This window comes from Malurus melanocephalus, unplaced genomic scaffold, assembly GCF_030028575.1.
Source record: "Malurus melanocephalus ecotype Western Australia unplaced genomic scaffold, MMel_1.1 scaffold_452, whole genome shotgun sequence".
In the NCBI taxonomy this organism is placed as follows: Eukaryota; Metazoa; Chordata; class Aves; order Passeriformes; family Maluridae; genus Malurus; species Malurus melanocephalus.
In genome coordinates this window covers 305,108-360,427 of record NW_026623684.1, presented here as the reverse complement: position 1 = coordinate 360,427, position 55,320 = coordinate 305,108, and the positions used below count along the sequence as shown (strand labels likewise).

At 37.4% G+C, this 55,320-nt stretch overlaps 1 protein-coding gene across 1 annotated transcript; it reads left to right on the top strand.

Moving 5' to 3' along the window:
- The first annotated feature begins 12,064 nt into the window (after nt 1-12,064).
- On the top strand, nt 12,065-47,536 carry LOC130581972 (voltage-dependent L-type calcium channel subunit alpha-1D-like). Its single transcript, XM_057380402.1, has 9 exons — nt 12,065-12,095; nt 12,987-13,183; nt 25,711-25,814; nt 35,574-35,743; nt 38,664-38,741; nt 44,209-44,296; nt 45,014-45,040; nt 46,572-46,732; nt 47,307-47,536. The coding sequence occupies exons 1-9, from the start codon at nt 12,065-12,067 to the stop codon at nt 47,534-47,536; spliced, it is 1,086 nt and encodes a 361-aa protein (XP_057236385.1).
- The last annotated feature ends 7,784 nt before the right edge of the window (nt 47,537-55,320 follow it).

The window sequence follows — 55,320 nt, the reverse complement described above, 5'->3', positions numbered from 1 at the left end:
ATGTTCTGGGAAATCTCTACCTACAAAACACTTCCCACACAAAATTTTTTTTTTTTTTTATGTTCTGGGAAATCTCTACCTACAAAACACTTCCCACACAAAAAATTGACTTGTTACCAGTCTTGTAACATCTGAAAGTTTTCCTAGATGAACAATATATGTTAAAAAAAAAAAATCAATAGAGGATTTAATGGTGTCAGTGCTCCTGTTTTCTACTCATGGGTTTCTGTATGGTCAGAGTGAATTTATAAGTATTACAAAATTCTCTTGATTTTTAAATTCTCAGAATTTGAATCTGTTCACTAAGCTATCTGACACCTACTTGTGTTCTCATACCCTGGTTTCTGGCCAAAACCTGCAGTCTTACAAGTAAAGAAAATTGATAGCAAGTATCAAAACATATTTAAAGTTAACACTGTTTTATGACTAGATGCAGATTTAATTCGCTATTGACACCGACTCTATTAAACTGTGTAAGGAAAATGACCAGACCATGTGCCCATATGCACAAATATTCTCTTCTACTTGCTGTGCTGGCCTTGTTTTCCTTAATGTCATCAGTTAGATGGGGGCAGAAAGACACCCAAATAAATTGGTTTTATTCCAGGTATATTTACTTAGTTGCTTAGTTGGCCTGATTAATTTGTGCAATTCTTGGGAATATTGTGCTCAATCTTCCATAGGATTTAGGACTGAGGCTCACATGTCACTGCCTGCTCTCATTCCTACAACCTGCCTTTGACACCTTGCAAGAGTGCAGTCATTGCCAAATGATTGGTTCGTTGTCCCTTTACTGATATTTTTTTATCAGGATGGTCAGTTTGTAGGAGTTCAGTTRTGCTTTAAGTTATTTTCAAAATAARTTTTCAAAATCTCACTGTTTGCCTCATTTCCTCAGAGGAATAAGAAGCAGGAGGGCAGTCTGTGCCTCTGTAAGGGTGTGTAAGGCAGTGTCAATAATGGGTTTAATAATGCACATGCAGAGTGAATGTCTGTCATTTTCCCCAGCTGTTATTCAGCAAAGTTCTGTCCAACAGCAGAACTCTGCCTGAATAATATTGCAAAAACGGAGACAAGTTGCATTTTTTTCTATTTAATGAACAGAAAATGAACAGAAGATACTTTTTGTGTACTAAATAGAACTTTYATGTGAACAAAACAAGCGTGGATCCATGCAGATGTCTGTAATCTGTATGAAAAATTGTCATTTGGATGCAACACCTTTCTCTGTACAAATGCTTATTTACAGAACAGAGGTGTTTACATCTCCATTATTGTGTTACAATGTAAAGTGCAAAATACGTGATTAAGCATATGAGAAGCAATCACACTCAAAGATGAAATGTGGGTCTRCGGTGCATTTAGAGGAAGTGATTGCAGGAAATAATGAAAAAGGTAATCAGTGTTAAACATGCTCTGCTTATTCATCTGCCTTGCTGCCAGAAGCTGTCAGATGAAAGCAAAGCTAAAACTCACTTTGAAGCTTGAGTTGCTATTTCAGTGATATAAGTTATTCAAAAGCTCCTTCAGACTGCGTCGAGAAAAAGGGACTTTAAGAAATTTAATTGCAGTTAATTTTAATTACACCTGAGCATATAGCTGGCATATCCATTTTGTTCCTTTGCTGTGCTCAGTCTTTGAGATGTTCTTATTGCACGTTCTGCTCCTGCAAACACAAATGCYTGCTTGAGATTTGGAGGGTGGAGCTGTTGTTAATTGTGACTAGACCACGGGGTTGTGACTCTTCAGTTCAAAAAAAGGATGAAAAGATTTTGTGTCCTCTTTGAAAACAGTAAAAAATGCTGGGAGTGAGGTTTGTTGCTTGGCAGTGGTGCTGGGAATGTGAAATCCCATTTATTTCATATAAAGTGGTGTAAAACACCTACTTATTTCTACTCCTAAGTGTGGAGTTTGCATTTGCTGTTGACTTTCAAGTATCACCCTTGCCATCAGATGCGCCGGTCCGAAATGCCAGAGCATGTGGATCTGCAGGAATGTGATGGTGTCCTATAAAGCCCCTCAAAAGACTGGAGATATTTCTGGGCCTAATGCCAAATTCCTGACTTGCCCTGGATTTTACATGTRTTCAATGTATTCAGACATAAAAGAGTCTCATGTGCATGAAACGTGCRCTTGAAGTATGGAAACAATGTCTGTTGCTCAGGTCTGTACTAAAGAGGTACAATTATGTGCACATAATTATCTTTTCTAAAGGTGCTGCAAAGCACTATCAAAAAGCAAAACTGTACTTACAAAGACAGTAATGCAGACATACACAGTGGAGAGCAGTGACTGTATCCCCTCCAGTGGGTCAGGACTGGCGAGAATGGTGAAAACATGGTCTGATTGGGTTGATCAGAACACGAATCCTTAAAATGTGTTTTTCAAACTCTCCCTTCTTGTTTGTTGTTAYGCATCTAAAGACACAGTTAATCCAGCAGTTATCACCAAATTGTTGAGTGGTTAAAAATGCTAATTATTCTAAATAGAGAGTAATTTTCATGTCTAATTTTGGAAATACATTACTTTGCTTCTGCTTTTAAAGTTGATGAAATAAAGCCAAGTATGTGGATTTCTTTTTGCCAGGTRTATGGATTCCATTTGTTTCATTTTTTTGTATTGGAAAACTGCTATAACATTGTTTCGCATGTGGCAAATAAATAGGTTTACTTTTCTACTTTTTAATAGTTGTTGTGGGGCAGGTCACAGATAATTTTCAGGGGAATATGTGTATACAAAGTGAAATTCAAAATAATTGTATATTGAAATCCAAAATTCAAATTCATTTTCTGTCTTATAGATGCAGTGTTTTCCCAGTGCCAGAACTTGAAAGGATGGCTGATTGTCAAAAAGATAAAAGATATATGTTGTCAAAACATCAGYCACACAAATTATTAAACAGCGTGTGATTTTTTTTTTTTTTTAGCTGCTAAATCAATAATGTCAAAGTATCTTGTGTTGTGGCTAAACTTGAGAAAGTTGATCAGTCTGGTTAATTTGCTTAAATTCAGTCTCTTTATCTGCTAAGCAGTTTTTACTCTGATGCATGTTTGTTAGTCTGGATGCAAAAATGTATTTCCTCAGTTAAGAAATAATTCCCATCTCTGATGCCAWGGGAATAGAAATTTTAATATAGTAAGACTTAATTACATAGCATAATAGATTAGGGTTTTGCAAATTAATGACTTACTATTTTGAAAGRGTTATCTTGTGAAACATCTTAAGGTGAATGCAGAATTTTGGTGTGTCACCCTATGACATGTAACAGTAGCTTTGCATATTTCTTTCAGAGATTTTGAAAATATGAAGATAATAAATGATGACTAATGTACACCATCTGGCTAGGGTGGGGGAAAAAAGATTTCCTGAGCAACAGGGTTTCTGCTAAGCTGATTTACTTAAAATAAGAAAGCAAATGCTTGCTTTTTTTTCTTTTTTCTTTAGAAATTGAAGTTCTAATTATTCCATATAAACTCATAGGGTAAGGGGTAGCCTTTGTTTTGTGCTCCAGGATCAATATCAAAGGGGAAGTCCATGGATTCTATCAGAAAGGCAGTTTATCTTATCAGTCCTGTTGCATCATATATTCAGCAAAGGATTGCTGAGACTTGAAGATTTYGAGCAGCATTAACAGAAGTGTTAGACAGCCCTGCTGGAATCAGCTGCCTGCAAGGAGAGATGACCTAGCTTTATCAAATCAGTGAACAAACAACTATTAATCTATACAGCCTCAGGATTAGATCCTTCACAACACAGACATATTGTTGTATCTTCTTTAGCTTTACAGCTGTCAGTTTTTCTGTTAATTTTATGATGCAATATGGAACTAAATGCACTAAAAGATGCTAGAAATTATGTGCAAATTCTGCTTTAATCTGTGTAATTCCTTAGAACCAAAACTGCTTTCTTGGTTTCTTTTAATATWATTTTTTGCAAGCATTCAATACGCACTCTTAGATATTTCCTTATTTTCTTYAGTTGTCTTCTTTTTTAGTGTTCCTACTTCAATTTTGGATGAAATTAAGTGTTCATTTAAAGATATCAACTAATTTGAATAWAAGAGGATTTCTCCACTGAAAAGTTTGCAGCTAAATGTGTGCATCGTGTCCTGCTAGAACTGCAATCTTCAGTCTGTATTTTGAATTTATCTCTTACTTTTTTAGTTTTATTTTCACAAACCAACCYGGCCTCCACAGCTCTTTCATTAATACTGAAAATTAAATGTTATTTACTCTWGAGCTGTGGTTGCTTAAGCTCTGGACATACAAGGTGATGTGTGGCCTACAGAGGTATCAGGGTAGCAGAGGCAAAAATTGATATCCATGGTGACTGGCAAGAAATTATCCAAGGGTGAGAAGAGACTGCCAGAGCCTTCCTGAGGGTGAGCAGGACTTGTTAACTTTGCAGTTTGTGTGGGAACATCTGTTGGCTGCCTRCTTATTAAAGAGCCAAACAGTCTGTAAGGAAAGCACAGCCCGTACTTGGAATGTTGTTAACTATAGGGCCAAGGCATTCATGTGCCCTCTGTGGAAGACACGAGTTGTGATTTATAAATAAATAAATAGGTAGAGTGTGTGAGAGCATGAAAAGAGGAAAAATGAAACAGTGAAAATATAGAATTTGTCMGATTTACAATGAGCACATATTTAATTTAGTGCCCACTGTGACTCCCAGGTCCTTTCTCAGCCCATATTGGTGTGGGATTATTTAACCCAAGGTGCAACACTTCCCATTTTTCCTTTCTGAGATTCGTGTGGCTTCTGTTGGTGCAGCTTGTAAGGTTTCTTATGGTCCATCTGCTAAGTGACCCACACTGACCTGAAGCCCACTGGTGGGCTTAAAAATGAGATTGTCCTACATTCCATATGGCTCTAATAGAATATTTGCAATGCTTGTCTAGGAAATAAGAAACACTCCTCCTTCCACAACAGAAATGAAAAATAAGCAGGAACAGACCAATATTATTTTTCAAAGATGGCTGATAAATGATTGGGCAGAGTTGTTCAGATCTGAACTGTTCCATTAAAATGAGCTGCAGGGCTGTGTGACCATTAATTAAGTTACACTGGCACTAGGGCTGGGGTTTAGCCCAGGGAGCAGAGTAGCATTGGAATATTTTTTGGTGGGGAGCAGTGAAGAGCAAAGATGGTTTTTTAGGATGGAACCTGGTACTTTAATGGATGAAGTTAAATTATATGTTTGTCTATAAAACAGGACACAGGCCATAGTGACCCATGAGGTCATTCTGGCTCACAAGGTCCCATCYAGTCCTGGATCCTATGCTCCTTTTAAGTAAAAAAACTATTGAAATTTGACAAATATGAAATGTATATATTTTGTCTTAGTTTTTTACCATGGTTTGTAGGTATCTTCCCCATGGCAAATGACAACTGTAATWTTTTTTCTTCCTTATGTTTTCTTACATTATTTATCTTTCTATAACAAAACTGCAGATTTAGTTGCATGCAGAGAGACAGCTGTGGAATGTGTATGTGGTAGGGTTTGCTTGTATTTGAGCATTTCTGAGTKAGGTTCTCAGGAATGCTGATATTTTGTATTATTGTAATCTCTGTGGTTGGCTCTCTAGCCAGAGAAATCTCATGGATTTGAGTGCACAAGCCATTCACATTTCTTCTGTGAGGCCACTTCACTCATTGCGCAGCAACTGTGCTCATTGATCGGTGATAAATTGAGGGGGAAGTGGAAGGGACAATTTTCAAAGAAGCATTAGGAAGTTTGAGGAGAAGGAGGATCCATCAGTTCCATTGGGCTGGAAGGTCTCACACAAATTGTGAAGTAGCTGARGAGAAACTGCCTTGGATGAAGCTCTGCAGTGTTTGTGAATTGTACTCAAAGGAGGGGGAAAGGGCAGGGGTGTAGGACTGAGCTGAGCAGGAGATGAGATCCAGGAATCCTTCATTTGCGGTAAGGGAGCCTTGCCTGCCATTGTGACCCCAGGGAGCTGCTTGTGCAGGTAAAGACCTGGACAGGAGTTTATTGATAAGCCATTGATAAGCCTGTGCATCTGTTAAGTCACCAGTGTCAGATTTATAAATGGATATATCACATCCTAGACATAACCATCCTAAACGGCCTTTTAGGCAGGAAATTCCCAAATCAAAGATTTGCACGTAAGAACATCAAGATCTTTGTTTAAGTTGCAAATGATTGAGGTTTGGTTTTCTCTTTGGTTGGGTACGAAAGTGCCAAGCTGTGTAACAAATAAGGAATGTGTATTTTTGTGTGGAACAAATGAGGATAATGTATTTTTGTGTGTAACRTTGGTGTTCTATTTGAATAATGGTAGTAGAAGATTGTAATCCTGACTGAGCAGTTCTAGTCATGTAATTACCTCGTATGAGATCGGTGAGCAGCATCATGTATTCCTGAGCAAGTTTAAAAAATGAATCATACTCTTTGTGCCTTTTGTTCTTGGCTGTAATATTTGAGGAGCAACAGAAAACAAAATGTTAAACAAAGTGCTGAAATGATCCTGTCTGAAGGTTAAAAGAACAGAGATGTTWACTGCTCTGTTTTGCTGGTGGTGATTTCTACAATTTACCAAATTGAGTATGCAAATAATATTTTTGGAGGTTCCTTCTTTCTAAGTAGCTAGGAAAAGAGATTCAGTGTATAGCTCTGAAATAAGAATTTTGGTAAAATGCAGAAACTAATAATATTTTATGAAAACATTGAAACAAACCTAATGTTGGAGCTTTGATGATACTAAGTGGTTATAYGGTAACTTAAAATTTCTTCAAGCATAGTAGGGTATTTTAATGAAATTCTGGTGATGTGGAAGGAAGAATAAATCCATACAAGTTTCCATATCAAGATAAGGAACTTGCAAGAAAATGTAAAATTAGATGTTAAATAACTTAAAACTTCTTGAATAAGGAAAGTAAGTGCACCACTGCTTACCCTTCAAGGATATTTCCAGGGCTCTGTTCTACAGTGTTTTCTGGTTATAATGAATGCAGAGAATCMTRTTGACCTGGATGACACTGTTTGCTTAAGCAAAGGTACAGTATGCTTCCATGTTTGCTGGAAAAGCTTTTTTTCCCCTCACAGAATGTGAAAACAAGAAAATCTCATGCAATTATGTAATTATAACCTTGTCAGTACAGTTCTCATTAAGTGTTATGCAATTAAAGCCTGTGCAATAAACTGCTATGAAGGTATTTCCTTAGTCCTGATCAGTACAACATAACCACTTGTTGCAGATTGTAAATACTAAAAAGAGCTGCTACATTGTGTTGTTTTTCATTGTGCTTTTTTTGTGTTCTACAGGAAAAAGTAGAATATGCCTTCCTGATAATTTTTACAGTTGAAACATTTTTGAAGATTATAGCATATGGATTATTATTTCACCCCAATGCATATGTTAGAAATGGATGGAATTTATTGGATTTTGTAATAGTAATAGTAGGGTAAGTAACTTCTATCTTTCATTATACAAATATTTAATTTTCTTTTTTACAGTGATGTATAGGTCTGTTTGGCTGTAACAGCCTATGCTGATTTCTGTTTCTTTGGAGTAAAAGAATGAACGGAGTGAACAATTTTAAGAAAGTCCTAGAATAACTTTGTATATTGTAGCAACCAAGACCTTGGCTTGCAGYGTGCAATTCTAATTTCATTTTAAAATTCCAGCCATATCAAGGGTTGCCTGTAATTGAAAAGGCTCAGAAATTWGAGTGTGAGCTGCTTTTAAGTTGTCACTGCAGTACGGAGAAAGAAAAAGATGAAAAGCAAATGAATTTGTGGTAAAGCCTTGCTAAATTTGGGGAAGTATTACAAATATAAGARTGCCTGATCTGTAACTATTTGATTRTGAGATACTAAATGTTACTGGGAAGRTTGTATTTGGGCCAGTCCCTTGGCATGCAGGCGGTTTTAGTCCAGGTCTAAAATTTGTGTATAAATAGCTCCTTGATCAGGTCAGGTCATTCTCAACAGATTGGCCTCTGTGCCTGAAGGGGAAGCTCGGTGGGCAGGTTGGAGACTGTCACACACCAGCTCTGTTCCCCTGCCAGCAGTCACTTGAATAGACCTCTTCCCTTTTGTCAAGTGACCACAGAGTTACAGTAACCCTGGAGCAGTCTAATTAACATGACCTCTATCTTTGCCTGTGTCCTAAATACATGATAACTAAAAAATTTTCCACTAATTCATAAAACACTCATCATTGGAGGCTAAATGTTAGTTAGGTCAAGTGCTCACACCAAATCTGTTGAAAATAAAAATTAAAAAGGACTATATCTTATAAAATACCTAAAATGTTATACTAAGGTTAAGTCACAATTCAAACCCAATATATAAAAATATATATAAACTCTTGTGCAGGTTGTCATCAGCCTGTCTGTAAGTCAAGGTGGACCTTTCCTAACATGTCACACTGACAAAACTGTGAGCAACATTTTTGTTCTTTCCATAAGAACACAACCTACATTATTAAGCAAGCATGAGTCCCATTTATTTAATTAATACGTAAAAGCCCAGTGAAAAATTGATTTTCATATATAACCCAAGGTGGCTATGGAATMATTTCTGGACCTGATTCTATTTGACTGGCTTCAGTGTGAAATTTCATTAGGTATTCTAATAGCTTTGAAAGAGCTGCCACGATGTCCTGCATTGAATATATTGAAATTTGCCTCATGTGCTTTCTCAGCAGAAGCTGTAGCAGCCCAAATGCATTAATCTTAATCATACCTAAAGAAATCTCTACAAGCAAAAGAGAAACATRTATAGAGACATTTTAAAAATGAAATCTCAATTAAACCTTTAAACTTGGGTAAACTGTAGAGGAATATAAATTTAAATTTCAATAAAGAAGATCAATAGTTTTATACCTCAATGGGTTTTTAGGAATGACAAATGTCCTGGTTTCAGCTGGACAACATAAAATGACAGAGTGTAGACACACTGTGAATGTGTGCTTTCTAATCTTTGTCACTTCTCTCTGTAACCCATCAGAGTATGAATTGCTTTGAGTAGTCTACTTACCTTCACGGTCTCTCATGTAATTTCCATTGATTTCTGTGAAAGAATAAGGTCCTGGTGGAGAAAGGTTTCATAGCATCTTCCTATACCCTTTGATTTTCTGAATGCTCTATGAACTGACAGGCTGAAAGCAGCTTCTCTCAATTCAGGACTTGATTCAGAAGCCTTTTTAATAATGGCTGTTTTTGGAGCATAAATAGTCACTCTTGGAATCACTGAGGTGGTTTGTTTTGCTGCAATTATACTTTTATTAAATTCTAGGGCTGGATCAGCCCCTGATATTCAGTGTCTGGATTTGATGTTCAGTATGTGGGCTGCTGATGTTCCTTGCAGCATCTGTAGAGTCTTTGTGGCTGAGTTTTTCTCTGGAGCAGAAGGAAGCAGAAGGGATGGGTATTCACTGATATGGGTCAATTGCTTTTTGGGGGAGGGTAAAGCCTTCAATAATCCAGTTTAGGCAACCTATTAAATAATATATGGTTTCAAGGCACTATCCARTGTGACAGAGCTGTTAACCAGAGTTGTGAAAACTTTTCAAGACCAAACTAAAGCCCTGCACATTTCAGGCATCCTTTACAAGTGTGAAACATTTCTCAGGATTGCAAAACTCTATTAACTTGATAATCCTTTCAGGAGAAGTGTAGCTCTGCAACTATTGAACTTCAGACTTTGTGCAAAGGATAACAGTTTGTGTGGTCTAGCCACAGTCTAGAAAACCATGCATCTGAAATGGAGCTTCAAACTAAAATAAACCTAAGATTAATTTGTATTTCAAGCACATGCATCACTTTAAACTGCTGCTAAAAGTGGGAAAGAAAAATAAAACTCTTGTCTTGCAAACTGTTCTAATGAATGACTAATTCATTTCTGCAGGGAAAAAGTACAATATAATAAATGAGCCATCTGGGAATATATTTTTTCCTCAGAGGTATTATGTGTAAGAAACAAATCTTTTTGGTGTTATTAAATGTTGAACTCTAATTATTTTTAAAATATTCAGTTTCTGCTGACTGCATATAGAATATTGCACTGCTGTGCCACTTGGAGTTCATATATTCCACCAAAATTAAACCAGATGGTTTTAGTTATTATCTATTTCTTCTTCTAAAGGGAAGATTAATTCTCCAAATGTTAAAGCTAAAATGTTTGAACAAAAGTGGCAATGGCGCTTCATCTGTTTAAAAATAGCAAATTGTGTATATAAGCTGAATGCTAAATTATTGGATACTGTGTGATCCTCATTCTCTAGAGGGATTATAAAGTCTTGCACTTCATAGCTCTTTCTGTCATGATTTAATGTGTAAATATACCTCTCAATTTGACATCTGAACAGCTTTTCAGAATGATCTGCAGTTCAAATAATTTCCAAAGTACTATCTTTGATTGTACGGTAAATGGATAGTGATGACCTTACCTTTCATCTCATTTTCTAGATTATTTAGTGTAATATTGGAACAAYTAACCAAAGAAACAGACGGTGGCAGCCACTCAGGTGGCAAACCTGGTGGCTTTGATGTCAAAGCCCTAAGAGCCTTTCGTGTACTGCGACCTCTCCGGCTTGTATCAGGAGTGCCCAGTAAGCTCTGTTCTCTTTATTTCCATTGCAGTCAGGAATGGAACTTTGTTATTTAACCTTCTTCTTCCAGACACTGTAGAACTGAGATGGGATAAAGCTGAGATTTTGTTATCTGGCTGTGTTTATAAAATGAATTTCAAGAYGAGTGATACCCTATTTCAAGTTGAGCAAGGGATTGTGAATTCAGTCAGTGTATGATCTTCTTACACAGTTCARTAAGCAGACAGGGGAATACACTTCCCTTTTAGAAGCTTTATATAAAAGTAAATTACATGTTAAAATGCAAATACTCCAGAAAATAAAATTCAGATTTTTTTTTTAATTCTAAAACCCTGCATCTGAAAGTGTAGGTGGTCCTAAAATAGTTTATATGTTGGGAAGTGTATGCCAGAGCACATTACATATTCCGTGTTTCCTACTCCCTCCAATGCACATGAATGCCTTCTGTTTATCCCAGTAGAGCTAACAGACAAATTAGAAAACCTAAAAAGTAGAACAATATTGTTTAAAGAAAGCAGTTGAATTTCCTGATATTTCCTGTTTTAATGCTTTATTAATTATTGAAGCTATTTGGGCTATATGATGTTCAAGGCTTAGAGTTCAGCTCTTTCCAAGGCATTCAAAGGAAGAAAGCTAATTAATTCTGTGTTTATTGAATCATGGGCTGTTACATGGAAATGATTGATATTTGGCAAAAGGGCTTCAGTGAGGACCAAAGCAGTTCTATTAAATGTCAGAAAGTCTACCAAGTTAAAAAAGAGGAATATTTTATTCGTATTGGTACTGTGGCAGCTCCATTATTCTGGGATTCACTGATTTTGGTAAAGTCAAAAGTTGGATAAATATGTAATTGAAAAAAGAAAATAGAACAGTTTTGAAAGAGATAAATTATGAAAGAATAAGTATGCTCAGAGTTAAAATGTGTTTTCCAAGTTAATTATATTTTTCTCAGAGCAAAAATACGCTTCTACAGCTGACTGAGTGTACATTTTCTTGGAACTTGCCACAAAGTTGTTTTAGCACAGAACTTTTTAAAGGTCATATAAAATGACCTACAGGCACTCGCTGACTACGTGCCCTTTCTTTGTAAAAATACCCATAGATTCTTGTGACACATTTCAAGCACTGCCTTCTATGATATAACCTTTATTAGCAGAAGAAATAATTGGATAGAGTTCTTGAAAGGATTTTTATGTTACAGGAATATTTTGTTGGTTCTGGGCAGTAGATGTTTTAAAAATCCTGTTTATCTCTGCATCTCTGTATCATTAATTTCTAGTAATGTGTAATTATATAAAATTTGATAGAGCAAGATATAGAAATATGTTCATATCTTGTATCCTCTTTCTTTTTTTTTTAGGTTTACAAGTTGTCCTGAACTCCATTATAAAAGCCATGGTCCCCCTCCTCCATATTGCCCTTTTGGTATTGTTTGTAATCATAATCTATGCTATTATAGGATTGGAACTTTTTATTGGAAAAATGCACAAATCTTGTTTTCTTATTGATTCAGGTAAGTTATTAAATTGTTGATTAAATAAGGGTTTGATGTTTTGTTTCAAATCTGTGGGATTTCAATTTGAAATAGAGCTAGGGGCCAAAGCACTGAAGCAATTATAACCCCAGCTTACACTGGTTCATAATTTTAGGTACAGTGCTTTAAAGAAAAAAAAAATAAAAAAACAACCCAATGCCAAAGTCACAAAAAAAAAAATCAAACTAGTTACAGACAAAGCCATGCTCTGAATAGGTTTTAATTTCTGATATGTGTCATTGAAATATCACAGTGGAAATAATAGGGGTGACTGTGTACAGGGTAGAACTCCATACTGTGGTATTGTGGTAAGGAGTGCAGCTCTGAAATGAATGAAAAAGGAAAACAGTGTTCTTTCAGCCAGGTGAAATAATGAAATGAAAGTGCGTGTTATGGGAGAACTTTGAAGGAGTGAAACCATCTTACTTGGTGCTAAAGGTGCTTTCTTGTCAACTTAAGTAATGAAGAGTAAAAAATGTAGAGGAATTTCTGTGTAGGAATGAGATCAGTTTTCCTTAGTGGTCTGTGTGTTGGTGGGAAGTGCCATGAAGTGAAGTAGCAGAAGTGAAGAGGAAAGAAAGAATCAACATGARGAGCTTCTAAGAAATGGTTTATTATTTCATTATGCTTCTTTCCACGGCTTAATTACTCACGATCTTATATACATTATTTTGATTAACTTATTTTGAGGTCATAAGGTCCAGATCTGAGAGAGACTTAAATCTCCAAAACTCTCATGTGTTGTCTTTGTTAGCTTGAGAGCTGGATTTATCTCACAATAGCACTGATATTTCTTCATGGGAAGGGTTGAAGAAGGTTGATCATGAGAATGTGAGAACTCAGAGTTGTGATTTTCTGGTCCTTTTGCAGATATACTAGTTGAAGAAGATCCAGCACCTTGTGCATTCTCAGGGAATGGCCGTCAGTGTGTCATGAACGGCACCGAATGTAAGGGTGGATGGGTTGGACCCAACGGAGGCATCACCAACTTTGATAACTTTGCATTTGCAATGCTGACTGTGTTCCAGTGCATAACCATGGAAGGRTGGACTGATGTGTTGTACTGGGTAAGTTCAGAAATCACTGAGCTTTGTTGGCTTTTAAACAATTTTCTCTGTTCAAGTGGGGATTCAACCACAGCAGGAAATCTTGGTGAGCTGTGCAGCAGGCAAGCTCAGCTGCATACTGTTTCTGGACTCCTCAGGCTAAAAGGACATTTTAGAAACAAATTTATTCATTGCTTATTTGAGGGGTTTTTTTGCCTATTCCATTTGGATAAATGTAAAACTACATTTGTGTCCTTTGGACTTGCATTTTTTYGTGGGAGCCTACAGATATTAAGTATGTCTTCACTGATTAAGYTTAAGAGCTCTCTTTTTGCAGTATTTGTGCAGAATTTTTCACAGTGTTAACATAAATTAGAACAAAGCAAGCTCTCAACTGACATTGCTTGCCATGGGGACTGAAAATCATTTGTTAACCATTCAGAAACTACAATTTACAAGAGCTGTGGCCCTGACATCATCTCTATGGAAGCAGCAAAAGGTATACCCAAACCTAATTGTGTAAATCCTCACTTTTAAAGGCTCCTTTGGTGTAAAGTTTGGTACTTCCAGAGCCTTACAACATCAACCTTCAGCTGGACACAGACTGGGAAACTGAAGATGTATCTCCAATGAGAATGGAGGAAAATGAACAATAGATTTTTACACAGACAGGCATTCCTCTGCTTAACCCCATTCCACTCTAGGGGATGTGACACTCTTTTTGGGAATCTTGGAGTATCTCAGTATCTGATGTGAGTGATCAGTCTAAGGCCATTCAAGAAGTCCGTGACAGAGCCTCCCATAGGTGCTGAACATCCGTGAGAATATTCTGTACTACTTGTACTCAGCAGTAAGTCTTTGCAGCTATTAGGACCTTATAAAAAACATAATCTTAACCGTTCAAATGTTGGAAAATATGGAAGAAAAGTGAWTACTGGTAAGGATCACTGTTAGCAAGATGTTTAAAAGGGATGAGTTATCTCAAGGGGTATCTTATTGGAGGTTGTGTTGCTGACATCAGCTCACTTTGTAGGTTTGTTCAAGTTTGTCTGGCCAAGTGGGAGTATTTACTGTGGAGTACTGCATGCATTTAAGATGTACTATTACCCAGTGAATGACCACWTGATTTTTTGTGGTCATTTGTTGCAAATCAAGGTGAAATGAGCAGTTAATGAAACATGTAACACCAGAGTGTAGTGTCAGATAAAATCTGTGATACTGAAGCATAAACTATGGAGATGTTTTTAAGAGAATATCACTTAAAAGATAATTAAAATGATAAAATGGCATTCTTCTAGGATTGGAAAACAAACAAAAAAGGCTGATATGAATATCTGCTTYCTCTGTCATCAGTTGCAGAACTGGCTAGAAACAYATAAACCTTCAACACTAATRAGTAACAGTGATATATTGTTTCATRTAGGCTACTGCATGGTTTCTCATGGTAAAGGTTGTCAGTTCCTTGAGGATTGCACTCCAACTCTCCTCAGTTTTCTGGGAGATTGTGGCAATGTAGAGGTAGTATGTGTTTTATGGTTTGTGTTCTGGTGGTGACAATTATTGTAATTGTTCCTGAAAGGGAAGGTGTGCCATGGTCATCTAGAAAAAGATTGCACATTTAATATCTTTTGGGGCAAAAGTATACCCACATTTCAGGAGCTGATAATTCCTCCAACTTTTTTCAGAGAAATCTCATACAAAAACTTTGGAAAGTTGCTGTGTTTAGAATACAATTGTTATGAAATATGTAGAAACACTTTAAGTTGAGTGGCTCAGAATTAAACATTTTTTCCCCCGGGATTTGATGACCTAATTAATCTGCTGCCCTTTAGAAACCTTTRCAGAGTCTCCACTGACAGCACAAAAAAGAAAGTCTTTAAAACAGGCTGCTGAATATTTTCATAATCAGACAAAATGAAATTTGAAAATTATCAGAAAATTATAAGCAATTGGAAACTACATGAGTTGTTTTTGCTTATTTTCTATGAGGAGTTGTCAATGTATTTACAAGTACACGGATGTAATTTTTCATTTTATTACAAATGGTACTGGGATTACTAGATAACAAAGCAGAAATTTATTGACCTTGTGAAATATAATCAAAATCAGATATTCAAGTGGCTTTGGAATCTATCTTAAGTGATGCTTATATAATTAAATAATAGATTCAGATTCTTTCTATCTATAGACCATCAAGTTGCCCATTGTCGAGCAGTAATTACTTGCTGAGGACAAGGGGAATGACAATTTATAGRTTTTAATTTTATCACTGGGTCAAGCTGAGGTAGATTTAGCTAAAAATTGGAAAAGATTTAATTTCATTTGAAAATTGTAAAAGCATTATAAGGATAACAAATTGTAGTGAAAGAATGCTCAGAGAATCCAAGCAAGCCATTTTAGCTCAATGTGCATGGTGTTTGTGGATTTCTTTTTCCTTAGAACTCTGTAAATAATACACGGACTGAATGAGTTTTATACAAAACAAATAAAACCAAAGTCACAAATATCAGAAACCATGTAAAATTCTCATTTTTCATTTGGTCACTGTGTGAACAGTGAAATAAACTTATGTGAGCTTCTCTTGCTAGCAGGTGTAATGTGAGTAGATGAAATCTGCAGTATTTTGCATGGTGTAAAGTGGCATTCAGTCAGCAAGGATGAGAGCTGGAAATGACAACTTCCAACTGCACTCAGTGGCACAGCTCTTTATCACCTGGTTAACGACACTGAACTTGGTTTAACAATTCTCCAAGCACCAAGAAAGCTTTTTCTCTTATGCATATCTATTATAAATTGAGGCCTTGATCCTGCTGCTGCTGGGCACCCTTCAGATGGTGGTGACTCTTGTGGGAATCCCAGTGCTCCCCAGTTTGCATCCCCATCCCATGTGTCCTACAGGGCTTTAGTGTCTGCATTTGGCCTCTCTTCTCTCTCTAACTTACTGTAACTCACTGGATAGCAGCTATCATGTGGTTTATCCACAAAAAATATGACTCCTCAGTCCCAAGGGTGGGAATTTAAGGGTGAGGGGTGTTGTCCTAGTTTCACAAGTGAAGCCTGTGTGCTCCCAAACTGTTTGTTTGTGGCTGCACAAACAAATCTGTATATGCTCTCCATTTGTATCAGGACCGTGTTTATTCCCAGTCATGRTCCTTTCTGTTTTYTTTTTTTTTGGAGCCCTAACTGGGGGCTGATGGTTTTAGTTTTGGATTTTTGGATGCTGGTGCAGCCCTTGTTATCAGCCAAGTGGCACTGTGCGTTATCACTCTGCGTGCCCAAGTGTTTAATGCTCTGGCTCACATTCTGAAGCTGAGAGCAGAGTACTCTTTGTCTCGTTCTCAATTTGTGCTAGCAGGCTCTCAGGAAYTGCAAAACTCCAATCTGCATTTGCATATCTGGCTCCAGATTTTCCCCATGTCTTCGAAACATCTCGATGTATAATCTATTAATGGCAAACACGTATTTTGTAAATTGCTTTTTATTTTTAGCTGCTTCACTTGATACATGGGAGCACGGATAATGAGCAGTGATACTTGCCAGCAAAACCCCCAATTTTCCCATGAGCACCAAAATTATCACATTTAATTCTTGTTTTCACCATAGTGAAGTTATCTTGAGTTACTACACTGGAAGAATCCAAGTGTAGCTTGAATTGACGATGGTCAGAGCCTCTGAGAAACAAAGTGCTTAATGGGATGGGGTGCCAGCACAGCCMATTCAAAGATGGACAAATGAAATTAGTGGCTACTGAATTTTACTAGGTCAATTTTATGGACAGATGCTGCATTACTAACTCTGGTATTTACAGTTCCTCAGTTCTCTAACACCTGTCTAGCAYGGCTCAGTCTGATCTGGAGATTTCTGAGACTGAAGCACTCGAGCTAAAATTGCTGAATAATAACACACTGATATCTAACATGGTTTTGCCTATTAAAACACCTCACTGATATGTTAACAAGATATTCTCTAAAGGATTCTCTAAAGGTTTAAAATACTTGGTTCATTACTTGAAATGTCTAGGCAATCTAAAATATACCTAAAACTCCTCTAAGGTTTAAGGAAAGGGATGTCAGTTTTTTTAAATATATCCTTTACTGATATGTCAGCTTTTAAAAACTGTTACTACCTTTTGCTAACACCATATATTRTCATCAAAGAAATACTTCATTCATAATTCCTCTGCTTTTATAACAAAAAAGGTGCACTTAGGAACCTGTCTCCTGTTACAGAAATTAAGCTTTGTATTCCCCAATATAGTCCTTGAAGCATCTTAGCATATCTGAAAAAAATCCACCATTTTTTGTAACACAGACTGTTTAGGCTGCACTGCACTCTTGTGTATGTCTAAATGCACTTTTACATAAGTGTCTGTACAGCCAGCATTAATGTCAGTCAGATCAGGCCAGGAGCTCCTGACACTTTTTAGAATTCTTCTATTTATGGATCTTTAAGGACAGAATCAGGCATAGTCTACTTGAAACCAGCTGTATGCAGCCAAGGATATTTCCTAAACACAAACAAATGTTTTACAAATACATGTCATACAAGGAAACCCCTCAGCTCATACAGGAAATCTATTATTAGGCTATAAACAAAAAGCTGCAAAATATTTTGAAGTGTTATCAAAACTGTCATCAGAGGACTGACAAGGAGTTGCCTAAAAATACCTTTCAAAAATGTGTCCAGGAGTCAAATAAGCAACAATATTCTAGAACTTTGAAGTGAAGGGTTTAATAATCTAATGGGTGGTTTAAGAGGTAATATTAGTCCTATTCCACCTGCAGAAAGGGAAGGCAAACTCCTGCATCCAAACAATATTTGTCAGCAATGAATTTCGGTTTACTGTCTGAGAGAAGTCAAAAAATGCYTGGCAGCTTTTTTCCATTTGTATACCAGTTGCAAATACTTCGCAGTTAAAAATTGTGTGGAAAAATGGTAGAAAAATCTTAGAGAAAATGCTTATTTCTGCCTTTTATTCTCATGCACCTACGGAAAGCCTGGTGCTGTCCTGTTAGCATTGCTCAGCAGCTCACAGGTCATCTGAGGGAGGCTCTGGAGTGAAACAAGTCAGCTCATCCCCAAAGGCATCCATGTGCTGCATGCACACAGCTCCCAGCCCTYGATGACTACACAGGCAGAAAGTTAACACATGACGTACAGCTGGAGAAAGAGTGATAGAAATTTTGGATGACAGCATTAATATACTGCATAAATCTCCCTAAAGAGCCAGGGAGTGCAGGCAGAATTTGTTTTCAATCAGAGCRTTAACTACTTGAATCCTGTTYCATGTTAAAATCAATCTTAACCTTCCTGCCTTTTAAGTAATGATTTGGGCTAATTACCTTTTTATGTTCTCTGGTTATTAAAAGTTCCAAATCATCCAATTTTGGTTTGCAAAGAGACAGGACTTAATTTCAGAGACAGAGAAAATGGAATGATCAAATTCAGACAGGCAAGCAGAGCTACCAAGCCAAGGAATATACAGATTAAAAGTTCAAATTAGGATCAAAAGGGATTATATATATATTTTATATATATATATATATATATATATATATACATATATATATATTCATAATATATGGTAAAGTATAATTTTTTTCTAATAAGCATCTTATCATCAAAGACCCCACACAAGGAGGATTTTAAACTAACTCACAGGGAAATATCTTTTCCATGAGGTGAACTTGATTGACTTTGACAAGGTATCTGGTATCTCAGCCTCAGCTGACTGCTGACCTGTACTGCAGTCAAAGCGTGGAACTAATTTCTTGTCACAGATCATTGCAAATAATAAGAAGAACTTATTATTTCTCCCCAGACATTTTAAATAAAACTGGGTAGAAACTGGATTGGAAATAAAGGCGAAACTTGAGGTTGTGCTAAGAACTCCCCTGGCCCATCAGCTGGAGTTTCCTCCAAAAGCTTTGCCCCAAGAAGCAAACAATTATTTCACAACAACCCTAGTTCCCAGTCTGTCCCAGGATAACAGTTTAATAGGTAAATTTAAATCTTCCATGGATATTGGGGCTTTGCTCTTTCTTACCTCATAAACTAAGGTAACAATTTTATATCATCTAATTGAACAGTAAATACTATTATACTAGCATTTTTTTTTTAATCTAGCATGTGGGAAATATTAAATACATCCAATTGTTAAATAATTTATTGTACATATATAAGTGGCATTGGAGATTCAAAAAGAAACAGGTGTTTAGTACAGTGTGGATGCTATAACTGTTCGTTTTCATACACCTTAGCTAGCTATTTAAAAAATGAACTCATTGTTCATCACTTTAGTTACTTCATTGTTTTTTGAGCCCGTAGATTTAACAAACCAAATCTATGCACAGGTTAAATAAATTTATTTTGTGAAATTAGTTTGGGCAATATACAGAAATAGGTAGAAGCACCAACAAATTGTTAATCTGAAATTAACATGCTGCAATCCATGAAAGGAGTCCAACCCTCGGATTTTGTTACACCTCTCTGCATTAGTGTTTTGTGGAGGTAGAACTCTGCATTTTATTGTGGTTCTGTCCATCTGCTCTGCAGATTCAAGCAGGGATAGACAGTTAGCTGAAAAAGAAAAAACCAATTCCTTAGCAGTCACGTTTGACATCTTGGCTTTCCTTGGAACAATTACTTGATTTCCGCCCAGCCCCTCCTCCTGGTTAAAGACAGTAAGCTGATTAATGGAATGGCACTAACAGGAATTAGCTRAAATAGCATTAGATACAATACAAAGTTACTGAATGAAAAAGAAAGAYCTGCATCTAAACTCATTTCCAAACAATCACAGTAAAAATTTATAAACAATCATGTTTTGAAGAGAAAATGCTTTATCTGAGTACTGAAATTTTATACTTAATTTGCTAAATGAGGATAAAACCAATAGAAGGAGGAAAATGAGGTCTGTTCAGGTTGATCAAAGCAAATTCATTAAGCTGAAGCAGTGTCTTCCAAGTTAAGGTTTAACTTGAGAGGATCACATCTCTGATTGTACAATTGTGTGTGCAATTGTACAGTACAGTTTACACACAGGAGATAGAGGCCAAATTTCAGGGTGATTAAGCAATTATCAACTCTCTGGTTCTTGTGACACTTTTACACTTCTCTATGGGATCTCTTTAGACCTATCTTGATAGCTGAGCCATGGAATTCTCATTTTCCAGTTGTTGGTGAGCTGAAATGCTTAACAAAGACTGATCTCAGCACACACCCCACCAGTGCCTCTCCAGTCTGGGTCTGAGCAAAGTTGAGCCTGTCCAGCCAGGAGAGTGTCAGGCAAATCTGTGCTCTGACTCCACAATCCAGATATGATCAAATATAAAATTCCATGCCTTTATAAACCARCTTGAGGCTGCTGTGCTTCAAGCACAGCCTGTTTTAAGTCAGCTTTAACTTAACTCCACTTCAGCCAAGAATATCTCAGGACAGAACCTTTGAAGCCAGGCAGCTTTGAAGAGCTCTCTGGTGTTCTCTACACTGAGTGGAATAAATAGCCTGACCTGGGGTTTTGTGAACCTCCCTTGTAGGCTTCGAAGAACACAGGGTTAGTCCCACTTCACAAAATACTGATGTCAGAGGGATTTTTACACCTGTCAAGAGACTGAGTTTGTCAGTCTGAGCAATGCAGAGGATGATGAGGCRGAATATGGGTAGCACTAAGTAAAACTACCAGTTGTGTGTCTGTTGGAATGTTATGAAAAGAGGAAGGTAAGGTTAAAACCTATGGAAACTAAGAAACTTTACAAAATTAAGAGGGTTTGAAACATCATGGAAAGATAAAATAGATTAATGCATCAGCACTTTTTATCTGTAATGGTATGAATGCAGAATTAGAGGTTTTGTTCTATTATCAGTCCCARTTAGATCTTACATTAATTTCAAATTTGGTTGACAAGAATTTTCAACAAAAGAATACCAGGTGTACAGAAAAGTAAGACCTTGATTTACATGCAATTGCATACGAGGATTTTACTCACAGTTACCACAGATAGGGATAAATTACCACAGATAGGGATAAATTACCACAGATAGGCATAAATTACCACAGATAGGCATAAATTACCACAGATAGGGAGATTTTAATGGTTTCTAATTGATGCTTTAGATTGAAGTTTGCCATCTGCTGCTGTGTAACACAAAGGGTTACATCTGCTGCAAACTGTTTCCCCGTTTTACTTCAGTCTTGGTCTCTGATCCTTTATGTTGTGTTGTAATAACAGTTGAGTTCATCTGCAGCACAGCTCACAAGATAATTCACCCAAATGCCACTTGAGRCAGTTTCAGACTGTACCAAGTTCATCCAATCAGCTAAGATAATTCTTCAACACTGCAGACTCACCAACATATAAGCTGTAAATATAAAGAGCCAAACAATTAATGCATAGTACACATCAATTATTATGGTGAAACAGAATTAGGAGATTTGAAAAATACTTTGTCCTTTGTATCACCCATTATCTCGTCTGCTCTCTGGTTGATGTGATGGACAAACTACTGAGAACTGAAATTGAAAAAGGAAGACCCAAACTTTAAAAAGACAAAGGGTGAGAAGGGTGGTGCTTGGTGGTGCCCTTGCCATAGGAGTTATGAAGGCTAAAAGCCTCATGGTCTCTAAAAGAGACAGAACAAGTCGATTGAGAGCCCCTAAATGTGACACATCTTCTGGTACAGTGTACCCCTGAGCCACAGGGCAGGGGATTATTGCAAGACATTTTGCTGAGCATTTTAGAGGTGAAATCTCCTTGAATTCCTGGTGTTGCTTTAGTGCATCTGGAATCTGTGACTTTAACTCCTTATTCTGCACTTTGGGTGAGTCAGCATTAATCCCTTCAAATGAATATATCTTGGTTTTGAGGATGGAGATTTTTCTGTTCTCATATATTAAAACCAATCTCTGTCTCAGTTTTTAATCAGAAGGCAAATCGATTCCTTTAATCTTTCTTTAATTGGAAGTTATAGAAAATGCCATTTGACATGCATGGAATGAGCAGCAAACTTTTCCAAAAGGAAAGGACTTCTTTTTGTACTTTGATCTCTGGTATTAATGCAATCTGAAATATTGCTTCATGAATAGAAATTACAATGCATTACTTGATTAGAGTTTAATTGTATCTTTAATTAAATGGTAAARTTGTTGAGCAGAGCAGTTTCAGGCTGCTCTTTTTAGGAAATCAGTCTTAGATTAGTGCCAAGGTGTTCTACCAGGATCAGGTGTTCCTGAGTTGTGGAATGCTTTTGAAATAGTTCAGTCTTTGTCCAAACTGAAGCTTTCTCCTGGCACAGGTTAGCTGTGCTTCACAAGGCATTAGTGCTAGGTAGATTAACCTGAAACATTGGCTTAAAATCCACCTAATAATGGAGATTTTTTTATATATGTTGCATGTTATAAAGTGAATGCAAATCACAGTTGCTCATACTAATAGAGCCTTTATACAGAGCATGAGAATTTCAGCTTTACTCCTGGGTTACTRAGTTAGCAGAATGCCTGGCTGCTTGAAAAAGCTCTCTTGGTGAGCAAAAGCAGAATATGGAGTTGTATTGCAGTGATTCCCAGAGCTCTGTTTTTTAAGCTCTGCTCTAAATAAAATTGCAAATATTAATCTCTCAGGTTTTTCAAAATGGTACATAGCAGGAAAACATTGGCACCGATACCAGATGAATTTATTTCTTTGCTCWGGCCTCTGATGAGTTGCAAGCAGCTGTCTGTTAATAGTATAATTGTTAGATGCAGAATATATTCAGATGTATTTGGAATTTAATGAAAACATTTGCTCTGATCAGTTATTGCTAGAAAAATACTTGGCCTGTGTGGTATGACTCAGGTCTATGAAGCAAACCCAATTCTAAAGTAATGAAATAATTACAAATATAATTTTAAAAATTGAGTAAATATTATTCTTAAAACATAAGGCTATGTGCCTATGCTTGAAAGAAGATTCAAAGGGCAATGTACTCTGGGACAAGGCAGAAATTCAGTCTGGGCAAGGGGATGTTCTGCTCATTAGCTTGGCTGACTCAGTGCTAGGGGACTCACTTTGACAGAATGGGTGTGGAGGATAAAACCCAAAACATCGCAGTCACTGTCCTTGACAGAGCCCCCTGATGTGCCAAGGATTGCTGAAAGCATTTCCACAAGACTGGGTAGGTTGGTATAAGTGCAACATTGTGAAAGACTGTTCTCTGTATGAATATTGAATGAGAATTGAATGATGAAAGCTTGGGATCRTTTGAAAGTGAAGGTAATGATCCCAGTTTTACTGAATAGCTATACCCTTTTCCATTCTAAGCTCTCCAAAATAGTTTTATTGAAAGAGGAGGAAAAAAATCTAAATCAAATATATATTTTCAAGTTTTCTTTCTTTTTTTGTAGCAAATATAAGTAATTTTAAGTTACTTTTCAGTWCTTCAGTTCAATCAAAAAAAGCTGATACATAGTTAAAAAAGATGATACATAGTTTTTTGTTTTTGTTTTTATGTTGTTTTTTTTTTTAATATGCATGAAGAAGCTGTGTAAAATGATCTGTTTTGGTTACTTAGGAGGTTTGTTTACTTTAGTAAATATAAATGATGTTATTGCAGATCACCACTGAAGGCAAATGCCTATGGCCTGAGCCTTTAAGCAAAGACTTAGTGCTTCTGTCTAACCATCCACAGGGTCCCTGTGCAGAAAGTGAAATAATGATATATAATTAAAAGACAGAGGAAAAAATAAAAGAAGTAATTTTGTAAAATGTTTGTTCCCATGTTTAGTAGGTCTGTTCTAATAGAGATGTTAAGGGGAGGAGTCAAACCTGACTGGCAATGGAGCTCAAAGCCTAAGCACAAATTTCACATACAACAAACACAGCGGTGTTCACAGAAGACAAAACAGATTTGCAGCTAGGTTGTTCTACAATACCATGTGTAATTTCATTGTCTGCTGAATTTTCATGGCTATAAAATATCCTAAAAATAATCAAATGCAAACTTGTCAGTATAAACAAAAAAGCCAAAATAATTCCTCCTCAAGAAGCCTAATGTCAGAATTCTTTTTGGGACTTATCAAAATGTCTTTTTGCACCTGAATCCCATACACAAAGCCAAATTTCCCTGTTTTAAAATATCTGTTTTTCTGAATAGGCCATTTTAGATCTCCATGGTGTGTTTCACAAGTCCATCCTTTGATAGGTATATTGAGCTGGCTAAGAATAGGAAGTGAAAGAGTTCTTTATGRAAAACCTTGTGTGAGTCTATAAAAAGCATATTGAAAGTTATCAGTTATCTCAACCTCACTTTAAAAAAATGAATCAGCACAACTTTTTAAATTTCATTCAGCCTTGATCTAGATATAATTCATATTTGGAAGTTTTCCTGGAATGCTTCCATTGTGTTTCAAAAATTTGTTTTCAGTTTTTCATTTTCTTAATATTGTGTTCATGTTTTCACACAGATTCACTCTTATTTATTTCTTTTTTAACTGATTTAAAATGTCTGACTGCAATCGACTGGTTTATTTCAGGAAAAAGCTGTTGGAATTCCATGTTACAAAAAGTATTTTTGCTTGTACAGTTGAAATACACATTGCTGTATATTTTCTCAAATAAAATGATCATTCATGTAGATAGGATACATGTGAACTAAAAATCCTAATATTTCATTATATTTTCTGATCATCATCCTCATTGGAGATCTGAATTTTAATTCATGTTCTTACTGTTAAAGAGCAAAGCTGTTGCAGTGCTCCATTTATGTTTGATAATATTTCTGATCCAAATGCTAAGTTCACTCAGCATTTTGTTTTAGGGTGTGTGTTAGAAAAGCAAAGTGAATGTGGCCAGTGCCTTCTTGCTCTCATTGTTCTTTGATTACTGAAGGAATGCATAGAATGTTATCTAACCTGAATGATCAAATTCTCCTTTCTCTGACTCTTCATTGCTGTTATTATAGTGATCTGCTCTATAAGATCATCTTATTTCTTGCAGATGAATGATGCAATGGGATTTGAATTGCCATGGGTGTATTTTGTCAGTCTCGTCATCTTTGGGTCATTTTTCGTACTAAATCTTGTTCTTGGTGTATTGAGCGGGTAAGCATACACCTTTTTCATCATGAAGGCAGAGTCCTGAATTCAGTTGCCATGAACACACAGGTTATCTCATACAGGTGAGACTTCAGTTGGGATGACATCTTTTAATAAACCTCTACTGCTTCCTTCTCTAATTAGAATACAAAAAGTTTTCTCGTAACTCTCATATAAATAACATACAAACAYCAAAATTGGAGTTTAGACATATCAGTACATACTCTTCATGTCCTTTTGGCAAAATTATAAAAACAAGACTAACAATTCTCAAGGACTTAGAAGTCATTTYAATAAATCCTCTAAAGCATCACATCTACAACAAAATCTGGGTAAGTAAATTTAAACAACTGTTCATTCATTTTTTCTAAGATAGGCCACAAACTTTGTGTCGCACCTACGTGATCTGGCAGCTGCAAAAAGGACTCTGCTGTTTAATGAATGGCTGAACCATAACTTATTTCCTTGCGTTTTACAGGTAAATGATGCAATAGGATGTGAGTGGCCATGGATCTATTTTGTTAGTCTTATCATCCTTGGCTCATTTTTCGTACTTAACCTGGTTCTTGGTGTACTTAGTGGGTAAGCAGTTGAGTTAACATTGTGTATGCTACTGCTACTTGTAAGATGGCCTCTGCATTTACTCCAGCTGCTCAGCAATGGCTTTTTTGCATGCACTTGAGATTCTAATGTCATCCTGCCAGTGTTTGCTCTTTGGACTGAACTGTGTGATTTGAGTGCCTGTATCTGTCTTGACATCACGTTCACCATGCTTGCTAAAAGTACTCATTAAATGARCCACTAATCTCCTTATTCTATAATATTCCTGCAGGGAAAAAAGATTTTGTGCACAGAGATGGGTGGTGTGCCTGTACAAATATTCTCCCCTGTTGTTATGTACAAGTGTCTTTTTCTGAAAGACCAACTTTTGCYTTTCTTTGAATAGTCAGAGTAATTGGAGTCTTATTTATGTTTACCAGTCACATATTTTGCTCAAAATATTGAAAAATATTTTTAGTAAGTGCTTCAAAGTCTGCCTCACAAAGTGTGGCTGTGCTGCYCTGGCACAGAATTCCTGGAGAGCTGTGAAATGCTGTGACAACCTGCACCAGGAACTGATGTATTCATCAATAATTGTCAATTTAATATAGTTGTCACAGCTTTTTGTTGGTTTATKCACTCCAGGCTCCAGCCAAGAACTAAAGTCATGTCAGTTCTAGATGTGTATAATGTGCTTTAAAACTGTAGTTTATGGCAAGAGTTTACCCAGTTTTCACAAGAAGAACCCCTTCAGGTTATAACCCTATTTCCTTTGCCATTTCCTGGTTTCTAACACACTTGAGCTTGGGAAACTCCAGTTTATGGCAAATATATTTTTTGATGAATAAATAAAAGATCCAGCTAGCATTTGAATGCTGGAAAGAAAATTATTATGATTGTATGTATTAGTTTTTAGTTATACAGCAAACGATATTGTTCTGGCAGTTTCAGGCCAGTTGTGCCTTCTTTGTCAGCCAACAGAAACATTTCTGCATGGAAAGCTGCAGTTGATGGTGTCCTCAGGATGCTGATAGTGTGTGCAGCCCTATTTGTGGTTTTGCCACACTGTATCCATTGTATCTGAAAGAGATGATAATGCATTATTATATTCCTGGAAGTCAGATAAGCAAACAAAATTTCCAGGTGTTGATGTAACTGTGTTACAAGGGCATTTTTATCTGCTGAGTGATTTTTACAATGTGCTTTTTTAAATCTTTGGTTATTTATCCATGATGGGTTACTGTTGCACACGGGGAACTGGGGAAAGCACAGTTCTACCTCACTTCAGACTTGCTCTACAAAGCAGATGTTTATAACCAAAATATCAGTGCTAAAACCACACTGCTGATGTTTAGATTTAATCTCTTCCTTCCAAGACCTATCCTGTAAAGACAAATGTGTAAATTTTTGCAAAACAAGGGCCTAGCCTTCAGCCAGGCTGGAAAATGAAATAAGAAAGAGAAGGATAGATAAATGAGGGTAGTTCCAGAGTAATTTATTTTTTCTTTTGATGCTGTTACCTAATGTTGCTGTGCGACTGGACTTTCCCCTGCAGTCATTAGAGGATTAGGCTCTCACAGTTCCTTCTCTGGCCCTTAAGAATGCTGTAAAAACCAATTAGTTTTCTTCCTGTCCTGTGAAGGTGTCTGGTAACAGATAATGAATTTTCCTATTTCTCCTCCCATGACTCAAATTGTTATTGGTTTTAGATTTTCCTGTTCTTAAAAAATATTGTAGGGAAAGTGATGCCAAATTTGGTGTTTTGTTGCACATGTTAATTTCTTTTCCTGAAGTCATGGAAATTGAGATACCCCCCATGAATCAGCTTAGCATTTGATTTAATACATTTAAAATGCTATGTGAGGTTTGCAACATTAGACACATATATTTGTTGCAACAGGGAGTAGTTTTTTAGGTGCCATTTGAATTTAGGGAGGAACTGTCCCCTTGYCCTTGGGTTCCTTTCTGCAGACAAGAAATCTCCACCAATTTGCAGTTGTTGTGTGACCCACAGAGCTCTAATGCTCCTCACAGCCCTCACTGGCTTCCCTTGGATTTCCTGTGCACAGAAATGGCAGTGACAAATGGGATGTGAAATTTCCTTSAATTCATTTAGCCATTAATTGGTAAATTTATTTTTCTGCCAKAGTGTCAGCCAGGGTCAATTGAGTGCTCAGGGTGCTTGATGAATTGTCTGAATCCATGTTTGCCCTAAATACATGAAAGAGCCTTCCTAAAACTCCCATTTTTGTTTTCTTTCTAAAGAAAATGACACTAGAGTATTGAAACAAGTGATTTATAAATATCACCAAGGACTGACATTGAAAGTGGAAAGAGAAAGTCAAAGGGAATGCTCCTAAAAGATACCTATTATAGCAAACTGAGTTTGGTGCAGAAGTGAAGAGAATGTCCTGGAATACTTGTTTGAAACTCTGACAAACAAGGGCCTGGGTGAAATACTGTTGCTCTGTTTTTTTGTGATCAGCATATGACAGTTTCATATGAATGATTTTCCCCATACTTTCTGTTTAGACCTACTAGTCTAGTCTAAATTTTGGATAAAAATTGGTGTACTAGTGGATAAAATTGATGTACTAGTAAAATCCAATGGATATTTTTGTTTCTTAGTCAAAAGATATTTTTCATTCTGAGCCTAGCATTGAATATGTAGCACATAAATTCTTTTGTTTTTGTTTAAAAGTTATTAGCTTTTATGTTTTATACTCTKCAAACCATAACATGAAGCTTAGTTTATGATAAATCTACAGATARATTTTGCTAAACCAATCAAATGTCAAGAATGCAAAAATTATGGCAACTTATTGAAAAGCATGGCTTTGCATACAGATTTTGAAGGYGGAATCTGAATGCCTAATACCTTTCCTGTATGAAAGTGATACTTCCTGTAGCTCAGGCTATGCTGTGTACATTGAAATCTGTTTGCTGTTTTGATCTGTTTGTGGTTTTAAAATATTCAGTTATTCTCTTTGCACTCCTTTGTTACTGTGTGACCATCTGCCCCTTTGTGTTTCTGTAATGCCTCTTGTGCACTGCATGTTTGRTGTCTTTAGATACTGTAAAATGGATGAGAATGATGATTTGGCAGATCTTTTGTTTCMCATCTAGCTCTTTTCTGAAGGTGAGTATTTCCCAGTGATCCATGTCAGTCTTGCCTGCAGTAGGTGACAKTCTTAAAAGTAGAGTTCATATTTTTAATATCAGTGGTGTAAATGAATAGAAACAATGTGTGTATGGAATCTGCATGTGGTAAATATTGTAATTKCTGCATGGAAGCTGGCTGTGGTGATTTTTTCCCAAGTATTCTAATGAATAACAAGGATGGGGAGAATTCATAGGCTTGAGTTAATTCAGTTTTTCCAAAATACTCTAATTTTTACTCTGTAYTGGATGCCAGAAGTATTCATGTTGKTCTAAAAGTGAATTTTCTGAAGGGATGGAATATTAGACACAGAAATTGGGAGCTCAGGACAGACCTCCTCCAAATATTTCAGTGTAAAAACCCGAGCACATCATAGCTATTGGAGCAAGAGAGTGAACTGAAATGGAAAGTTAAGTTAGAAATTATAAGGTAAAGGTTATTTGGAAGTTAATAAGTGAAGATCAGGATAGGGATGCTCATCCATCCTGAAAGTGTTAAACTTTAAAAAAAAAAAAAAAAAGTTAAAATAGATGTGTCAGTAATTCAGCATGTATTAAACTGGTTTGCTAAGAACAGAGGAAATAATAAATTATAAAGCTTCATAACTTATTTATCAAGAGGCATGGCTTTTAATGATGCATGATAATCTATTCCTGAAGATAGTCCTTATCATTAGGGGATGGGTTCTGCTGACAGCATTTTCTGCTCAAGGCACTGGTGTTTCTTTGGGTAGCCATGGGAACAAATAAAACCTTTCAAACACACTTTAATAAATCCATAAATTGAATTTATTGCCTTGCAAAAGGACACCAAAACAYAAGCTTTGACATGTCCTTACATCTTCCTACATGTGATCTTGCAGGTTACTAAGTGAATGTTAATTTTTTCAGTTTCTTTCCCCCAGTAATATTTGCAATGTATGAACATAATGATTTTAAAAGCTAAGGGTGTGTGCTCATCCACCCTAATCTCACAGCAATATCTGTCAATTAATGTCATATRAAATATGTTGGTGCAGATAAGCTCMTACACCTAAGAACTGTTTTCTACAGTATATATGGAAAAAATTGTAGAGAATGGTGTTTGAATAATGATGCACCAAATAGAAAAYGGCAGCAAACTGTCACCCATAGCCTTTCTGCAAAAGGAAAATGAACTGCTTTTGACAGTGTTCATTTTCACAGCAGCAGGAAGGCCTAGTGAAAAATAAAAAATAAAAATTATTGCTGAAAATTTAACTCCTTCCTGTAGATGAACCAAATATACACTGAAATCATGGAAGAAGAACTCCAGCTGTAGATCTCAGGAAGTTATGAGCTGAAGCTCTTTTAATTTCTGTGTCCTGGTGAAAGTAAAGCTCACARACAAATAGATACAAAACAAGGAAATGTTATCCTGGATTGATCAGTTGAACATACTGACAACAATTAATCAGCAAATGCTTTCAGCTGTATGCAGCAGTAACTGACTGTTTTAGACAGAAACCACTGAATTCAGTGGGCATGGTTCTCTACTCTTGAATAACAACTTGGAGGGACCTGATTTTATTTCAGTTCTGTCTGAATTTACCCACACTGAGGTTTCTTGGCAAGGTTTCTAAGGGATTAATGCTTGAGGTTCTTGCTGGTGAGCCCCTGGCAGGGAACAAACCATGGCAGTTTCAGAAACTGTTGAGAGAGTGTGTCCTGATGGTTTAGGTGATGGCAGGGTTTGGTCCTTGCTCAGAACTGCCCCTTCTTCTTCCAAGAAATCCAGTGTGTCCTGAGCCAAATGGGTCTTGACCCGGGACAGAAGGGGTACATCTTAATATGCTGATCTGATAATGGTCTGAAACATCAGATCTCACTTTTTTTGCTCTGTCWAATGGTTCCCCATCTGGCTGTTCCCACTGATGACCCCATAGCATTCCTGTGCACTCTGGCTCAATAAGGCTGTACAGGCCCTTTGCTCCACAGAGCTGGAGCTGTCAAATGCACATTTTGTTAATTGCTAATGAACTGGTAATACCAGCTTGCATTTCCCCACCTAGAGCCCAASACTCCTTGCTCAAGGAGAATTCCTGCTGGAATGTTTGTTTTATCCTACCGAAATTGTTGTAGTGTTCAGCCTGTGATTTTTTCCTTCCCCTAAAAGTAGGGCTGACAGTGATGTATACAAATCTCCTGTAATTAAGGATGTGATGTTCCTCAACCTTTTTTATGTCTCTCCACATCTGCTACACTTTACACCCAGCTGTGAGCTGCTGTCCACGCTTAGCCATACACTTGAAGTAGTTTTAGTTTTCTCACTTGATTCTGCTAATTTGTTGGTTGGTATGGTTACCACTGTGTGAAACCTCTCCTGCAAGGCTGGTGGCCAACACTGTACTCCTGTGAGTACATTTTTGTTGTTATGTGGCTGTTCTCTGTGCATAAATGAGAGTCTGGGATGTCTGGGTGGCAGTTCCACATATAGAATTAGCTTAACACTTTCCACACAGCAGACCTTGTTCTGCAGGAGATTCATTCTCCCTCCCACTGCATTTGCAGGGACTCAAAAGGGCAGGAATACGGCTAACAAAGGATTTGTGTCCTGGTTTATGCTCAGGCATCAAAAGTACCCATTTGTTCCATGTCATCACTGCCTAGAGATGCACAGGAGTTTCAGCATCGCTCSTGGTGCTGCACAGGCTCCCTTATGAAATGAATCTGGCCTTTAGCAGGGGAAAGCTTTCTGCTGGGAGGAGGCTGCTGCAGGTGTCTSCAGTTATTGTATCTGTGAACATACACAGAGAAGGGAGAGGGTACCACAAGCATTTCCACAAATTGTATTGGGGCTTTTGGTTACTGTGACCCTGCCTGTCATTTAAGGTGTGAGAACCAGGGAGATGTAATTGAATCCCAGCAAGTGATCCCTGCTGTCACTTCCACCTTGTTGCATCAAGCCATTCCCAACTGATGCTTACCAGCAGGAGTTATTTCACTCTGCTGAAGAAAGAAAAATGTGGCATGATTACCCCAGACTATTGAAGCATGAATTCAAGCCCTGCATTTTATATGCTTCTGCCTCAACAACCATTGATGATGATGGTGTTTGCCTGAACAGAGAAATGAGATCATCTTTCTGCTAGGAGACAAGGAATTTTTGGGCAACAGAAATAAACCCACCATTTTATACAATAGGTTATTTATCCCTAAAAGTACATGAGATTATATAAATTAGTCTCAATTAAATGCCTTATTTTGTCAGTGATATCTCTATTGTCCTGCAGATGCAGCCCCCCTGCCCAGAATGCTTTCAGATGTCACATCCAGGTCATTTTATAAAACCAGAAAGAAACACGTATTTYAAAGTTAGCTCTTAGCACAGGCATTGTGAATCCAAATATTTACAGAGCTTTAGTCCACTTACTTCAATTAGTGTGCAGTTTCCTGAGCCTGTCAGCTTCAGTGGCTGCTGGGTTGATGGCAGGGAGGCCAGTTCAGGCCACCAGTCTGGCCACGTCACTCCCTGTCCTGCCTACATAGCCCAAAGCTCTTCCTTTCTGCCCTGGACCCACCCTGCCCACTCCACAGCCATGAAATGCTGCACAGGCAGGTTTTGTAGCCCTCCTTCCAATCAGTCAATGTCTCTGTATTTAAATATTCAAATATCTTTTTTTATCTAAATATCTTTGTCAGAAGCTTTAAAGAGTCAACATCTCTCTCTCTCTTCTCATTTTCATTAACTTATTCAAAAAAACTTATTTCTTGGCCAAGAAAAAAAAGGAAAAGCTTTTGTTTAGCCAACAGGAAGCTCATTACTTTCCAATTCTATTAAATTCTCCTTTCTTATTCATGGTATTTCACTTAAAGGAGTATGTATGTTTGTGTCTAAGGGGCATCCCTTCACTGTGGCTGTGACAGAAAAAAAGCCATAGAGTCAGATTCCTCCCTCCACTGAAGAAAATTGTCTTCTCATGTGTTATAGTTCTGTAAAGTCAAGTTTTAAAAATATTTTTTTTAACTATTGTGGAAATAAGCACCCTTGCATCTCCCCCTGCTGATAAACTGCAGCAGCCTACAACAAGGCAGCGTCTGACTTCAGTGCAGTATTAAACGGAAAGGTCAGAATTAGCAGTGTGCATAAAAAACTAGGTTTAATTCTCTGCAGGCAGCTGTTTTAATGTGAAGTCAGAGTTAAAGAGTGGTTCAGCCATGGGTGAAGTSCTGTTCAAAGTATCAGCCTTGCCAGCTGATTAATTAAAAAAATATTTAATTGACTTCACTCTATATAATAACAACAGCTTTTGTTTTACTTTACCCTTACACGTCACATGTCCTTTGAATTAATGAAAAATACCTGAAGGACTTTAATAAAAAGACATGAATACTTAGTAAAAGCCATCAAGGCTTGTTATTTCTCATTTCCTACCATGCCATGATAGCTCTTTTCCCAAAGACACTGCCTGTAGGAAGTGAGTCACGAGTACGTTGCCTCAATCAGGTGTAAAGGACAGTCTCTAATCCTCTCTGAGAGAAGCTTAAACCCAGCATTCCATAACCCAAACAGTTTCTTACTGACTTGTGAAATGAGTCTATTTTTTAAAGGGTGATTATCTCTCAGAGAGATCTTTGGAGCTCTCTCTTTCATGGGCTGTTTTGTGACGAGCTGGCCTCTCACAGATCCTCGCCCTTGGGTGGCAGGTGAAGGGGAGCAAATGCAAAGCAAGCACTGGCATTTYTCAGCTTCATTACAGTGCCATCAGATGGAACAGACGATCCCCATGTGCCAAACTGAACTGCTGTTGAATTAAGTCCTCAGCTGTAAAGGATGTAGTGCCTGCCTTTCAGCTTTTGCAACAGAAAGCTGTGTGGCTTCTGTAACACAAAATTAAAAAAACCTGCAGCATCTGMATGGAAACAGCTTAACACTTAAATTTACTGATGTCCTCCAAACACTAATTTTTTGTTCTGACATGTTTAAAGACAAAAAAAGCCAATAAAAATGAATAAGAAACCTCTTGGAGAGATTATGTCTTTGCAATTCCAAATAAATAAAGTATGTCACCAAACTGAAATGCTATATTGAAAAACTGAGACTTTGTGTTATTCTGCTCTGTTTTCTTAGGGCAAYGTTTTTATTGGCAATTGTTCCACTTTAGAATATTTTTCTGTCTTATGCTAATTTTCTAATATTTTCCATTTGAGAAAGGATATTATTGAGTGCTTTAATAAATCTCCCCTTAAGAGCATATTAATTGGATAATATTTTCAAGTGAAATTTTCCAATGCATAAAGGAGTTGAAAATTCATAGTAAATGAAATTGCTTTTAATTTAAGCCCTATTGTAAGATTAATGTGAGTAGCAATAGGACAAGGGGTAAACAGCTTAAAACTGAATGAAGGGAGTTCAGATTAGATACCAGGAAGAAATTATTCCCTGTGAGGGTGGTGGGACACTGCAAAGGTTGCCCAGAGGAGCTGTGGCTTCCCCATCCCTGGAAGTGTCCAGGGCCAGGTTGGATGGGGCTTGGAGCAATCTGGGATGGTGGAAGGTGTCCCTGGCCATGGCAGGAACATGGAATGGGATGAGCTTTGAGGTCCCTCCCGACCCAAACCCTTCAATGATTAAAATGTTAGTCAGAACAAGCTTGACTTTAAATACTGAGATGTACGTACTTAGAATACAGTCCAAAAGATACTTGTCTGCCCCTAAATCTATGTATTGATAGTCAAATAAATTGGAATGTGTTTGATCCTTCTAGCAAATGGGTTTACACATTTGGAGCTGTGGATCACACCAAAAGTTGTTACAATGTTGGCATATTAGATGTTGTGGTGGGAGAATATAGTTACTAATTGTCTTGAGTCACATGTCATTCAGGGAATCAGAGATTTCTGGAGAAACTCAGGTTCAAAAAGACCTTAGGAAGCCATTTTATCCAATTTCCATGTCAAATAACATGATTTCATTATTTTTATTATAATTCCATGATAGTTCAGGGATTGATCCCMATCATGACCTCAACTGGACAGACAGTCCAGTACTTTGTTTTGAGAGTGGAACAATGAGATRGAGGATTGAGTTTATATCAAATGTTCTGTTCTGGTCTGTGAGAACAGGACTTCTAGGTTCTGTTACAGGGAGCAAAAGGGCAAAACACCCAGATTTCCAAGAACACATCTCTGTGGGTGGTACAGTTCAGGGAGAGCCAGTAGTGGAATTCTGGAATGCTCTATGATTGGACATGGCCCGTGAGCTGTGGCTGGGAGAGGAAGGATTTTAGAATTAGCTGCCAGAATTTMATTTTCATTGAAGCTAATAATTAACTGTGAAATGACTTTATTATTGCAAGTTAATTTTTATTTGTGGATAAAAGCAATTTTAAATCTGTATAGAAGAGCAGGTAAATAAAGGGGGAGAACAGACTCTTCTATAGGAAGTGTCAAAAATACTGCTTAATTTTTGATTAAATCATAAAAGCTCTGAAAGTTGAGAGGTAACGTGGTAGGGATTTGCCATGACTTCTTTGCACCTCTACCTTGTTTTCAAAGCAGCGCTCAAATCTTCAGTGCAGTTTCTTTATTGCTGTGTTAATCTGCAGTGTCAAGACCTGTATCAAAATGCCAGGGACTTTGTCAATCAATGTTTTTTTTTTCTCCTTTATCTGCATTTGATAGAGAGTTTTCTAAAGAAAGRGAAAAAGCCAAGGCCCGAGGAGACTTTCAGAAGTTACGTGAAAAACAGCAGCTTGAAGAAGATCTGAAGGGGTATTTGGACTGGATTACCCAGGCAGAAGACATTGACCCTGAGAATGATGAAGAGGCTGATGAAGAAGGCAAAAGGAACAGTACGTATTCCTTCTTCTCTTCTTCTGTGGGGGCAGTTTGACTCCTTTTGGGGTGTTACTTTGCCCTGAATGCTGCCTGCCCAGTGCTGTCCCAGTTTGCAGAAATGTTGGTTTAGCAGAGCAATTGTTTTAATGTGCTGATGCTGAACCACGGGAGATAATTCAGAATCTTGCAGGAAAACTCTGCTTGGGGTGTTCACGTATAAATCACTGTCTGCATTCAGTCATTACTGAGGCATACAAGCTTTGTTTTATTTGTGTTCTGGAAAAAGTTAGTGCAGAGAAGCCACGTGCCACTGAGTGTCATCRTAAATCCTTAGGATGTGTTTTCCTGTAGGTGCATGCAAGGGAATTAATGATGATATAAAGAGCTTAAAATTATGGCCAAAGCTACAGGCAAGAAGTAACCTTGTGCTGATACTGAGGATTTTTTGTTATTGTTGAAGTAGGAAAATGACATTCTAGGTCTTTCTTTTTGATATTCAGAAAAGAATATMAAATATTTTTTACTGCTTGTCTTAAGTGGGTGTGCAATAGATGAAATCTTTTGGGATTTTCACTTGACACTAAGAAATATCCTTATGATGTATTTATTTGACAGTAGAGTATTCTAGACTGGTAGTTTATGCTGTAATGCTTTTGCTTCTAACCTGAGTCCTAAGGTAAAGGAACAAGTTAATTTCATGATACTATAACAACTTTAAAAGTTATAATTAATTTCCATATATCACAAAAGTTCTAGTAACAGCAGTATTTTAATGCCATAATTTAGCAGAGGTTATTTTAGCCTCTGTCATGTTTGCATAGTAGYAGTTAAAATCTTCATGAGAACTTTTAGAGCTGCACGTAAATGAGACCTCAGTTTCAGGACATGGTTGCTCATTTCATATTAAGTCTAAGATTAAAATTCAAGTTTTACCATATATTCTAATGCTACATAGTTCCTTATTATTAATGTTATGCTCTGGAAAATCATGGTGTTTGTTCATTTAGATACCATCAAGTATTTATAAGGACAAATGGTTTGTCAAAGATAACTCAGAATATTATTTTCTGTATTGAAATAATAGATTATTACCATTGCTTTACTTCTAGTGCTGGTAATTCATTGTGAACTGTTCTTGTAAGTCATATTACTTTTCAGGTGCAGTAAGTGACAAAAATTATGTGGTTTGATATTGAGGTATCTGTTTTTAAACTTACATCTGTCTTGCAGAGATAATAGCAGTTTTTCAAAATCTTTAAGTTTCATGATTTTATTAATCCTTTAGCTCACAATAAGAGCAGAGCATGGGAGTGTGGACCTGTGTTGCAGACTGGTGGAGCACTGATTTTATGAGAGGCTGGAAGGCAACCTGGGGGTCGATATTGATGCCAGCATCACTTGGAAAGGAATAATTTATCTCTGTAGGAAAATGTGTTGCATAAATAGAATTTTTATCTAGAAGAGAGTAAAAAAGACAGAGATTTGGTATTGCTACTAATGTGTGGTAGGAGTACATAAACTGTGGCTTTGAATACAAGTGTAAAATCCTTAACCTGAGATGTAAAATATGGCCCATTTTATGGAGTAAATACACTTTGTACAAGGCTGCTGTGCAGAATTCTTGGTGATGCTGAATTTGCATAGGGTRCTGCATGTGTCRTCAGCTGTGGTGCCAATGGACTTGGTTTACAGGTGAAATCCCAGGAMCCTTTTGTATCCTGTTCAAATTGGATGTTGGTTAATTGGCTGCAAAAAACCTCATTTGCTCTGGTACTCATTAAACAGCTTCCAGGCCATACAAATAAAAAACACTTTGCATCGTTACTGGGTTTGAAAGAGCTTTTAAATCTAAACTGTTAACTTAAGCAGAATTTTAGGGTGAGTTAAAGGTTGTAGAAGACTTGCAGAATGAAAGTAGAAGAAAAATAATTAAAAGAACTTTAAGAGAGGTGTCAAGAATTTAATTTSAGGCAGACATATATGTTTTGAGTGGGAATTTCTAACGAATAAAGAGTCTCCTAGTGCTCCTGCATTTATGCACATGTGCCTAAATATATGGCTTGGTATTTAAGTTTTAATATTGGCTGCAACAGCCTGTAAAGGAGGAAGGGTTGCTGAGTTGCTCCACCTCCTTGAATTCAAGATATTATTAGGAAACAAATTTAATTGAAATATACTGCCGATGTTTTTCTTGAGCCATCTTGTGAGTGTGAGGTAGAGCTGGGTCCCAAGACAGTCAGAATAATAATTTTCAGGCTTCTAGGCAACTATGTTCCTGATTTGAATATCTAAACCTCTGGGTGAYCAAGATTCCTGCTGATTTATGGTGATGGAAGATCACCATGATGCTCTTCACCAATGTAGAAGAGCTCTGGATTTAGGATACTGAAGATCTCTGTGGCAGGAAAAGGTACAGATTTCAAAGGCAGTAAATTCAGTGATTAATAGTTTCTCAAATAATCTTTAAAATTGTAGTTAAGGTTCCTGCAATGCCTCCCCCTCCCCCCCAGCGTTTAAAAATTTCTGATCAGAGAAGCCATTAAGTAGTTTATTTATGAATATCCCATGTATTTGTACATCTCTGTTGCTGATAATGGGCAGGCATTCAATGCTGGTGAATAACTGAAYACCTTTTAATTGTAGAATAAATACCATAGAGTTGTAAATATGCCTTTAGTGAAAGTTGGAAGTCTTTATTATGAGCCAATAGCTGGTTATTCTGAAGTCAATGAAAAAAAACTTCCATTGTCTTCAAAGCACTGCGAATTTAGCTCAAAACGCGAGGATCCGTGAGAGGTGAGGGGTTTAGCTGTGATCAGATCCGTTTGTTTTGCCTAACCTTGCCTGTGTTGTGTGTACGGACACGTTTTTGTTTTTTGCGTTGCGACTGCTGCCACCTCCCGCGTCACTGCTGGGATTACATGTGCTCCCCAGGGCTTACACTGGCTGACTTAATGGAAGACAAGAAGAAAAGCAGACTTAGCTGCTTTGGCCGTTCTTCCAAAAAACATGGTAAAATGTGTTCGGATTTGCAGTTGAACTTCCTTTCGTGCCAATACTGCATTGGATGTGGTAGCTTTCGGGGGCACAGACTGTTTGCATTTCTCTGAGCGAGGCAKCAGCCTCTGGAGCATGGAACCCCTSGTGCATGCAGACCTTCCTGCTGGTTGAAGTGCATGTTTGAAAYAGAGCTGCTGCTCTACATCCCTAAAGCAGAGTGTTCAATCCATTCAGAATTCCACTGAAGTGTCTTTGGCTGTGGCTGTTCTTTTTCAGAAGCCAGGTAAACCAGATCAAAACTCTATTTCAAGTTTAGGTGTAAATAACTTAATACAAGTGTTTTACAAGCTTTATAATGGATCATAGTGTAAGCTTAGACAGCATGATGATAATATTTACTATTTGTTTTTGATTCTTGTGATGTAGAATCTAACAAAGCAAAACAAGCTTTTACTGTATCTCCTCTTGTTATTGATAGTTTTGTTTCTGTAAAGTGTTTTATTCAATTTTTTCCCCCCACACACTGGACACAGACAGGAGGTTTAGAGTACAATAGTTATTTTCAAATCTGCCCTCTTTTAATACTAGCAAACTCATTGTTTTGACATAAGCGCAGTTGCAGTAGTTAGGAGATCTAGTTTTAATCCTATCTGCAGCCAAATTATTTGAGCRACTGACCTTCTTCCTGTCCTAAAAATCACTGTTGTGGCCCAGAGTGAGGCTGGAAACTGCTTTCTTTAGAGTTCCTTTAGAGAGTGGAGAATTCTAAGTCAGAAATTGCAAGGACCTGATGGACTCATCTTGTCCAAACACTGAGTCTGTTTGAAATTCCTTGTACAGCTGTTGTATCCATTGTCTGAGCTCACACAGCTTCACAGGCTGAAACAGCTTTTCTGTAAAAACTGTGAGGTGACAGCTGCAATTTTACTTTGAGCCATGTACTTAAATGAGCAGGTTCAGGTTCTGATGTCTGTCAGGAGGCTGTGACTGGCTGAAAACTGCTGTCACCTTCTGTCACCTGCTGTCACCTGCTGGCTGTGGCTGCTGTTTCACTGCTGGTGCCTGACCCTGCAACGCAAAGGCACCCCAAATTCGTGGGCCCTGACTTGGGTTCTTCCACCCTTTTGTAAGTAGGATTCTTCCAAAGTACTAATTAAAGGCCTAAGTTTATTAATTTCTGAGTTCATGAAGTGATCAGGCTGATCTGAGGAGTTCAAGCTTAGGCTGTCTCTGGATTACAAATACCACACTAAATATTTTTCTTTGTGTTAGCTCTACCTGTGTTTCCATTAAAAGCAAAGTGTCTGTAGAATATGCAGCATTCCCAAGTGTTATCCTTCAGGCTGCAAGTGGTTGTTTCAGTGATTCTACTGTAACAAACCCTGATTATTTTGCTCTCCTTCCACTGCTTTGCAGCCAACCTTATATTGCTTTTCCGTGGGCTGCCTATAAAAAGAGAGAGCCCATAAGAATGATCTATAACAACATTAAATCTGCACTATGAAAAAAGATATCTTGCTGCATTATCATGTAGAAATCTTGCAAGCAGACTCCTCTTAAACTGAATTCACCCCGAGGAGCTTCACAGTCAGAATAGATAGTGCCACATCCTCCTGAAGTGTTTTCTGGGCATACAGCAGACTTAGGAAAATTCGAGATGAATTTGCAATGATAATGTTGCCACTTTGGGGATTTTTTTTTTTTACTCTGTTACTCTGTTTTCCTGTTTGACKACCTCAAAGATTTGGTATAAAGGATTCAGAAAATTCATGTACTAATTTGAGAAACAATTAGGAAAATTTTGGAGTTCAAGGAATTGGCTGGCTGTTACTAGCAAAYGGAAGATGACATTTTTGTAAGGCTGATCTAAAATTTTGGCAATATAAAATAATAACAAGATTCTCCACAGTAGCCAATACTGATGAGAAGTGCTGATCTCTCAACTTCTGCAGCACTTTCCCTTCAGCACATGTAACCAGAAGGCTGCCCAACRTGCACCAGTGTGAAAATTACATCAGCCTGTGGATAGAAAAGGCACAGTTGAAGCTGAAACAGGTTAAAATTTTAGTCATATCCATTCTAGAGGAAAACATTTCTAACAGTACTACTCAACACCACAATTCAGGAGTTCAGGTTGMAATTTAGGCTGCTTTTGGATTCTACTGTGACGATGGATTGTCATATTTCAGGATTTTGGAGTTTCTAACTCCAGCTGGCCAGGATGCATCAGTGCTGATAGTGGTTTGTTCCTCACTGTGCATTAGTTATGTTGTGTCCCAAAGTGGAGTTTGAAATCCCTGCTCCAAAGTCTGAAAACTCCATAGATTAAATAGTGAAGACAATRGATTGTTTTTCTGATGTTCTATTCTTATTCACAGAAACAAAATGTAGTAGTTGATGTATTTGACCTATTTTCTGTACACTCAGGGAAGTATTAAGCTGCATGCTGTATGGGTTGCTTATATTGTCTAATGCAAGCATTCTTTTGTTTGGAACCATTTACCTTAATTGAAAAGATTATTAGATCTAGAAATCCAGATAATCCTTCCAGAAGAATACCAGTAAAATAAGRGCAAAAGGTGAATGAAGAAAAGAGAAAATTTGGTGCCTTTGTTTGCGTACTGGGGTGCCAGTTTACAGATCTCAGAGCTGACCATGCTGAGATCAGCCTTTCAGAAGTTCCTTGTGTTTGCCTCATGGACACCACGTGCCCTTGTGCAGCTGTGGCCATGGAATTGAGTATTTTTCAGAGCTGGCAGGTTGCTTGCATTAGCAGAGTGGATGTGGACATGCAGTGCTGCTCTTTTCCTCTGGCTAAAGACCTGATGACTTGCTGGCATTGCTGGAGCTGGACTTCCACACGGTGCCTTTCTCAGTACTTCTGTCAAGTTTTAATTTTGACAAATAAATTACAGTTTGATGACAGCTGAGTTTCTAATGTGAGCTGAACTGTGGTTCTTTTTTCCTCGTTTGTAAYACAGCACCTGCAAGTCACTAATGGAGATGGAGAAACAGCCCCTTGGTGTCTGAAGCACAGTGACATTCTGATGTATTTAATAATAGACAGAACTGACTTCACTTCAATAGAGCCAAAGATATTTTAATTTGTACTTTGTTTTTCTTCACATTATTCTGTTCAAAGGGGCTGGTATTTCTTACTGTGGCCTAACACATCAAGTTGGGGTAGACTTGAGTTAAAATTACAGTCCTTTATATTTACATTACCTATATTAAATACAGGTTTTCTGAAACTGAGTGACACTTTATGAAGGACTAGATTCTAGGTACTGGTTTTTTTTCAGGGGAAGGAAGGGTTGATAAATTTGAAATACAAGTGTGAGACATGTTGCATGTAAGCAATAATTGCAGAAGTAGCCTTAGCTGTGTTTTCCTGGCAGCTTTTAATGGTGTGTGAAACCAGACTTCTGCACTCATATTTTGTAGTTGCCCATCACAAGTGCTGAAATGTTCATTTTTGGGTGACTATAAAGCTTTATTTTCTAACAGCATTCAAGTCACCTGGCACAAGGCAACCAGGAGTCCCCTGTATTTATTGCAAAAAGACCCTGGCATTTGAAAATAAAAATTCTTAATTCTGAAGCCCTGAGACTGTATTTGAAATAGTTTTGTGATGTTTTCTTTTCTTTAACTGTTTGAAATTTTAATAGTTGAATTTGGATATCAAATATTTTTTATTTTGAATGAAGTTCCTTTTGAACKCTGACTGTAAGCTGTGAAGTTCTTACAGGACTAGCAAAATTCATTATCTTAAAACTGATTTATAAAGGGAAGCATGATATTAAAACTGAGGCACTTGCAGGTGCTAACTAGAGACTTTTAATATATAAAGCAATTACAATAATGTTTTAAAAGAATCATCAGAGCAGAAGAACCTGTGAAAGAAGTTTTGCTGTGCTTACTGCCTGAAGTGCTTTGTTTATTCAAACACCTGCATGGACATTTTKGATCTTTCTTTGTTATGCCACTCTGTTTAACATTTCATGTAACAGTGACTTGCTTTTGGGGGCAGATTCTCAGCTGTTGCAAACAGCAGCTGAGCACCTGGCCTGGGATGGAACTGATGGGCATCCCCTCCTGGATGGAATTGATGGGCACRGAAACCAAACCAGCACTTCCCACTGCCCTCTGTGTCCATGGTGTTGAGGCAATTGAGAGGCTGTGCAGAGAGACTTTCTAACAGCACTCACTTTGTGTCTGAGTTGTAGACAAACCAGAAAATTCAAGGCCTGTTTCTTAAATCTCATTTATATCATCCTTTAGGCTACCAAAATAGTGAGATTTCCCTATCAGAAATTGGCAGTGTGGCCCTTCTGCCCTCAGCACTCTCAGTGCACAGACATTGACTTAAACCCTCCCCAACAAACCAAACCAAATAGACCAACCAAACAATCAGAACAGTGGAAGGTACACACCAGAGTACCTCTAGAATGCTCTGTTTTTCTTTTGTTCTTGCTGTTYTACAGTAATTTCAATGCATCTCCCACCTCTCTTACGTTTCCTACTTTATATGGTATTTCCATGGTATAGACCAGCAACATTAATTTACCCTTTTCTTGTTCCTGAGGTGTTYCTTTCATGCTTGCTTTGCAGACATGGACGTAGTGCTCTCCCCTAGGAAGCAATGAGAACTTTGGCTGTTCATCATTTCCTAACACTTTTTGGCASAGGGTGTCCTCCCTCTATATTTCAGTTGATTTTAAGACAAATGGTGATGACCTAGCTGAAAATGAGTTTTGCCTAAAAAACCATTAGCTGCAAGTGCTAACCACTCAGTAATTATCTGCTATATGTATAATAATTCACACTCTGTGTGGCAAATGTAATTGTCCCCTATTTATTAGAAGCAATTCTTATCGTCCTTTGAAGTACCATTCTCCCATTCCCAATGCTCCTGCCTGCTGCTCACACAATATTTGCAAGCACATTTACTTTCTGGCATCTTGCCTTAAAAATGTATAATGTCAGTAAAGGCACAGAGTGGTCAGTGTGACCAGGGTGTGAAAGTTCTTACTTTCAGGAGAAGTTTGATATTGGAATCAGCAAACCTGTTAACAGCACTTTGATAAATGTTAACAGAGCACTTCTCAAAATGAAAACTCAGAGAATCCAGCTTAGGTTAATTTCTTTACCAAGGGTAGCATACTCTTTGACTCTTTCTACAAATCTCCCCTACTTTGTCTTCTGCAGTGAATTGTAAGCAATTACCTTGAATAAATGGAAAGAAACARAAAAAAAAAAAAAGAAAAAAGAAAAAAAGAAACCACCATTGGCTCTGGAATTGTGTGTGCTTTCTTTTGGTGGGAGAGGAGGACTGATGAAGAGTCTGACTTCATCTCCGACTCCTCAGATCTTGCAAGCTCTCAGCAGACCTGGAGCCATCCTTRGCACGGGCCAGGAGATCCTGGCAGTGCAGAGCCTTTCTTGGTGATGTGGCTGAGGTGTTTTTGTGTCCCCACAGCGAGCATGCCCACCAGCGAGACCGAGTCGGTGAACACCGAGAACGTCAGCGGGGAAGGGGAGAGCCCTCCGTGCTGCGGCAGCTTGTGGTGAGTGCCCATCCCATCATCCCAGCATTTCTAAACATCGCTCTTTCCCCATTGTTTAAGTCTCACTTTGGAATTTTTTGAATTTGAAATAGTCTCGCTTTGTATGGCTCTTTCAGGAATTTGGTATTAGACCAATTATTAGAGTGCTCCTAAAATTCTCAGGTTGGGAAGATATGAGACAATTCAACTCCACTTGCTATGTTGACTACACCATAGCACTACAAGGTGACTTGTAGTCACTTGTAGTCACTCCTGAAACCTTTCATAAAATGTAATTTTTGTCCAAAATTATAAGAAAGGGATGGAAGTTTCTAATGRCATGTAAAAAGAAATATTTTATGTTAAATTGTGCAGGACCTGGAGAATATATATATTTTTAGACAATGCCTGAATGTATGGAAGTATTTCTATAACCCATGGTGTTTATTATTTATTTGCTCAGATTTTCATGAATTCCGGGCAGCTTCTATATGTTTATTCATGGCTTATTTACTRAATTTTGAAGGAGATTTCCTTTCTTTCACTAAGAAAAATTTGTAAGGCTTTAGAAAAGGTATTTCAGAAAATAAATAACAGACAAAAGATTTTCAKCATTCATGATGCATTTTGTTAAAATCTGGTTTATGTATATGTAATGCCAATGCAAAATACTAAAGGAAATGTATTTATTAATTACTTTYCCCCTATTCTTAAAAATKTGTTTTTCTTTTCTTCTAGTCAAACCATCTCAAAATCCAAATTCAGGTCAGTATTTTCCTCTTATAAYCACAATTTAAGGTAAATGCAAAATYTTGGTCCAGTTCTCACTCTTGTGGGCTRATTCTTGCTCCAGCTTCTGGAATGTTACTCTGCAGTGTCAGTACTCTGTGTTTGAGCACAAAGTAAGTCAGGCCATAACTTATCAAGGATATTGTTTTGACCGTAATGTCAAAATGCCTTTGGATCAAAATAGAAAATGCTTTTCACTGCAAGCTYGCCTACCTGCTGCACTGCAAGTCAAAATAGAAGTTAATCTTTGGGAGCATGCCTTTACTTGTATCARTCTAATGGAGAAATTTACTGCTATTCTGCTTTTTGAATTTTTATTTCTGTAGGCTGTTTACATATGCCTGTGTGATCCACACACATCCATATATGTACCACTTAGCTATGCTTTATTGTCAYTTGCTCCACACATCTTTTTGGGGAAAAATTAGCCCAGATGGTTTCAGAAAGCTTGGAATTACACAGTTTGAGACAGCTTGTGAGTCTTACAAGTAGAGATACCTCAAYATTATTATTCTTGTTCATGGACTTCAATGCTAGGATGTTCTGCAAGTGTAAAAAGAAGTCAGTTTAACCCAGCCAGGGTGTGAGGCATTGTGCTGATGGCCATGGACACAGCCCTTCTAGTAGGGGATTGGCAAGATAAGAATGTTACTGAATACCACGTTGATTTAGGTCAGGACAGGATATTTTTCCTTTATATGGTTATAGTATTGCACAGGCTTGAAGCATCTTTGTACTTATACCTGAAACCAGTATTAATTTCCAGTACTACAAGTACATATTTAACGTGCCTGAAGAAAATTCAATCCTTGAGCACAGTTCCCAGAATTGAAGCAGAAAAATCTGGTTTTATGAGTCCAAAGATATAAACTCACTTGTGAGTCCATCCATATCTAGGTACATCCTCAATCTGTCCTTTACTGTCACTCTTACTTATTTCACAAACATTTGCCCACTGACACAATTTCAGGGCACCTCAGTAGAAATCTCCAGGAGTTGCTGAGGAAGATTTCTGATGTTACGGGGTAGATTTCTAAAAGGTGACCTCAACATTTCTATTCTGTTTGATCCTGCCAGAATTCTCTTTGTGGTTTAACTCAAAGCCTACATTTCAGACTGAATTTAATTTGAACTCTGAGTTGATCCACTGACTTTTCTTTATTGCTATTAAGTGAATGAGGCTTGGAAATGTRGATACATTTTTTTACTCAATGAAATGTTAAATGCAGCTTAATCTAATTATGTCACAGGCAATTGCAGTATCCAAATGTTGTGGTTTACATTTAGAAATCTATAAGGAAATACAAAAAAAGTAATCACATGCTAAGAGTCCCTAATCTGCAATTGGTAATAGTTGACACAGCTATTGGAGTATTATACACATATTTATGAAAATACACCTGCTCCCACATACACATTTGCACTGTTTTCTACACAGAAGGAACTCTCCTTAAGTTCATATGTGTTTTCCATATAATAATAAATTTATTTTTATTTGAACTTTCAGTCGACGCTGGCGTCGCTGGAACCGATTTAACAGAAGAAAATGTAGGGCTGCAGTAAAATCTGTCACATTTTATTGGCTTGTTATTGTCTTGGTCTTTTTGAACACGTTAACTATCTCATCAGAGCATTACAATCAACCTGACTGGCTGACCCAGATCCAAGGTACAGTCAAAAATTATTTGTCTTGGTCTTGACTATATTTGCGTTCTATCAGTGGCACTTTTGTACTTTGCYATTTTGTTGTTTGCTGTCTGAAGGATATTCAGCCCAGCCAAAGGGAGATACAAGAAATGACTGAATGTGGTCTTTGATTTCCACAGCTGTAACCCAGCTTAGTAACACACCAGCASAGGCCTGACAATGCTAAATTGTAAATACCTGKGCTTTTATCATGAAAACATGCTTGRAAGATGAGGAGGAAGTGGTAACTGGCACAGCAGARCATGCTGTGGGCTGGTTGCTTAAGTTACAGTGTGGACTCAGGCTGTGAGCTGAGGAACTGCACAACAGGTTGGAAAGATGAATTGTTTATAGCTGGCAGGAAGCTTTACATCCCTGGGTAACTTTTGCCACTTAAGCATCAACTACAGTCCAACAGAAATAAAGCAGTACTTTTTAATTCCTTTTTAAACAAAAAGTTGCAAACTCACATAGAAAGTATAGTACTAATATGTTAAAATAACAATGGAATCTATGAGGCAATTCAGAATCTTTTTTCTTTAATATTTTGTTCCAGATATCGCAAATAAAGTTCTTCTGGCTTTATTCACCTGTGAAATGTTAGTAAAGATGTACAGCTTGGGCCTACAGGCTTATTTTGTTTCTCTCTTTAACCGCTTTGATTGCTTCGTTGTTTGTGGTGGCATTGTTGAAACCATTTTGGTGGAGTTGGAAATTATGTCACCCCTTGGAATTTCAGTGTTTCGCTGTGTTCGTCTCCTGCGTATTTTTAAAGTAACAAGGTAAGATTATCTAATACTGCTAATTCTAAGGATAGCTGAAGAGTGATCAGCAATTGTTTTGTAATACTTCATCATGCACTGCTCTTTTACTGTTTTGTTTGAGGTTTTTTTGGTGTGTGTTAACACACGCATTTTAATTTATAGGCACTGGGCATCCCTGAGCAACTTGGTAGCATCCTTGTTAAACTCAATGAAGTCCATTGCTTCACTGTTGCTTCTGCTTTTCCTCTTCATCATAATCTTCTCGTTGCTTGGAATGCAGCTGTTTGGAGGCAAATTTAATTTTGATGAAACTCAAACAAAACGGAGCACCTTCGATAATTTTCCACAAGCCCTTTTAACTGTATTCCAGGTAACTTTCTTTCATCCCGTATGAAACATTTTATCTTTGATCAGCAAAACTGTTTAAGTGATCATGTTGCCTGAAAATAAAATCATGAATACTGTTTATTCAGTTTACTTTAAGTAGCATTCTTCTCATTAAAYCCAGTACTCTGGTAACTTTGCACCATTTGTACCATTTGTTTCATATCTTATTTGATCTATCTATGCAACATAGCTGTCATGTTACTTCACAGAGTTAAATCTCCTTTGTCCATCAAACACATGACTAGAAAAAGAGGTGGAGTGTTATTTTTATTTTGATCAAGTTACATTCTTCAACTTCATTAGTTATATACAAGTTGAGCTGTTCTCAAGCAAAAAAAAAAAAGAATAAGCCTTTAAAGAGTGCATATTTACAGATGGGTCATATAATTTACTGTGATATAAAAATAAGCATTAATTCCAGGTTTAATTAAGACCAGGTTTTATTAAAATCTTAAGGCAAAGTTGTCTGTTACTTGTGAAATGGTAGGGCCATAGTTAGAGTTTACTTTTCAYTAATTTGTGATGCTTTTAAAAATTTTGTTTTAAAAAACCAACCTGTTGGGTGCTCACAAACAGTGAAAATCAGCTGGATAAGTTTAGCTCTCCAAAAATGAATTTCATAAAATGGCATACATTTCCTTTTCTTAAACCACCACTTAATTGCTTGAAAGGAGAGTCAGTATTACAGTTTTCTCAGGAYTGAACTGATAATTTTAAAGAAATTACTTAGAAAGGTATGAAATGCCCCGATAGCCTGCATTGCAATACTTGGCATTTTTATTGTAGTACAGATTTGTGGCCAATGTTTAAAAGAAGAAAAAAAAAAGAGGAACCTTAAAACATATAGTAACTTGATTTTTAAGTGATGGACATTTGCTGGTATTGCTGCATATGTGACATTAGTGAAAACCAAGGCTCTTRCTTTGGCATGCTGAGACCAATAAAATTGCAATAAAATGTAATTTTTATTATTTTTGCCTTTGAAATTCAGTGATAGAAATGCAGAATAAAAGCCATTAGAGCTTTAAGGAGATGCTTATTTAATTGGGAATTTKAACACAATGCATGGAAAGAATATGRTATTGCTTTATGCACACAGAAGGTTCGCTTATCATGTGGTCAGGGGAAATGTGTTTCTCTATTGCACTTTTGATGCTGARTGACTCCTAATCTACTGATCTCTGCTTCTCAGATCCTAACAGGTGAAGACTGGAATGCTGTTATGTATGATGGCATCATGGCATACGGTGGGCCATCATCCTCAGGCATGATAGTCTGTATATATTTCATTATCCTCTTCATCTGTGGCAACTGTATCCTTTACCCAGGCTTGAAACATCTCCAGGAGGGGCTGTGTGCCAGGGATGTGGCCAAAATCCCTCTGGGAGGGGGCAAATGGCCCCAGCCAAGTGCTTTAAATAGACTTTTCCTTGTGTCCCGTTCCCTTAGGAGTGAGGGTCAGGGATCCTGGGCCATTTCCAGCCCCCACCATGGCACAAAGCAGAGGATGTTTTCTTTGTTCCCTCAGTTGGGACACAGCCTGGTTGTGCCTGCAGTTTGTCCCCTCTGCCCATGGGGCAGGGATGCCCCATTCGTCCCTTCCATGCTCAAAGCAGCCCCTGAGTTCTGAGTGAGCTGAGAGTGCAGCCAGGGATCCTCTGAGAGAGGGACCAGGGAGAGGGACTGGGATAAACCTGCTGAAACATTCCCCTTCCCTGCCTTCAGTGTTCTGGAAATTCTCCCTTGGCCCCATGTAGAAACAAACCACCACAATTCTCAGAAGTTTTAAAAGGTCAGGAGGTGATGAAAGGGCAAAAACATTGCATTTCCTGTACTATATGGTATTTGTATGAGTATTTGTKATTAACTAATATGGACTGAAGAACTGAATTTGATATAGATTGTTGTAGACACAGAAGACAGTGCATTATAAAAATGAATTYTTCAAAATGCCTGTGCAGTCTTCACATATAATAGACAATTCATATTTGAACTYGCTCAGGCTAGCATGAAGTTAAATTCCATTTATTTCAAAACCTACCTCAAGCGTTCTGCTGTTTTAAAATCCGTGACCCTAATGGATCTCTGCTCACTTTCCAGCCAGTTTCAGTCTCACCATTAAATGGGTGATGTTTGCACTACGCTCCAGCATCACAAACCTCCACGCTGTAGGTTGGGAACATGTGTTTTATATCTCTCACATTGTCAGTGTTTATGCTGATAATAAACCACACAAGTATAGTAAGGCATAATGTCCTTAAAATGATTTGAAATAGATATCTTGCTAAATGTCTTTTTGGCCATTGCTGTGGATAACTTGGCAGATGCTGAAAGTCTAAATACAGCTCAGAAAGAAGAAGCTGAAGAAAAGGAAAGGAAAAAGAATGCGAGGTAAAATAGATGGACATGTTGAACAAGCAGGAGAGGGAAGGAGGAGGGTATTGAATTCTTCTATAAGGAATTGTTTTCATATGAATGTCTTTACCATCTTCAAAATGTACTGGACTCAGGAAACAAAAAGTTTGCCTAGACACTAAAGTAATAGCCAAACAGTATGATTTTAGATAAAAGTTAGGCAGTAATTGGGGTGAATTAAGACTATAATGATAAGCCAACTGATATTTAAACATTGCAACATTAGGATTTATTGTGCAATTAGCACGAGAATTTATCTGTTGTTGCCAATGCACAACTCTATGTGGAATCAGTTCTCTAAGCCTTATATAGACAAGTAGAAAACCTTCTTTTGAAATCAGTGCAAGCCTGTTGAAGTCAATGAAAGTTGTTTGTTTGAGTCCAAGGGCACAGTTTATCCCTCTAGAAAGRAGTAATGATCATGCATTGAATTCTTTAGGGATTAGCCTCTGGAATTATATTCAAAATCATAATCTTGTAAATGGATCATTGCATTCAAATACAGCAAATTTTATTGCTCTGACACTTGCAGCTGTACAAAATATTTTAAATATTTTACTATGAGGCTTTCAAACTTTCATAGAATTGGTATAGCTCGCTTAAAATGGTCTGTCTTTGCATGGCATGCTTTGTAATTGTTATTGTATTGTTTTGTAGAAAAGAAAGTCTGGAAAATAAAAAAAGTGAGAAGCCAGAAGGTGACCAAAAGAAGCCCAAGGATAGTAAGGTGTTTATTCTAAAATTTGTCTCTTTTCTAAGAAGCAGTTTTACCAATTTTGATAGGGAGAACTTTTCAAGACTACTGTGCATTGTACAATTTCTTTTATGAGCCCATCATCTCTACATTTTTTCAAGGCAATCAAAACTTAGTTCTGACGCTTTGCATCCTCACATGTTTCTTCATCCAGAAAATAATTTTAGTTCCAGGATATCCTGAGAAGAGACATTCTTAGAGAACAAAATGGTTAATGGTAGAAAAATGTGACCATTTTTAGCATCCCTGTAGATATTTTGTTTAGTGAATACAATAAGATAAGTGAATGATAAACTCTTAGTAGAATGTTCAAACACTCAGCTTTTGTCAGTGTGTTGGTTGTATTCTCATTGTGATTTACACAGCCAKAAAAATGTGGATAAAAATGTAGAAAAATCATCTTTGAAAAATAGGTAATGAAATGTCAGCTCTCCTCTCTTCTCAGTTACTCTGCTTCAGAAAACTCACTTCTCTTAGTTTAGAAGTTTATTTGGTTTGCTTTCTATTGAAGTTTGTACTCCATATTAAAACTTTGCTTCCTGTGCATCCCTTTCTTTGCTGCAGGTGACAATTGGTGAATATGGAGAAGGAGAGGAGGAGGATAAAGATCCCTATCCACCCTGTGATGTACCAGGTATATGAATATTAGGTAGAAGACAAACACATTTCAGTTTGTTTGCTAAAATATCCTAAACTTGCTCTGGCTGAACATTGAATCCGTGCCTTTGAAGTCAGTGCAGTTGTGCTGTTATCAGTGGATAAATGTGCCTGAAGCTGCTGAGTATTTTCTTTTCCTGCAGCTTCCTAGGCAGTGCAAGCAGCATTTGAGAGTTAATGCTGTGAGCCTCAGGACTGTTGTGGTAACACTATCTGGATGGGAGAGCAAATTCTAAACTTCTCTACAACATTTGGCAATAAAGAACATTCCAGGACTGATGATGTTTGGTCAATTTTGACTTGGCCCAGTGAAAGTACTTATCTGAGAATCAGTTCTGCCTGATGGTCTGGGTGGCTGTTACAGAAATCTGCCCTGAGTTTGGAGCAGCCAGTGCTCCCCCAGTGCCAGAGCTCAGCTCTGAGCTCAGCCAGGGTGGACTGTCAGGGGTTGAGCTGAGCTGGGGCTCCAGAGCTCGTCAGGGGTGTGGGGAATCCTCAGATGAGGCTGCTCAGGACCAGCAAAGGCTGTTAATGCACTCAGGGCACTAATGCACACCCACACATGCACAACAGCCTGTTCACGAGCTTCTGACAGCTCTTTGGGTGTTCACATATGAGCTTATAGATTCCTACAGTCATGCTGTGAAGATYTATTTGCACTAAGATCTATTTGTCTGTTTTATTATGAGCTGTGCTTTTGTGTTGTTATGAGCAAAACCTCAATGTTTTTTTAGTTTGTAGTAAAAAGAATGTTTGATTTAAAGTAGGTGAAGATGAAGAAGATGAGGAGGATGAACCAGAGGTGCCAGCAGGCCCACGTCCCCGTAGAATATCAGAGCTAAACATGAAGGAGAAGATAACACCAATCCCTGAAGGGAGTGCCTTCTTCATTTTCAGCAGCACCAACCCGTAAATATAATTTTGAAAAATACTGGTTTAAACATCAAGGTTTAGCAGTGAAGTAACAGACCTCATTCCAGAGAGAACAAGAGTAGAGTTCTAGTATCTTCAACAGAAAAGGTTGCTTTTTGTCCTAGAATTTTCTTATTGACTTAGAAATGAAAAGAATTTAAAAAATAGTTTCTTTTTCTTCCCACTGTTGAAGATAATAACATTTTGTACATACAGTCTGAGTTCTCACATGTCTGGAAAGTCCCCTTTAATGTGTACTATCTATTTGCTATCTCAGTCATATACATATACAAAATATACATAATCTGCATATACAAAATCTGAGCATCTTCTGCATGAGGTAGAATTTCTAGCAGCCCTAGTAACTTCTGTGGAGGAGAAAGCAGAAAAAGAGAAAAGTAGGAGAAAGGTTTTATATATTCCTCTTGGAGTAATGCCATTTCCCAGATTCAAGCAAACACCAAATATAAAGACCAATTATTTAAAAAAATCAAGAAGCGAGATTTTGGGGAGGAGTGGAATCTTTCATCACTTAGTCTAAGTCCAGAGCATTTGGAGTTGTACACTGATGAAGACAYTAAGCTTGGTGAGTCAGTAAATGTCCTTACTTAAGGCTCCTTTGGCTGGGGAGAAAGCTGCCTGTCAGTGGTAGAAGGCATCACAAGTTTAGAATATAACCAGTATAAAATGTTTTGGGTTTGTATCTTATTCATTGCATRGATTGCCTGGAGCTCTTCTGAATTTGCAAATGGGAAAGAGAGCTCTTTAAATGAGTAATTTTCATATGGTGAATGTAAAATCATTTGGTTTGTTGAACATTTCAGATTGCTTTTGGYTTCAACTAACACTACATTTTATCTAAAATGACCAATCTGCTTAACTAAGGTACACTGCACTCCAATCATCTACTTAAATACAGAAGGAAAACAAGTTTAGCCCTGAATTTTCTGAGTCTTCAGCAGAATTTAGGCAACTCCAGTGTTAGTCAGTTGTTACCCCGATCCCGCTTTTTTGTCGGTTTAGTTCCAGAACTACTCTGTGATTACCTGGGGCTCAGTGACTCTAAGCACATGCACAGTTACACTTCGTGTCATGTGGCTGAAATCTGAYGTCTCTGGAGCCTTCAACACCCACTTGTCCTGGAATTCTGTGAGAAAATCTTTGCAAAGATTCTGATTTGAGTCCTAWGCAGCACAATGAGATCTGCAGCCTGAGCTGCATCTCACAAGATGAGTCATTTTGACAATTTCAGTAAGAATCAAATCAAACAGGGGATCTGGGATGATTTACTATCTAGCCTTGGTCCTTTTGACGTTGTCTGTATGTGCACAGTGGTACAAACCCTGCATCYTGAGGGGCTTTCATAACCCATTGAAAACCAATCCCTCCCAGATGGCTTTAAATGCACCTTCACTATGAGTGAATTGGRTTCTGAATTTATTTACCTTCTTAGGAATCAGACYGATGGTTTCAGCAYTTTTGTTGCTTCTCACTGCTGATGGTTGCTCTGTTCCCTCAGTGTTGGCAGAGTAACAGAAAACATGTTGTGTATTAACCATCTGCTGAAATTCTGTGTGCAAAAAATGGTGTATTTTTGTGTCTCCTCTTTAGAATCCGAGTGGGATGCCACAGACTTATCAATCACCACATCTTTACCAACCTCATCCTTGTCTTCATCATGCTGAGCAGTGTTTCCTTAGCAGCAGAAGATCCAATTCGCAGCCACTCTTTTCGAAATAATGTAAGCGCTTCATTTTTGTGTCTGGAGATAAATATATCCTCTACAGGATACAATCGTTTGGGCCAAGAGCCTGGTTTTTAATTTTCATGTTAAGAAACATTCATTTTCCAAGCCACACATTTATATTCCTTTTGCTTTAATAAGCAAAAATCTTTAAAGACAATTAACTCTATTGATGGAACATCATCAGTATTAGAAGTGTTTATTATTTCCATAATGTTTTCCTCRACTATATCAGGATAAAATATGCTCAAGATTAATATAATATCTATAATTTTCATATTTTTTAATGCTTTGCAGCTGGAGTACCTGATGTGCAATTCCTGAATCACTGCCTCCCAGTGTTTGATGCTGATTTAAAAATGACAGTTAAAATTTTCACTGTTTTTCATGTTTGGAATAGACTTTGACCTGTCTTCTTTTCTCTTTTATTGACTCTTTTATGTGGTCCTGGGGCACTTGGAGCATCCCTCTGTTAGTGAGTGCAGGGATTCATAAGGGTGTTGTCTCTTATCTCAGAGAAKCTTTTGTGGCCATAATAAGGGGTTTGAGTTACCCTCACATTGGACTCGAAGATATTTGGAATCCTGAGTGGCTGCATCAGAAATGAAACAAATTTCTCTTCTCACTAAACTCACAAGTAAGAGGAGGATCAGAGCATGCCCAGCTCTTGCCTTGATTCAGAGAAAAATGCCATTTCAGCCTATACACGAACCTGTAACTTTGGAAGTGTTTCTGCATTCTTCTGTAGATCTACTTCTAGAAGCCAAATATTTATAAAAACTTTTAGTGGTGTCTTTATTACACAATAACAGTGTAGTTTATGTGGTAAGTAAACACCTCTGTTCTCCCCAAAAARTTTCCTGAATGCCCCATTTTAATTTCTTAATCTAGCGGGAGACTTACCGTTAGTCAAATGCACAATTATTAGATGGAGAAA